At 37.3% G+C, this 72089-nt stretch overlaps 1 protein-coding gene across 1 annotated transcript; it reads right to left on the bottom strand.

The window, feature by feature from the left end:
• Positions 1 to 2756: 2756 nt before the first annotated feature.
• LOC126925075 (homeobox protein Nkx-6.2-like) lies at positions 2757 to 48721 on the bottom strand. The gene is made up of 4 exons (XM_050740243.1): positions 47983 to 48721; positions 34800 to 34910; positions 25805 to 26013; positions 2757 to 2959 (listed from the first exon to the last, which is right to left on the bottom strand). The coding sequence occupies exons 1-4, from the start codon at positions 48719 to 48721 to the stop codon at positions 2762 to 2764; spliced, it is 1257 nt and encodes a 418-aa protein (XP_050596200.1). The 3' UTR covers positions 2757 to 2761.
• Between the last annotated feature and the right edge of the window lie 23368 nt (positions 48722 to 72089).

Here is a 72089-nt window from a genome sequence, read left to right on the forward strand (position 1 = left end):
TTTACTCGTTGGACGAGTTTCGGGCGATCGCATGAATTTTTTCTAGTAGTTTGATCATTTCGAGTACGGATATAACGGGCGATCAGGATGTCTACAGTTTTTGTAATACCAAATTATGGAATTCTTAAGAGAATTCTCAATCCGATGGATTCAAACTTCTAGATTTTCAAATCCTGAAATTTGTAAACTCGAAAATATTCAGATCAGGAGATCCGTGGATTTTCGAACCTACAGATTTCGAATCTTACTAATTTTTGTCTGTTCTTTAGAAGCAGAGGAGTCTCTACGTGATCTGGCAATCCTATGGTTTCTATTCTTTCGACTTGTAACAAACGAGAAAAAGAAGATAGAAGACAGTTGTTATATGATTTCTACTATTAATGGAATTTTGCTAATTTATAAAATGACTCAAATACGTTTAAAAATATCAGCTATGCGCCCAAAAGTCGTCCCATATGTATATCTATACGTCAGATTCTTATTAAATACGTTAAATATCACATTCACGTTTATCGTATCTACAGAATATACAAAATTCATTTGAATTCGCTTATTCGTTCATTGGCATAGTTCACTGGGACGTAAATAGAGAATTCTTAAGGGGAATCGTTCGATTCATTTACCTCTTACGCATATTTTTTTCCCTTTGAATCTTTATTCTCGTTCGTTTCACATTCGCGTTTAATTTATTTGAATATTTATATATTTATACTCATAGTGGTGGTGTTTAATGGCTTGTCTGATACTCAGCATACATTTACTATACACGTGCTGTTTAACTGAATACGAGCTTACCGGCGTTTCTTTTATTATTATAGTTAATTACTTGCAGGATTGATCGACCTAGTGGAACCATAATTTCTCTTTAGCTGGAAACGCTCTAATTTTAAGGCAAGATTCAGAAAAAGTGGCTTAAATTGCTTTTATCATGATACAAGAATTTATAATTTTGTAGAGTACGTATTTATAAATATACAGATTCTTATAGCCAGATATCTGAAATCTTTTGATTTGAAATTTCTAAACGTTCAGATTCCCAAATTTGTAATCCCTAAAATGTCCAACTTTTATATCCTTAAACGTGTATCTTAAATTTGTAGAATTTCTTGAATTCTTAAATCTTTCAACTGTTCAGTTTCTAAATTTACAAACGCTGAGCTTCATGAGATTCGAAACTTTTGCAAATTCTCGAGCTCCAATATGTATGTGCAGATTTTTCAAGTTCTCCAATTTTCAAACTGTCCATTATTGTTCTCGAAAATCGCGAATTCGCTATTACCCTGGCTAAAATTTCCTACAATCGTTGTAACTCAATCGTTATCGTAGAAATGACATTTTTAACATAGACATGACTAGATTCAGCCGCCGAGATCTATTACTAATTCTCGACTAATTAAACTATATAACAACAACCGTGTTTATTTTCCATCTACACGATAAACATACAAAGTTTGATTTGTCGATAACATGATTGTGCCTCACCACAAAGAGACTTCTTCTTTTTCTTGCCTTAAAAATTCCTTGTCGATTGCCATAAATGAAATTTACCCCTCGATATCCATAAAATATTTGTTCTAATCTGAAGATCCTGCAAATAATCGCATACGTATAAATTACTGTCATTCGATATAATAATTTTGCGTGTATTTCTTGCAACGTACGTCCAGACGGTACGGTCCTTTCGTTATAGTATAATTTTATCTCGATACAAATATATACAAACGACGATAGAGCTCTATAAACGTTAAAAACTCGTCGGTGAGATTCGTCGGAAAGAAAGAGGAATGCGTTTATATTTCTCAGCGGTTCGTCAACTTAAAACATTTAGATAAATGGATTTGTGAAAATAGCAATCTCGCCAATTGTGCCACTAAAACTCATTATCTTGCGAAAATTCGACGTATCGATCCTTCTTACTCGAATACAATCACCAGGCATTTAGTTGAATTTACCTTTCAACTATTTACGTCAATTCTTCCCTTTTGTATAAAAATTAATTAGTCGAATTATTCTTTCTAACTAATACGCGTCGATCTTTGGTTCTTTAATAATAATTACATTAATTGATAACATCAATTATATAATAAATTCATATCTATATAGAAAGTCGTATACATCCTCCCCGAACGCTTCTGTACAAGTTAACACGTTTTAACGGCACAATATTATAAGTTAGATGAAGTCAGCCTTCGAATATCTTCTTTTTCACACAAATTGACAAGTTCCTCGATCATCGTATGGATAGTCATTTCTCTTCAACTCGTCAGTCTTGGTGGCGTTACGTTCATATCGACATTTTAACAAATTTTCTTCTCTTCTATTTAACACATTGAAACGAACGCTTCGAGGCATTTTCTTTTTTCCTTTTCCATAGAACAACCACGTGGACGTTTCTTAGTATAGCAATTTTCTAACAATTTTAAACCGAAAGAAACCATAATCTTTTGGAGCAACTTACTCTTTGAATTATTTTAGGTCAATTGGTAGAACATTTTAACGCTTGAATTATTATCGGACCGGTTGAAAATCTTCGTCTGATGTTTCGTGAAGTCAACTTCCCTTAAAGCTTCTTTTGGCAACGTGAAGAAACGGCGAAAAAATGAGAAATAAAGAAAAGGGGAATGTTTAACGATCGGTGTGTCTTGATGTTCCTTTTCTAAAATTCTCTTTGCCACGTACTCTTTCACATCCTTTTACGAATCTACCTAGTGAATCTAGTCCTTCGATTCGTTCTTTTATTTCGTTTCTTTATTCGCGTGTTTTAATGCCTGTATTGTTGCTCGAGTTCCCTTCTCAGTCTCTTCGCTGCAGTCTCGCTGTTTCCCTCAGCCTCCGCGTCGCTGCAACCATCCTCACCCTCGGCGACGACGCCCTCGACCTCTTCTTGCCTCCTCTTCGCCGTCGCCATCTCAGCCGCGTGCTTTTTCCGCCATTTTGTCCTCCTGTTCTGGAACCATACCTGGAATCACAAACGAACCCTTTCGTTGGAAACTTTTCTGTCTTTCTTCTTCTTCTTCTTTAAGTTAATTAGCAGCGTGCTATAATTATTAAATTTGGAACTTTGATTTCTTTTAATACTTCTAATTCTTCCATGATATAGGTAGATAGTATATGTTTATGCAGATTCAGATTTTCGTAATTAAACCGTTGCTTCTGTGAAGCCAACTCTTAGTCTAAAGGAACGCACACGTTCGACCTGAATATCCTCTTTTCCACGAACATTCTCTGACATCTTTCACTTCCAAACATAATCTTGCAAACATACTAATACCAAGAGAGAATTTCTACCAGTTTCGTTAACCAGTTAGCTGATGCGACCTCTTTGAAAAGTGTGTACCTAAGATGTGTGGCAAAATATAAACGACAACGAGTATACTCGTCAAACTGAGAGTATGCGTGGCTGTTACAACACAGAATTAAGTTGTAACGAAACGACTGTTTTATTTCTTAATTTATTCCAATTATTAAATTCCAATTTAAACAGCAAATTGTAACTACTGTTTAAGCGTGACGAGTATAGTCGACGAAAACAGCTAACTGGCTAAGATTACCATCTACGAATACTATTCACCACTACTATTCGTCAAGACTCACAGAAAACTAAGAAAGAAACCTATCAACCAGGAATCCAACTTTCCATCTATATTCTTCAGCCCTTATATCTTCGGAAGATATACTTTTGAACCTTATCAACCTCCTAAAAAACCACGATCTATCGATACAATCCAGAAAAATCGAAGAAGAACTAAAAGGTTTCCAATTAAAAAATATGTCGATCCATCAACATTCTCTAACACTCACCATCATCAAATGTAGGTTTGTAAAGACTGAAGATTTCAAACTCTATCCATCTTCTGAAAACAGCCATCTACCAACTGAGAGGCTTCATCTTAAGGTTCTCACGGCCTGGATCGTCACACTGTTCGAGGCTTTCGCGCGTAAACCGTGTCCAGAAGGAAATTCTTCATGACGTTTCGCCAGCATTGCAGCTGCCTCCTTCAGGGATTTGAGGTTCCTCAGAATTGCGTCCTTTGCGACAATGTTAAGCACAATCATCTGCGAATCTACTATCGCTCAAAACCCAGAGAAACCCACAAGACTCCTCTTTTCTAAAAATCCTCCTTTCTATCAACATGCAACAACACCTTCCATTCCCTGCAAGTCAACCCAGCCATCCCACAGTGCGGCATTTGAACGATTATTCGGTACAAAGATAAAAAAGTGCTTGTAATGTGCAGTTTCCCTAAAACTCGATATCAGGAAGCCCGTCGTAGGTAAAAGTCCACTTATCAAATCTTTGATAGCATCTCCTCTGGTTTCTGGGTCAGTTGAAATATCTTGAATATTTCTTTTCTCGTCTAACCGCACATGGTGACGTTTAAATAAATAGCGTCTTAATAACAGCACTTATCCTACGTTTCATCGGACATTGTGCTGGCGTTTAACGAATGACAGAGTTTTCCTGTAACTTTTAAAACCTTTTTTGCGATAGATATGGTCAGAAATCCACTTCTCAAGCAAGTGATGATTACGAATGGATCTCGTTAAAGAAACGAAGAACATTTAGGGTAACAGTTTTTAGCAGGACAAAATTCTACAGCGATGCGATGCAATACCTTTTTGACACGGAATAAAAACTTGCAGGATGGTTCGAACCGTTTCTTTTTTTAATAAATCGTTGTTGAAAGGAAGAAAGAAATTTTCAAATTGGAAATTAGAATTATACGTATCTTTGCTCAAATTCTCCACATTTACGGCGTAACAATTATTATTTAACAGGAATTAACAGACAAGAACGTATAATAACGAGCTTGGTAATTTTCTAGCTATTAGACTTTGATGTACAAACGATTTCTATTAATCCTCTGTCGATTTTCCCACGAGTTATCGTTTACATTTGTATTACTTCCATACCGATGGTATCATCGAGTAATGAGATCAAAATCGAACAACGTTATTTTTAACAAGGTTATTCCTATCTTTGTCTATCCTGCACGTCGCACCGTGCAGCCTCGCGAAGGGTTCGAAGAAAAAGAAAGAGGTGCGCTTACGAGTGGGATGTTCCTATTTAAAGAGAGGGATTGACGTTTTACGCTCGTGCCAGGTTCCAGCTCTCGGGCTGCAGTCAATCTCGCCCAGATTGTCTGGCTTCCTTTCTCTCCGTTATCTTAATTCCTCGAGTGTTTTAATTTTCATCCGAACAGCTATTAACTTTTACGGCTGGCCGTTTACTTTTTAATTCGTTTACCGCCTACACGGCAAGGGCTGCGCGTTGCACACCACCATCACCACCACTACCACCACCACCAACACCACCACCACCACCAAACCAAGCGACGCCACGCTTATATCTTTAATTTAAGCTCTCGACTTGGCGGCCATTGAACAAGCCTGCGGATTGGTGAGGAAAGAGGGGCCGCCACGGGGGTGGAGTTTAGTTGGGGTCACGCGGCGCTCGCCGCTATGGATAGAGGGTGGTTTGTGGGTGCAATCGCTACGCTCGAGTCCCGCCGCTCCCCTGGCGCCCGTTACGTTAATTAAATACATTGTTGCGGGGACACGGGACTCCTGCCGCGTATTTCCAGCTTTATAGATGTACGAAGGGACCACCTTGAGTCGCCTTCAACCTCTGAACAGGCTTTTTTCGTACAGGTGGATCGTTCTTAATTCGCTTGCTACTGTTCACACAGATAATACTCGGGTCCGATGCGGACACTGTCGTCCGCGCGATATCGCTACGATTATATCGTACACGCATCTTTGTGTGTTTTTCCAGCTAAGAGCAACGAGTACAGACGTGTATGATCGTGTGGACAATAGTCGCTCGTCCACAGTGCGCCTTGGTCATAGCTTTGCTCGAGCTAAGCTAATGGCAGAGCTTTGGTTCGCGTGTATACGGAGATTTGCAAAGAGTAGCTGCATCTCGCGCCCAGCAATTTCTGCACGAGTTCTAAGAACGGAGCAAGCCTCCTACAAATTTTCGTTTCGTTTTGAGATTCAAGGTTGATTGAGGGGTTTATCGTAGGTCGTTGGATTCGTATTTTTTACGGCTACGATGGAAACGATACGTGGCGCTGTTTAAAAAGCTCAAGGTCACGCTGATAGCTCGGAAAATGCTGGGCATCAGTTAGTCAGAATATATTCATCCGTTGAGTTGTCTCGAATATAGAAAATTTGATTTCATACATTTTTTCATGCAGTCAATGGATAGCGAATTATTTTCGCTGGTAATCTTCATCGACTCACCCTGTATGATAACCAAGTAAGAAACGATGAAACAGTTTGCTCGACGATAAGAAATGTTTCTAGGCGTCCTTACTTAATAATTCGTCCGCGCGATTTCCGATCGCGATATGTTGATCGGCCCATAGATCGAACGTTTTATCACCAGCGATAAAAGCGAAGGGAGCGGAATAAAAAAGATAAGCGGGAACCGGGATGGCAAAGGATAAATTTTTATTACGAGCCCGCGAAGAAACCGACTTTTGGCCATTGCCAACTGCTCCGATTGAAAATCCTATCTCCCATCCGGAAACTCGATTTTCATTTCACGTTTGCTCGATCATTGCACCGTTTCGAAGATTCCAGTTTATCGTACGGCAACAGATTTTTTGAATTTTATCATCGTCCCCCTGTATACATATCTTTATTAACGGATATTTCTGTGTAAGTGTTCGCGAAGGATAGATATTTCTGGTTTGCGAACAGAGAACGATACTTTTGTTGGAAAGGGAATCTTAGAAATTTGATGTCGGTTTCTGCGGTGAATTTTATTGAATTCTAATTTAATTTACTTTCATTCAGTTTTTTAAAATTCACGTTTCTATACAGTATAATTGTACTTTTTATTTAATTGTATCTACTTACTTACTGTATCTACTTATTTAATTGTACTGTTTATGTCGTATATCTGAAATTGATGCTTTTTGTATTTTCTATTCCTTTCGCAAGATAGAGTTATAGAATAAGAAAGTAGAATAGCAATAGAATGACAGTAATAGTACTAATGCAACAGGATTAAGAACCTTAGATTAGAATTAAGAAATAAGGAGAAAAAATATTAGGAAGATTTATTAAAAAACTTAGTACAATCCTCTTTATTTCTTTAAAATGAGAAAAATAAAATAAAAGATATATTTACCATAAGAGACTATTATTAATAATGACAATATAATAATATTAATAATATTCTTCTAAGGGTAAAATATTCTTAAATATTCTGTTTTTACCCCAATCATCTCCCACGTTAGTATACGTGTACGTGTAGTTTATAAATTTTTAAAAAATGTAAAGGTTCGATGACTATGAAATAATTTGGGTTGCTGATGAATTGTTCTTATACAGAGCGAAAATTGTCCCAACAGGGTGTAAGAATTGATTTTCGGCTAACATTATGGCGGCGTACTGTTTAACCAGGAATTACCTCTAATTTAATAGACCGTAATGGGGCCAAAACGTGACGCAAGTAACCGATAATAAGCCATTAAAATCTCTCTGCAGTTTACATTGCCCTCAAATTGAACGTTAATGTTAGAACAGCCAGTGGAACACGGCCACGTTCGTCAAAATATCATATCACGCGTTGAAGAGTCAGTTACGTTATTACAGCAATTATCTCCATTTACAAGAAGGAAATAAGAAAATTAAAAAAAAATGTACGATATTTAAAGGAAATATCTTCTTGCAAGGAATGGATCCTTAAAGGGATTAAAAAATGGTACGTCTTATCTAAAGATTTCTTTTACTTAAATCTAAAACCTTAATGTAAAGAAGATCAGCCAACAACTGTCCGAATAACAGAATAATGTAAAACGTATTATCAAGTCTGTGAAAATAACATAAATAAGCAAGGATATTTGAATCAACAAATTCTTGAAACAGCCTATTTTCACTAGCAATAAATCGAAACGTTTTACTCTCATAATTCTCGCGAGATACGTAGGTTTTACTATCTTTCTCTAAATTAATATCATTACGCTGTATGGGATAAAATATTCCCTCAACGTGTATATTAAATAAGAAATATTTTCGGTTAAATTGTCAGAATATTCTCAGCTAATCCAAACTTATTTACCCCATCAACAGAAAACCATCGTATTCTCTCTACTTACCCTAAGATTCAGCCCCAAAAAAGAACAAAAAAAAAAAAAAAAAAAAAAAAAATAGAGAAAGAGAATTGAAATCAGCGACTAGCCATTTCGACAAATCCCACGCAATTTTGGATTCGCATTTTCCGGGCAATTTTTTTTTTGTCCTCCCGCTTCGGAGATACAGTGGCGAAATGTAAATGCGAGCAGGCGGCGGCACTTCGACGTGGCGCGTCATTCATCTTGTTTTTGAACGCGTTAGTCACGCGTTGTAAACGCTCCCTCCGCAACTGTTCGATTTATTAAATCAGGATTATCTAAGCCCATTACTTTGTCCTGTAAAGCTAGATACAAAACCGCATTTATAACTGCGCAAAGCCCTTACACCGTCGGGGTTCCACTGTCCATCTCTTTCTCTCTTCTTCTCTCCCTTTCTCTCTTTCCCCGTTATTCCCTTTCCTCCTGATTTTCTCTTTCCACAATGTCGTCCGTGCGACTCTGTCGCACCCTCTGCTCGGCGTCTCTCTGTCCCTCTCGGATCCTCCCCTCATCCTCCAATCGTAACAGATAATACCGGCCAGTATCTGATCTCGTTGATATTGGCGGATAATTTACTATGCGAAAGATTACAGGCGTGACTCACATCTTGATAGCCGCGATTTCGAAGCCGGAGAATTTGCATAGACACGCGGCTACCAACCGATTACCAGAGTGTAGAACAAGCTGGATCATGGTGGAGGGTCAATTTCATTGGGAGTGGGCTTTCTCGAGATTTTTCGCCGACTATGTTTGATGTGCATGCAAGATGCTTTTGGCAACGTTTGGGCTTGCTTTTTACATCGTAGTTGTCATAGTTAGAGCATAGGTGCATTTTTAAAAGGAGATGTTAAGTGGAAAGGGTAAATGAATTAAATTGTATACATATAGTTGTACATATCAATTATACATACATATAAGTGGAAATTAAATTGTGTACACTTAATTGTACATATAAATTATATATATATATAATTATACATACATATAAATGGAAATGGTAAATGAATTAAATCGTGTACATATAATTGTACATATGAATTATATATGCATATATATACATATGTACGTATAATTTATATCTATAATTATACGTACAATTCGAATTTATTAAATTCCGATAACAAGGCTGGGAATGTTATAAAAGTGCACATTTTTTGTTTTCATCACAGAATCATTGTCTTTCGTTCCTCTTCTCTTATGTTCCTCGATCGTTACGCAAGGATTTCGTCGTTTCAACGTGCTACTGGATCATTTTTTAATTCGAAATTTAATACTTTTGAAATAATTGATTCGATTCGCATGGAAACAAACATTTTAAAACGATGATTTGCTTTTAATACAATGTTTTAATGCATTGCGATTTAGCGATGTAGAGTAATAGCTGTGTAACACACGGTCAGCCCACGAATTACAATTAGTAGGACGTAGTTGGTGAAAACGTGTGTCTATATGATTTTCCCATTCGTGTTATATTCTATATTCATTCCATTCCCATGACAAAAAATCATGATCGTTTCACGACTTCCTTTTCGGCTCGAATTTTCCACCCTGTCAGAGGTTCCAACATGTCACCCTCGTCGACTTTTCCTTGTTCCCTTCTTTCCTGTTATTCCACTTTGCCGCGTCCACTCTTGCCATTCCATTTGTCGATAATTCTAAACGTTCTTCGAATAATAGCTTTCCTCCAATAATAATATTTATTGATATAATATCTATTTATCAGTAATATCTTCCAATAATGATATTTAGTAAAAGATTTATAATTTCCACACAATTTGAATAACACCTTGACGTTGTTCATGTTAATCATATAATTAGCATAATTTTAATACTAAACTTGTATTCTTGAAATGTTCATCCCTCAATCTCACTCTCGTTCCAACATAATAAAAAGATCTTTTTGATATCTTAAGAAAATGTTTAATATAAAATTGAAATAGAAAATTCCGCTTATTATCATCAATTCTGTTACATTTTCCTCGAAATTGAGAACTTTGTCAACGATAAATGTAATTCGTTGGAAAATCACTCAAAGAACTCAGCAGGGCTGAAGAGTATAATACATGTACTTATCTGTACTACATAGATTGTTCTTAGACCTTACTACTTTTAGATTGCGGATATTTATATTTTTATGTAAATTCAATTATCAATGCAAATTCATATTTTTGTAGATGCAATTGAAACAGTGGAATTTAGGTACACAATCGTATTACGTACTAGATATAACTGATAATGTAAAGAGTATCATATTAAATTTCGGATTTGTTTACGTACTTTTGCATATTATATACACTTTGTGCATTCTCCAGCCCTTAAATTTTTCACGGAGGAATAAAAATTTTCAACTGATTTTCCGCTCGATGAACAATTATCGCGGAACAATGGAGACTCGGCTCTTCATTCGATTCACTTTTCTATAAATTGATCCGGTCGCAATCGAATCCAGCGTAATAAACCAACTACAGTGCGGCTTTTTATCGGCGTGCGCCACACCGAGAGATTGGTTCGCATATCATTCTAAACTGCCGGATAAATTTATCGTCACGGTGGATCAATGAGGCCTTAATGAGATATATTACCAAATGAGAGTGTTTATATATCGAATGCGGTCGACCACGGCTGGCTAAACGCCGATCATACGTTGCCGATCTATAACGTCCGCAAAATCACCCTCGTTATCCTCCCAAATATCCAATTTCATTTTTTATTTGTTGCTAAATACCGTATCAACAGGATCTCGTATTTAGTTTGTTAATAACGATGTTCGATAGCAGCAATGACAGTACTTCAGTCGTTGATCTTTTTTAATTTATCTATTTGCTTTATTAATTACGTCGGTCGATGGCATTTTTTTTTTTATTTGAAAGTAAAATGAGATTCTCGTTCATAGAAGATGGTAAATAATAAAAATCGATAATAATACCTCCATGTTTAGAATAACGATTTATGTGAAAAATCTTTGTATCTATTACATGTTTATCTTGAAACCTTTTACTTGTAATGAGTGACAAATTAAAAATAGTAAACTGCTACGTTCCCTGCGTGTCATTTTCAACTCAGACGTTCTTCTGTATCGTTAAAAAATATCGCAAATTAAAAGATGATACGAGAGAATCGTTGCGGATACTTGACATTTATTTCAGTTTTATATTCGAGCTTTTCTCCTTCGAACATTGCAAATTTCTTTGGAACTCCGTTGAAATTCGTTGAAATTTTTGAAGAGCAAGGTTGAAACAAAATTTCAAAAGACCGTAATAGGATTAAAACACCCTGTACGCTCGGAACAAAATGGTCTCGAAAGGGCGCCGAGTGAAATTCGCGGCTTTCACCGATGGAAGCTAGCGTTAAGCATGGAAAAACGAAATTCAGTCAGGGTGGATGCTTAATGATGCGTGGAAAGTCGTGCGTGACATTCACTCTGGACAATTTCCACCTCATTGAGCCCGCTTATCATTCAAATGGTACCGTCTCATTGACACGTCGATAAATTTTTAAGGCCGTTCGTGCATTCGCGGCAAAACCAAGTCATGAACCTGCTGAGAGATGAATCGTGGATCGATCATCGCCAGACTGCGAATTTTTATGCGCAATTTGATATTTTTTACGAACGAAGCTGATGAAACGAAACTTAAATCGCACATTTGTTTCGTCTATTAACCATCGACCTTAGGTCTGTAACGTTATTTTTACTCACGTCGCCTGCATACTGGGTCGTTTAAGTCCACGCAGTTTCCGTTAGGTTTCTCCGTTTTAGAAGATCTCTAAAAATTATTGAATATTCTTCCAAGTTTCTAGAATACGTCTTTACCACTGTATATTTAACTTGACTTTTTTAAACAGAGTAGAAACAGAGTTTGAACAAAGAAATGGGATGAATGAAAAACATTACTTACAATTATCGGTGGAAAACGATCCATTATGCAGATAGAAGGTTAAATACTATAGTGACTAACATTTGCTTTGGATGTTGTACATACACTTAATTATATGTAATATGTGTAAAACTGTTGCTTGAAATTTTCTAAAAAATGCATAAACATTTGCAGCCTGATCATCACTTTCGACTGAAGATCGACTACCAGTAACGAAGACAACTGTTGGTGAGTCCATTCTTTCATCTGCTTCTTGTTATGACGTAGTTAATTGCATGACAACTTTGCTTTCATCTTTTCAACGTGGTATATTCTCATCATCATTTGCTCATCATTGTTTCATATGGTATACGATTATACAATAGTGCAGAAAGCAAAAATATCTCGCAATGTTCTGTATCAAGATTCTAAAACAAAAACTCAGAAGAAAGTAGGAATGAAGTACAAGAAAAATCACCTCGATATTTCTGGCAATAAATTCCTTCCAATAAATAAAAATAAACAAATGAGCAATAAAATAACAAAATGAGCCCTCAAATCGATGTAGGATTACAAAGAATTAAGAATCGTTCGAACATAAAATTTGTGGTTCTTCGGATTTCCAGTTCACTCCTTCAGGAGAGATCTGAAACTGTTCCAGTTTCTTTCAGGCAACAAAATCCAAGGTACTTTGGAAACACGATAGAACCACGAATACACTGGTTGGTTATAAGTATTAGAACACTGGCTGATATTCAGTGCAAATTGCACGTGTTTCACGGTTTTCATTTTCTAAATAAGTATCTTATTACAAATCCGTTATTTCCTTCGTATTATACGAGACGCATCCAGAACAGAAGTTGCCATTAGCTGTTGAAGAGAAGTTGAATTTATTCCCAAAATCTTTGATATTTATCGTAGTGTATATATCTTAAACTAGTCCTTTACGTCGTTTTTATCGTTATTGTGATATTTGTCATAACGAAATACTAGGTTTTGTATCCCCGCTTCATAGAACGATGTCGCTCAGAATTGTAGCCAGCGTGACCATAACTTTCGAAATTCCAAACGGCATAACTTCCGGAATTCCAGACGGTATAACTTCCGAAATTCTAGACCGTGTGACACAATTTCGTGGAGACACGACCGTGAAATTCGCGGAGAATGAATGGAAAGTTGACGAAATTGTGAATCGCCTGTTCTTTTTCTTCGACCGCGTGCATCAAATCGTCGTTGGTCACAGACGGTCCGCCGCTTCGTTCGATCGTCATGCACATTTTCGCGACCGTCATTAGAGCTTCTTACCATCGAATCACTCATGGTATGTTTTTCGTACACCTAGCAAAGTCGACGATGAATATCCATCAGCTTTTGAACGCATTGAAAACGAACAAACAATCGTAGACACGATCCGATTGTCTCAAATTGGTAAATTCCAGTTACAGGTAGTTTCAGCGTTTGCGTAACGCCAAAGTGGAAAAGAAATGACAGAATTTTTCACGGCACATGATATGTCCTACTGTTGAAGATCACCGCTGTATAACATTCTAATGATCATCGTGAAAGCTTCAAATCGTACGAATCAATTTCACTTCGTTTAAAAGAGCGGATCAAAATTACTTTGAGGATCGCGAAAGTTCGCGAGGATCGGAATCTGTCGAGATCAATCGGTCCAAAGTAATTTCTCGTAATATTACAAAGTGCTTGGAGCAGAATGTTTCTTCAAATAATAAGTAATGCGATCCGCGAGAATGGCAGAGGGTAGTTGGCTTTTGGCGATAATGCGCTCCTCTGTATTCCGTTCTCGTACCGCTTCCCCATATCGATATGTTTCCTCGCCCGTCCCCGTAACCCACCCCGGCCGACCATTCCGCCTCACTCGAAGATCAAATGGCTTCACCGATTCGCGTTATCCCCAATATTCTATTTTTATTTCGGAATCAAATTTCGCGACCGACGGCAACTGGGAAACGGCCGAGCTTTACGGCCCCCTCCCTCCCTCTTTGTCGTTCTCTTTTGTTCCTTTTTCGATGTTCGCCAAAAAATGACCGAGCGGAAATCGAGTTTAAGCTCGCACCGTGTCTTGATTTCGTCGATGAATATCGATAATGCCGGTGAGTGATGTTTCTCACTGGGTTTCCGCCCTTTTTGCTGCCCCGGGTCTTCTCCTTGCCTTAGGCATTCCTTTCTTCATTAAAATTAAAATGTGACATGGTGTTGAAATGTTAAGTTTTAGTTTTGATATTCGAGGCAGTCATAATGCGATGTTTGTACACGTACAATTCTCTTTTTAAATAGATAGTACATTTGTAGTATCGTTAGTAAGATACTGCTGTGGATACTTTGATATAGCGAGACGTATCTTAATCGTATAAGAAGTACGAATGAAATTCGAATGGCTTTCTGCTATTGTTCTCTTCAGTATGGTAGACGTACATGTACGGTAGCTCACGTAGTATTCGAATACTTATCTACCATAGAAAGTACTTGTGTCCATATCGTATATGGACGTTAGTTTCTTAATTACTTTCCTAAAGATGTTCGTAAAGAGGAAAGATTGCAGAAACATCCGTAGTCTATAACAGTCGATATTCTTTAAATATTCATGAATGGATAGCTAAGAAGAGCGCATATTTAATCCCTAAATTACGTAAAACGAAATGAAAGAACAGTTTAGTTATACATTATGGAACTTTCTTATAGGAAACAGAAGATAGGAATTATCATATTTCTCTCCTGCAATCTTCACATGTAAATATGTACATATTTGTAATTTTTATACATATTTGTAATAGAAGATAGAAACTTTTCTTAATCTTCATTCACCAGAACAATCTCAATTTAACAAGACCTGTACATGATATTCTACTTGTTTCTATTCGCTCGGACGCCTACCGTGCTCAAAGGAAGGGAAGAAGGTCCGAAAGTCAATTAAATAATCCCCGGTTCGTTCAGAAGTAGTCGGATCAGTGAAAATCTTATTGATCACATTTGCGATCCCGTGTCCTCCTTTGTTTCCTAAGCGGAGCACTGATCTCTGCAGCTCGAATGAATTATGGGGAGTAGGGGAATATTAATACGTGTGTACAGTGATACAGATACATTCATCAAATTTGATCAAGGAAACACTCGAGGGCGTTACAGGATTAGTCTCGTCTCCCCTTCATAGAAGCCCGATTTTGATCAGCATGGATTTTTAGCCTCGCCCTTTATCCTAACCAAACTCTTTCTCTTCTTCCTCTTCTTTTTATTTTTTCTTTTCTTTCGACTGACGCGGCGTTAGCGGAAAATTGAACACAGCCGTTTATGACCGTGAAAAGATCGTCTCAAAAAAGAATCCATGTTTCGTATTCGATATTCGTCAACGAGATGTGTAGCCAAAGAATCGTTGATGTTGGAGATTCAATTTTCAGACGTGATACGATTCTTCTTTTTTACAGCTTTTCGATGTTTTCCTTCTTCTTTGATGGGAGGGAGAGGGGAAGATACCGGTTAGTTTTGTAGGTATAACATATAAGAAGAATGATCAAGATTTTTAAATATTGTAATTATTGTAACTAAGAATAGAAACATATATTTTTGTATAACATACTAAGGAAGGTATATTGCATAAAAATTTGTGAGCAGCTTTATCGACGAGAAACACGTTTATCCTTCAGCTAATTAAGAATTCGTTAAAGTACAGTGTTGTGTTTTAAACTTCTCCAACTTTTTCCAAATAAACCGAGGTCACTCACCGGACGATCACCTGACCATACCGTGACGAAACGTTATTCGAAAACAGCACGAAAAGAAATATTCTTCACCCGAGCAATTACACGTGATGTGAAGCGTAACCGGAAGACCAATTTCCCCATCACAACGCCGCCAAGCTACAAAAGAACCCCTAGGAAACTACCTTTCCAGAAACTAATGCCGCAAGTCGACCGTTCTATTCTCGAAATAAAGTCTCAGCCTCTTATCGACGAAGGCGACGAACATGGTAGAACAAGAGACCATATACACGCATATATAGAAACAGGAAAGAGAGAGGGAGAGAGCGAGAAGGCACAAGCTCGTGGAATCGAGCATTATGGAGTCAAGTACATGTGGGCCAATTTCGAGGGTACGAGCTGTGGGAGGTGAATGAAGGGAACGCCGCCTGCTGCCGTGATTTATCACGCCGTGCCATGCCGCGCCGTACATACATACACCACCATGATGATACATGGTGGAGGAAAAGCGGGTAGGAGGCTTTCGCTCGTACTAATTGACGTCATCGATATTGGTATCCGTCGACGAGCAGATTACTCCGCCGTAAACAACTCCACCCCTCCCCCGGTGGTGCTGCTGCAGCCTACCAACCCAGCAGCCCGTCCTCTCTTGTCGTTTCTATCGGGACACAGGGGTGCCCGCCGCCACTTTACTACCACCACCACTGCGTAAACACCATCTAAGCCCTCGTTCCTTCCGCGCGGTCCTACCCTCGAGCGCGCGCTATTTATCCCCATCCCCCCTCCACTCCGGTTACAGCGCCTCGCTATCCCCTCCACTTCGATGCGCGCCGAGATCATTGCGCGTTTTATCCCCACCACATCCCCACCACCGCGAGTTTCGTGCGACTACTGTGCGCTCCATCGGACGTGGACTTCAACTTGTTACTATAATCGTGGTATAGTGTCTCGTTTTAGTGTGTGTGTGACTCGCTCTCTCTCTCGTCTTTAGCTCTCTAGCTTGTTAAACGTGATACACGCGCTGATACGCCTACGAGCATTGGGGTGTCACGCTCTTTAACTCGCAAACGCTTGGCCGTTCACTTTGCCATATTAGATTCTAATAGGGGACGCGCGCCACTCGGGGGTCATTCGTTTAGTGCTGGAGACTGAGCTTTGCGCAGTGGTTAGGTCTTTCTCTTTTTATCGTTTAACTGGTCCTGTGTTTGGTTTGCTTTCGTACGTGCACAGGATGTTTCAGCGATTATGATACGACTAGCAAGTGTTATATCGTTCTATTGGATAGAGTAGAATGAGAAGACGCGCAGTGGTATTTCTTGATATGATGGCTACTTGAAAAAATGATAAATAGAAGAATCACGTATTAGAATAGAACGAGGAACACTTTTTTCAAATTTGAGAAATAATTGAATTATTCTCGCCTTGGTATTCTTTTCATTTTGTGTACTAATTTTTCGCTAATTTTTTCACGATTTACAATAAACGTTTTGTAATTCTTGCATCATAGGTCTTCAAATTTGTTTATTATAGCCACAACAGTCCTGTCCTGTAATGGTCGTAATAAAATTTCAAAAATTTTCTCTAAGTGATGGGATATTTTCATCTGCCACTGTACATCATCGAGCATTTTCGGTGGTGGTGGTCGTTGCACTTTGCTCACTGTTCGCTTCACCGAGCCGGCTAACTAAATCATGCGTCGGACATCGTTGGCAATTTGAACGACGACCCGCGTAATAATCTTAATAGCTGGTTCTCGTTCGATTCACGTCGCAGACCAGTGCGTTGCGTTTCGGTATAGTGTCAAGCGATGATTGCTGGTGGCGTCAGAGCAATTCGCGATATTTCCACTGGGTAGACACGCGGAAGTAGTTTTTCTTTATTGTATGGCGAGCCTGATATAAATGCGTGTATAGCGAGATTGAAGGACTGATGGATGAGTGTTTTCGGGTGATTTTGAGTGGGTTTTATGGAGAAACGCTGGATCTAGGCCTATCTGAGTGACCTATCCTTTGAAGATAAAAATTCTAATCAAGAAAAACATTCTCCTTACGCGAACAATCGAAATTCAAAAGTATAAATCCACCCAAAACCGAACTAATTAAAATCTCAAATTAAATACCAAAATCTCTGGCTATCCTTTTCTCTCAGAATTAGCCAAAATTTTGGTTTCAGAAGCACAACCCAACCTAAAATAGCGAATAGTAATTATATTAAGGCTGGGTTGTGCTTCTGGGACCAGGATGTTGATTAAATTAAATTATTTGAAACAATTATTGCGATTCGCTGTTTTAGTTTAAATCGAGCTACTGGGACCAGAATTTTGGTACTTCATTCGAGATTTGAATTCGTTTGGTTTTGTTTAGATCTAAACCTATAATTTCAAGTCTCGACTTTTGCACTTGATCGTGCGAGGAGAATATCTTTCTTGGTTGGAACTTTTATGTTCAAAAATTACATACAAACCATTGTAACTGATATGTTTAATTCAAGAAGAATTGATAATCTTTATGAGACGGTCGTTTAGTCTACGATACGTTTGAACCAATGTTGCTAAATTTTGCTTTCGCTTGCTTGTGACATTATGGTCCCCTGCTATTTTCATTATTAATTCCAGATTTGGTAAAATAAGGTGTAGCAGTACATGAGTCAATCGGAAGAGACTCATATTGTTGTGCCTTGGAGCGCCAACGTTATTTTGGTTTGCTAGATTCAAAGGTAAACGAACTCCGGACAAAATATTATCCCCGTTATTTGTAATCCTCAACTGGAGTTACATTCGAACCTTTTATAATAACACCGGTGGATATAAATAGACCAACGTGTTTTTTAGGATAGTCATTATAACGAGTCATACAGTCGAATAGCGGGCATAGAGTTGGGCAGTAGCATTGAGCGGGCGACGATTACGACCGGTATACACTATTCCTGTACTTGTACTTAAAGTGATTTTAATATAATTGATTATTACAATTTTATCACCTGTCTCCTTAATAAACCAACCAACATGTATAATAAATCATCTCAAAGGTTTAAATGATATTAAAAAAAAAAAATGAAATGAAATAAGATAAAACGAAGTCTAAACAACAATTATAAACAGATAAACAAAATTGAAAAGATACAAGTAAAATACACGAATGTGTAATTTCCTAATGATACAGCGTTACAGAAGCTCAATTAATCGTCTTTTGCGAAATAAATTCAATTTTCTGAAATCATTTTTGTTGGTCAATTTCAAATGCAACAAATAAAATAAGTAATTTCAATATTGTTCCGATCAATCCTTTGTACACGAATGTAAACGTGGTTGCGTGGCAAATTTAACGTGTATTTGGTTAAAATAAAGGAAAAAAAAGAACAAACAAGAAAACAGACACGAAAAAAAAAGAGGTAAAAGAAGAAAGAGGAAAAAGAACGCGTATCGGTGGGATACACGTTTCGAAAACGAAAAAGTGATAAATCTGGAAATGTGGAATGACAGAACACATATATCTTCGTTGAACGGAACTAGCGAATCCCTATATGCCGTACTAATCCTTTTCCGATACTGAAAAAATGATAAATCTCGGATGTAAAACCACGAACGTAGGATATCGATTTTGTATACAGGACGATCCATAAGTGAGCCATAAGAACTTTAACGTTTAAGCTCGTTCGTCTATAGTATAAACGATGTATTTGTTTAACGAGCGATCTTTGATCCTCGAACGATATCAAATAAAATATTTTCGCCGAATCTGTTAACTGACGAGTAGTGTAGTCGGATTAATATGTAGTTAGAAAAACTTCAGACCGTGAAATGAAATATTTATTGATACAAAAAGACGGACGAGCTTAGATGAAGCATCGTATTTATGATGTTTAATCTATTACGTTCTATCGGTATTTTAACTTACAATTAGACATCATTGTTTCATAAAATCATTCAAGATTTTCGCAAGTTATAAAGAGAAAGAAGGAGAAACAAAATACGAAGGCAAAACACCTTATAATAAAGTGTAATAAAAATCCAATTATTAAATCTCTGTAGAGTCGTTCGATATTTTTGAAGATTAAAAACAGTGCACGTATAATTTTTAAATTTCCACGAATCGTTCAGAAGTTTTATAAATTAAAAAGAGAAGAAGGAGAAAGTAAATGGAATAATAAAAAGAAAGACAGTAAGTACAGAGCTAGTCTTTGTTTAATAGCGAAATACAACGCGGGGAATTTAATTTTTACGTTTCCATAGAATCATTTAAGATTATCAGAATATTCAAAAGAAAAAAAAATTGGCAAAAGGAGAGGAACGAAATAAAAGGTGAAGACAAAACAAGAAATGGAGGACAAGCCTCTGTTTAATCAGATCAAGCGAACAAACGTATCCCGTAAATTTCATTGCTGAATATACTTCATAAATCCACGTTCATCCGAAACGCATGATATTAATTCGACTGAAAGCTTTTCGTAAATAATGTAATGATCGATATATCGTCGCGTCGAGGCAGATAAGTTTATTACGCGACGAGCGGAGCGAAACGCCGCGTCAACGTATGTCGAGCAAATAATTTCCAGCGTAATAACGCAAATGTTTATAAATGTAGTTCGCTTGATCCCTGCGTTTAGTCACGATCGTTTGTCAACGATGAACGTGGTCGCCACTCGGCGAGATCATTTTTAGGCTTCCAGAGACTTCAACGCTCGATCGTGCTCTATTCACGTTAGACGCGTTGAATTAGGCTACTATGTGCACGAAAAGCATATAAAAAATATCGTTTCTCCGAAGTTTGAATTTGACAATCTAATACCATACGTTAAATCTACGCCCTATCGTCAATTATCAACGAAGATAAAGCAGTAATATAAATGTTAAGGAGGTTTCTAATGAAAATGTTAAAATCATTTATTAATGGTCATCATAAATAATTAAGATATTCCGATGGCAATCTTCTGTAGTTTTTTTTTTTCATTTTTACAACGTTAAAGAATTGTTTAAATATTAAAAAAGTCTGTAAGTGTAATTTGATGGTATCTCTTGGATATTATTATTGACAACAATTTTCGATTTTATCCTTGATTTATTTAATATTGACGATGAGAAATTATCGATTGAATTTTATAAAATATTAATTTATCATCAAATATCTATGAAATACAGTTATTTCATTTCTGAGAATGGAATACAATCGTTGAATTCTTATTTCGTTCGTCTATCAGGCGAGAGTTCAGAACGTTTAACAATAACAGGGGACAATATATTCCTGTTATCTAACAGCTGACATCGAAGGAAGCACGAAGTAAGAATGTAATACGCGGCACATGATCGTAACACAGCGGCAAACGAGAAAAGTTCGCGACGAAACACTGTTTCGCTAGTGTATCAACTGGAAGAACCATCTTCATTTTCTTAGCGATAAAAGTTCGATTCTCTTCCTTTTTCATTTGTAAAAGACGACTCCACTAAAATACATGTTACAGGAAATAGAATGTATATGATTCTAATATGAAATCTTGACGTCTCTCCGATCTTTTAATAATTTACCTGCACTTTTATTTTTTGTCTTCTCTTTTCTTTTTTTTTGGGGGATAATATTTCACAATTTAAAATCGTATCTTTCATTTTAAGTTTCAATAATTTACCTTAAAACGTTGTTTAATAAAATTTCTGATCACTCGAAAAGATTTTATACATATACTTGGTATACCGAGTTATGTAGGAATAATAAATAATTGGGGGAATTAGGATCCTCTTTCTACAAGAATTTCTAACTTTCCCCTTTTCATCCCTTTTCGCTAATTATACCTTGATCATTAGTTTCAAGCCCCGATCCCCGTGTTTCCTTATTTTTAATTTCTTTTGCCCCGCTGCTTATTCCAGCCTCGGCCCCTTTCTTTCCCCTTTTATTTTTTTTTTTCTTTTTCGTCTATCAAGACGCCAGAGAAACGCTCAGAATATTAAAACTCGTCTTGCTCTGTACCAAAGAAACTTGCATTTAGTCGCCAGACGCGTAGTAATTTCTTTTTGGCCACTCTCCATCCTACTTCTTTCCTTTTAATAAGAAATTCGAATATCAATTTATATATATATATATATATACTTTTGGTTTCAAACAATTGCGATCAGACGTGTGAAAATCCTATCCAAAATCAACAATTGCAGCAAGAACGCGTAACTATCGAATTCGAAACACGTCCCTCGTGTTCAATCGTTCGCAAACTCATTGTTACTCTGCTCGTAGGTACTGAGGTATCAGAGTGCTAGCTAGCGTCTTAGAGTGCTGGAATTTTGCGCGCGACGATCACAATGGCTGTGCTAAAGACCAACATCTTGCTAGCAGCTTCAACGTAGATATTAAAGCTTGTAGAAAAATCGAGAATACACATATGCGCTGTTTTAGCGAGAAAGTAGTCGTTGATAACTTGCGACAGTTGATGCGACTTTAAATAATAAAACAACAACGCAACTACCATTAAATTTCACCCTTCAAATCCTTCCGTCTAATCTAACTACATCCCCTCGCCAAAGCTCGTCAACCTTTCCACCGCTACAACCACCAAGCCAAACACATCGAAACACCGCCTATCCAGCACGAATCGATGCCTCTGAATCAGCGACTCGTCCCGTTGCTCGGGTATATATTGTCGTAATATTTCGGGAAACGGTGCTCCGTAGATCCGTTGGCAATCTCGCCCCCGAAGATGGCATATACGCGGAGGTGAATCGCCTCTTGCCGAGGAAATCCGAGGTAATTGAATGCTAACCCCTCCGTCTCCACCCCCTCCTTGCCCCCCTCTCCGCTCTTACCCTTCTCCACCCGCAATCCACCCTCTCAGTATCATCCAGCGAGAGACAAGGGGTGGGATGGGGGAGGCCGGGAGGGAAAACGTGCTCATCCCCGTGGCCATCACTCACCGACGCAGACTTGTAGCTTTCAATAAAAATGTAAATATGGCGGCGTAGAACGAGCCAATGACAGCGCTACATCGACGAGGCCGCGACACACACAGAAACCTCCGGCTAGCTGCGGAGGGTTGGATGGAGAAACGCGAACAGAAAGAAAGGGAAAGAGCACGGAAGGGGGTGGCTGAAGAGGGAAACGCAGCCAGAGGGTCGAAGATGGCGAACCAGAGGAGCGACACGATGTAGGAGGCTTCGAGTGTGCCAGGAGAGAGTTCTCTTCCTCGAACTGGAAGCTACGAGTACTACAGATGTAGCTGTGCAGAGGCGGGAGTAAAAGTGGCAGGCTTCCACCTCCCTCTTGGAGGATGGTGGAAGAAGAGGTGGAGATGTAGGGTGGTTGGAAGCCCACCTCCTCCTCCTCCTCCTCCTCTTCCTGGATATGGAAGATAGGTAATAGAGGGTTTTCAAGGGGGTGGGGAAGGAAACTGGGGATGGAGGGTCGAAAAGATGGAGAGAAATAGATGGATAGAGAGAAGAGAGACACTGGGTGAAAAAAGAGGATTGGAGGGGAGGGATGTGACGCTGTCGTCACCCAGCAGCTCTCAGCGTTTCTCTTCGTTCCTCTTACGGCGAGTGCTTCATAGGGTTTGAGGGTGGGAGGAGATAGAAGGGAGAGAATGACGCAGGTGCCGCAAAGCTTGACACGTCTCCGGGCTGTTTTGTCACCTTCTTTTATCCTTCGAACTTTTTACAAGCTGCCTCGTTAGAAGCTTGCTCGCGGCGTTGATGGAGTAAGCCGGCGGCGGACAAATGCGTTTTAAAATTACGACAACCCCCTCCGCTCCCGGCTGATGTCGGAGAACGACGAAGGCTGACGCCCCAGTTAGTGTACCTTTGCGATGATATCCGGGGCTTTCGCGGATTATTCGGTTGCTTCCAGATAGGTTTTCATTTTGGATTTCTTTGGTTTTGTTACTATTTTCGTTGAGTTCCACAGGCTGATTATTAAGACATTGCTTCATGAAAATTCTCTGATTCATATGGTTCTAAAACATTGATATTTGGATGATCAGATTTACGGCTGTAAAGTGGAGTTTGTTTTGTTCGTGTTTCATTGAATTTGATGATATAGTTTGGCATAGATGTTAATTTTCGGTCTCTTCGATTCTATCGACGTTGAGTTCGGCTTGATAGGATTGTTATTAATATAATTCGATGCACATTCGTTCACGAATATTCTTCGATTCGTGTGGTTGTAGAACAAACGATCGATATTCGATTCAGATAGTGAAATTTATGCTTGTAAATTGGAATCTATTTTGTTTGTGTTTGGTTAAATTTGGTGGTATGGTTGTTGTAATGGTAATCTAGATAAATTTTAAGTATGATTCCTGTCTTTTACCAATTTGGAATTTTATGAGAATTCTCATTGATTTACGCTACCGTTCCAAAAATATTGATACGCTGTGATTGCGATGCTTGGAATGTAATTATCATCGACACCTCGAGAGTTCGTATTTCGTCCACGTCGCATCTTAAGAAATTACCAACCCTCTTGTTCGAACCTCGAAATATCCAAACGACAGTGTATGACAATAACAATATCATATCTTCACTGCTCTTTTACTTCTCATATTTCTACCAAATCTTCATTGTGAATAGTCTAACTATACAAACTACAATTCGTACCATTAACAAACACGATTTTAATAAACGATTTACGATCATCTACATCCAGATAGGATATTAGAACTTTCGAACCTCTTGAAACCTTCGAATTAACGATGCAAAATCAGTTGCAATAAATTACAAATTAGAGCGGCGAAAATACACATGGAACTGAAAGGGAAGAAAAAAGGGGCACGACGAATGAAATAATAATTTCAGCGTGGACATTCTCTATCGAAAGGGATCGAGATCGAAGCAACAAAAAGTGGCTGGTCATTAAAACGGATGATTTTTCGAGGTTGTAATCCGCGCTTAAACGTTTAAGCCGACAAGGAAATATTAAACGATGGCGGCCGTTAAAAACACCGGGCAGTTTAAGTTGATTTTACTTTTTATCGCGACGTAGCGTACCCTCCCCGCTGCCGTTCGTTCCATCATTCACGGATTAATATCGGGCGCCGAGCTCGAAAACGCTTCAACTGTTATGAATTTTTATTAACCCATCTACATCTGTTACTCATAATTAGCCGGGCGCTCGCTTAAATCATCCGGACGTTTTTATCGGAGATTAGCGTAAAGTTTATTAAAAGCACCGCGCGAAACGCCACATTCTAACGTTCGTACGCGTCTAATTTCTCTCAAACAGATTTCACCTCGGCTACGTTCTTCGGATCATTCTCGATTCAATTGTTTCTATTAAGAAATGTCTCGCGCTTTTCTTAATTATGTTTTTTTTTAAAGAAATACCTCCGTAGTCGCGTAATTTGAAAATATCCAAAGAATCTTATCTTAATATTAGTATGCATGATTTCTCGCTTCAAGTTTATATCAAGCATCTTCATAAAACGTTACAAATACTATCTGTTTCTTGGAACGAGAGTACGATGGAAGTATACAAATTTCAGGAGTCTAGCAGCGTTGAAAAAGACACGAAGGAACAGCTATTAACGCGCGTAATATCTTCTTCGTTTAAAGATATTTCTTAAAGTAAGGAAGGTTCTTCCGTTTGTGGAAATGAGGATCAAGTCAGAACGAAAAGAAAAGATTCGAGGATCGTTTCGAAAAGCTAACTTTCTCATCTTTCGTTCTATCTATAATTTACGAAGGAAGACTAATCCTAAATAAAAGAAGAAGAAAGTTTAACATATGCAGCGTAATAAAGTACAGTAGTCAATAAATCAATCGAGTATATAAATTATTGAGACAGCTGCAATTTGCATCGAAAAATGCCCTATTTGACGAACCAAATAACGTGTTTCCCATACGATGATAAAGACAAACCTATCACGAAGGACTCGGATATTATTTTCCAATTAACCACCTAAATACTTACACAATTCTACGCAAGAAGACCAGTTAATATACACCAATCTTCCCGTAATCTCCTAAAGCAAACCCTACCGAAACCTATCAGAGACCCAAACCCACATAAACTCATCAAGAGTCCGGCCAAGACACACTAACGACCCTTTAATCGCCCTAAAGCAGAGCTACCCCTAAAAACAAACGAAAGAAAAAGAAGTAGAGGAAAGATGGGAGAAAAATCTCTCTGAACACTCTTACCTTGACTTGCGATTCGGACATGCCCAGGGCGTAGGCCAATTTAGCACGTTCTGGTCCAGCTAGGTATTTCGTCTGCTCGAACGTTTTCTCAAGGGCGAAGATTTGCTGGCCGCTGAACGTCGGCCTGGTGTGTTTCTTCTTGCCGCCCTCGTGTTCGCCGGTTCCACCGGAGCCTGTCATCGTTTGCTGACAACCCAGCTGTTGCGACACTGTAACATCGATATCTTCCAGGGATTCTCTTCTACTGAAGGGTAGCGATGGGCTCAAATAGATCGCGCGTACTGCGCAGAGACGAGGCGATGGCTAGGCAAAGGAGTTCGCCTCTGATTATTTCTGTTAGGCCCAATAGAATCCTAGGGATAAGCGCTCGTATTGACCGAAATGAGTTTCGGAAAGCATAAATTATATTCGATATGTAAAAGAATTTGAAATAATATTAAGCGTGATCTACGATAAATGAGAGAGAAATTGTTATAGCATCGAAAGCATTGTTATAGAAGGTTGTATGATTATTTGTAATTATTTAAAAGTCTTGAAAACATGGTTTTCGAAGTATAAAGCGAAAAATGTTGTCCGGCAGGAAACATGGAAACTATTGCATGTCGCGCAAAAGAAAGTTTAAACGCAAAGTGGTAGAAGAAAATGTCATAATTGTATAAAATAAATTTGACAAAGAGCAAAGAGTAAAGCACTTGCGACGTACTTGAGCCCATCGCTATTCTCTTCGTCGCTCCAACAACATCGGCTCCCTTTCCAAGGAGTCGTTATTTCTATTCATCCGCCCGATAGTTACGAAAAAATGAATGAAAAAAGATAGATGTCGGCCACTACGAGCATCCGGTACAAAGAGAACAGAGATCGTTGCGGGTCGTTCCCAAAGAAAATTGGAGTCAGTGACGTTTTCTTCGATTATGAGGATTTAATAATAACTTCGGAAGAATTAAGTTTAGGTTCTGGACAAATTGTGTTTAGAATTTCGAGAAATTAGGAATCGAATTATACGTTTAGAATTTCGAGGAATTGACAATTTCACGTGTTTGTAATTTTGTGAAACATTTTGCTGGAACAGTAAAATTATCACGAAACTTATCGAACCAGTCGGAGTCGTGGTCACTTTTATCAAGCAATTAATCTTCATCAATTTTCCGTCATTCTTCTTGCCATGGTCCGCGCGTTTCGTCCCCGACGATTCACATAGGCTATCGATAATTACGTCATAAATTTACATCTCGTTACACGCCAAAAATGTTCTGTACGACATATCTATTGAAAACCATCCAATTATTCCACGATAACACGTCACGATTGCAACCTTTTGCGGTATATTCGATCCTCCACTTCATTTACCTCGTCGACGTTAAAAACTCATACTAATCGCAAGAACACATTTATCTCGGTTATCGTAGAAATAAGCCGAGGAGCAAAAGTTTCGGGAACTAAATACGAAGGAACATTTTGAAAGCAGAAAGGAAATTATTTTTAAACATAGAAGAGTACCGGGATTAAAATATTTTTAGAGTAAATGATAATTATACTATTTTATTATTAGATTGATCCACGCGAAGTGTCTCTTGGGAGTTTAAATTTGCCAGGTCAATATCATTCGTTAAATTTCGCTCTCTTGTCAATTGTTATATATCAAAGAGGAAAATTTCAAGAAAATCACGACGAAAGGGATTATTTTTTAATTTTAATTTTTTAATGGTTAAAGTTACCAGTTCGTACTTTTACTTGTGTTTTTGACAATTACAATTACGGAAGAAATAAACAGGATCAAACTAAATACTGTTCTACATGGAAACAAGATTTTACTAGCTAATAACATTAGTTTAAATATAACGTAAAGGGGCTCGTGTAGACAAATGGTCTCTACACACAAGGAAATTTTTCTACGTTTATTTGATTATCCGAATCACGCATAATATTCGAATGCCAACTCTTCAGATTCTTGTTCTTGCTTTAATTACAGAAACCTGAAATCTTCTAGTTCAAGATTTTCTTAAAATCATTACCTACAGATAGATGGTATATTAATAATTGATATCGCAATATCAACACCATTTTTTCCAATTTCTACATTTCAAATAAGAAATATCATCATGACGCCATAGAAAATCGTGCCACTAGAAAAAAGGGGAGATTACGGTTTAATTTGACGGAATAACGCGTTTCAAGGGTTAAACACTTGTGCGATAGACCGCAATGATGGCGTCTCGGCGGGTGTCGGCACGTGACTGCCACGTGGGTTCGCTGTTCCGCAAATAACCAGACTTTGTTATCGTTATCCTTGCCTTCACGGCTGATCCTGCTTACTCCTGTAGGGATACAAGATCCTACGGAATAGATAACGCCGTTGAATAGAACGACACGTGACAGAGGGTGAGATTGGCCTGGAATTATCGCGACGGAAACACGTTCACAGACGATCTACCGCGAAAAATTGTGATTAGTATGTATCTTGGGGTTTCTAGTTGATGTTGCGAGGTAATAGCCTGGAAAATTCGCAGGAAATCGCGCGAACATCTAATTGATACAGGGATACAGAGGAAATATAGCATTTTCGGAAAGTCAGTTGATTGGACTTTGGTAATTTTGAAGGCCAATTGTATTTGATCTTTGGAAATTTTAATTTCTTCGTTTTGGGATTTTGGGAGAGCTCGGTGTTTGCAAGAACACGGTAAGATACGTCCGGCTGGTTTTCAGTAATTTCGATGAATACACGGTCGAGCTAATTGAATTAAACTGTAATTTAATTACGGAATTTAATTACACTGTACTTGAATTACACAGTAATTACGTATATTTACGAGTAATTACATAATTCAAACTTCTCAATTAATTACATAATTCGAACTTTTCCAATTAATTCTATCGCTAATTACCGTGATCACCAGCGTAATTGAATTACTATGTAATAGCATACGATGTAATTGAATTACTTTGTAACTGTAACTCATGGGGTAAGTCGATCGTAATTCTGCCCAATTCTGGATAAATAATGGTTGGAACAAAGCTGTGTTTTTCCAATGGCAATAGACTTTGACTGTGAATTTCATTGTTATCCATTGTATCGAGCGAGACGAAGAAAAATTGGCAATTTTACTGGCTTCGAAATAATGTTTGCGAATACGTAGTTATTAATAATGATATTTTTATGTCAATAGTATTTATAACAATATAATTTTCTACGGCCGAGTCTGAAGCAAATGATCAGTACGGTGCACAGCGCGAAAAATATAATAATTAATAATATTCTCATATCGATAACATCGAAATATAACAAATAATCCAAACAAACGACCATTACAATTTATTGTAGCACAGAACAGAATTGTACTTTTGATATTTCATATATCGTTTCATTTATACTTGTCCTGTAGCATTTTACGTATTTCCATTTCTATTAGATGCATAAACATTCTCACTGTAATAATCGCAATTTAGCACGACGCCCTCGGTGCAACCAACCCTTAGTGGAAAATCAATCTTGCTCCGTAGAGATGACAGGATGGCAAACGACTGACACGCATAAATTTCCGCAAAAAGCGCACGGACTTATCGAATTACCGGAGCAAGAGAAAGTTGGTTGGCGTGAGTTTACGCAGTTTCTAAGTAGATGAATAGGGGATATCGCGTGAAACGTGTAGCTCGATCGTGAGTAGAGGGTGGAGAGTGCGGTAAGCAGCTCATTAGAACCCTCCCCGCCGACTGGCCATTATTGCCTCGTTCCGTATTCCGTTACAAATTGCTTTATTAAATTAAAGTCCCACAACCCATACTGTTGTGACGACCCTACGCCTCCTCTTTCCCTTTTCAACCCCCTCTCTGCATCTCCTCTTTGCATCATCCCCCATGTGCCGCGTAAACGCGTCTGACCGCGTGCTGCCTTCTATCCTTGAACCCTTCTTAATTACCATACCAACAATTTGACTTAATATTTTTCCTTTGCATTCTCATTTTCTATTATATCTGTACGGGGGCTTCGTACGATATTATCTAGTTTTTAGAATTTTATTTACATATTTTATTAAATGCCAGATTTCCTAATTATCATACCACCAATTTTACGCAATTATCATCTACTAACAATTGTACTTAGTTACCATACGCTCATCATCCATATTCTACTTAAAAGTACTACTGCTACTCTCTCGCTACTGCTTCTCATTTTCTGAACATTTTTCACTTCACTCAAAATATTTATCTTCACCACTAAATCTTTAACATTCTTCCGCTAAGCAATTTAATTTAAAACTACCCCACACTCCTTCACTTTTCATTCTTTCAACGTCCGTCGAAACCATCTTCCTCCTTTTGTCAACATTTTCTAAATCAACGCTTACCAACTCATATTCTATTTAAAACCACCTTATCCTTTCTCTCTATTCCTTCAACAGCTACCACTCCATCAATCGAACACGTTCGTCTCCACCAACAAATTTCCAACATCCATCTCCTACTAATCGATTCAATTTGAAACTATCACACTCTCCCTTACCTCTCATTCCCTCGTCGCCCATTGAAGCTATCTGCCTCCTTCTTTCAACATCTTCTACTACAACACTCGCCATTCATATTCTACTTACCTCGTTCTTTGCTTTTATCCTTTCAACGTCTATCACCACTCCATCCACCCAAAACATTCATCACCACCGCTAGATCCTTAACATCCATCTGCCGCTAAGCAATCCCATCGTCGAGCCAATTCAGAAGGTCCAGGTATTTAATAGAAATATAAAACCATTCCCATGGATGTAATATAAACGGTGTCCCGTGACGGTCGTTGAAGGATCAGCACGCGAGGCCTGTGCAACCGATCGACCTAACAGCTCGGAATATAAAGCACGTGGGTATCGACACGGTGCCTTTATATTTCCACTCGTAACTCAAGTCAGCGAAAGAGAAACAAAGCGATACGCGAGCAAGGGAGAAACGGCAGGAAGAAAACGATAGAACAGGGAAGAAAGAGCGTGGAGTACACCGCAGATACGTCCATGCAGTTAAAATATTGCCCAGAGTTATTCACGTGAGTGTGGAAAGCAGGGGCTGGGCCTCGCAGGGATACGAGGGTTGATATTGAATATGATATTCCGGATACCGTGGCGGACCACGGTATACCCTCTTATATTCGTCCCACAGTGACATCCGTGGCCGACACGACACGCTGGAACAACACGCGGCCCCGTTTCCACGTCCACGCCCATCCACGCGTTCCTGCGTACTTACATGCCCGGTATCCTCTCTGTCTCGTCGCCCTTCTTGCTACACACACCCCCTTTAGCATCTAGTTTCCCTGGATTAAGTACCATACACACGGCGAGACTTGTTTCGTATTGCTTATGGAGGGACGATTAGGTCTTTGGATACAGTGGCGTGCAAAAAATTTCTGGCTAGATATTTCTTTCGCTTTATATTGGAAATTTGACAAAAGGATTTTTTACCCTTATCTGCCATAGACGTCGAAACTTACGCAACTACCACAGGAGATCACACAGACTGATAAGGTTTATTGCATTATCTATTCATTATTATAGTACGGAATACAAATCAGTGTTCGAGTGTTTTTACTTTGTACATTAATAACGAAGAGATCCGAACCTGAGTACGCGATAGCAAACGTATTGAAAATCTTTTCTCTGTAATTATTTACTGTCATGGAGAATATGAAGAAAAAGAATAAAGAAAAGGAGCGGTCTCGCGGAAGTTCCGTGGTGGTTAAGAATGAAATAATATTGGGTAAAAGAGTATGACGAGCAAAAGAAAATAGTATAACACATGAACATTGTAGTGTTGTTGTATGATGTTATTTAACGTTCTTTAAAATATCGATTCGGCGTACGGGATGTAACAGAACGCACAGGACTCACTTCGAAAGCTGATCGTACACCTAAAAACAACGACGAAGGTTCGTATAAACTTGTGTTCTATCTGTCTTCGTTTATGAGATATAACGAATTCCCTGTTTTGATTTTATCTAATTAACTTTACGAAACACGTTCAAATCGATCACCTTGCATTTCAAGACAAGTCTGTAGACCTTTTGTCCTGGAGTCAGTCTGAATAGAGTTCCTGGTGTTTCCTAAATTTGTTAGAAACCTTCCTCCTGTAACGTCTCCTGTACGTAACAGATTCGTTGCATCTCATAGACGAAGACAAATAGAGCATATGTTTATACGAACATTTTTTATTGTTTTTAAAATCAGATCCCACATATTCTGTTACACTCTGTATACAATGAAAAGTATACCTGACCAGAAATTTTTGCACGCTGTTGAGTAGGTAAAGATAATATTTGGACAAACTATCGCGAATATCTTGAACAGATTTTCATAAACGAGAGTTGTGCATATTGATAAAAACAATAGTTAATTCTTCGACAGTATTCAATATCGTTTTATATTATCCATTCCTCCTGATAGAGATTAGTAACAATTAAATTAAAAATTCCAAAATTAAACGATCTGACCTTAAATTCCTACGATCTCTAATAATCCAATGATACCAATTAAAAACTAATAATTGTTAACGTAAATAAAAAAGCAGTAATTCAAGATGAATACGAATTGGTCTTGAAGACACCTTCGGGTAAGTGACATTAAGCCTCGTTCAATTTCGGAATGTTGAAGCGATATATGTGTCCCTATCCACATTCCAAAAATTCATTACGTAGATTTCCTGTTAGCTACCTATTTGATATAAATATGCAATTTAAACGTTGCAAATATATATATTTCTCGTTTCCATATGGTTTATTTGTCTGTACCTATGTCACAGTTCATGATGGCTATGTGCTAACTCTGAGATGGTGTGTAGGGTGCTTTAACTTTCGCTCGGTCTTCTTCTGCTCGTAGAACGGTTTCATCCCCTCGAAACAGAGGCGGGTTTTTGGTTTGGGTGGTGTGCGTGGCTGGCACATGTGCCACCGGCGGGGCTTGATGTATGCTCTCGAAAGGGGATGCTCTTTCCACCGACGTCACGTGTTCTTTCACTTTGTGTTTCTGATTTTTCCGCTCTTTTTTTTCTCTGCGGCTGCCCTTAATCGCTTTCACAAATCGCCTGCGGCCTCCGGCTGCCTGAGAATCTGCCTTCCAGTTGGACTTTTCGCGAGTGAAGCGATTTTTGGAGGGTGAAGGTGAAGATGCGAGCAGACGATGATGGGCATTTCGAGGAAATTCCGAGATTTTCCTATCCTTTTCTTTTCTACCCACGCGACAGACGTAGTATAATTTCAATCTACTGTAAACTATCATAATATGATAGCTTAAGTTAGGTTGAAGATACATCTGTTTTTGAATCGGGATGTTCAGGGAAAGTTCGAAGAATTTGGTATCTTTTCTCTTTTTAGCGATGAGAGGAACGTTAAGCATCGATTGGTACTGTCGAGCCTGCACAAATGATCGCAGTTTGTTACAAACTCTTTTTTTATACGCAAACGAAACGTCGCACGGTACAAAATTAATGCCAATATGATAATTATGTAGATTGTTCTAGCTTCGGAGAACGTTCCGTGCGTTTAGTTTAAAAGAAAATTATTGTGCCAAAGAAGTTTACGTGCTAGTGAATTGCTATAGCGTACAGTAGAAGTGTGAACGTATGAGGATGCCTGACTCTTCTACTAGCCACATTGATTAATTTTCTGAAGAATCTTCGAACGGTATAACAGTGTCAATGGCAATCCTCTTATGTCTCAAGGTCGTAACGTTCAACGAACGCGTAGTATCTGAACAGTCATGGTCACTGGCGATCGATATTAATTTCTATCATCGATATTTTCCAAAAACTGTATTTTTCAAAAGAGTTATGTATTATTCTTATCGTAATTGCAAATACAACACAAAAATCTACCGTATCGTACATATGTATTGAATTAAAGACTTAACAAAAATAGAGGAAAAAAGGGAATGGAAAAAAGTGAAACGAGGTGGTTGAAGTGAAAAAGATTGGATTCAAAACATTGATCGGTGAGGTTGCTGGAGATATTTCTCTGCCCACGGGATATTTCGTTTCGGCCGATATTAGTACAGATTTGACAGCTGCTCGTGTTTGCTTTTGCGGCGAGGAAATCGGTTGACCAAAGTGAAGAAACACGTGTCGCCGGGCCACGCTAAATACCGCTTCACAGATCTAAGAAAACAAGTTTTTTATTCGTAGACAGGAGAAAAAATTGAAGACGAACGAATTGACGAAGGCTTGGAATTCAACTCCAACAGTTTTTCCCCCCCGAAGCAAATATTGGAACTTAAGTAGAATTAAGATGATCTACACATTTACTTTATTAGGCTATATTTTACGTTAGATCAGTTTCCATATATATTTAGTGTTCTGTATAGTGTTTTACTCGTTACACGCCACGATAAGGATAAGTTAACGAAGAGTAAGAAAGAGTAATTAAAATTTTAGAATATCCGAAAAATCCCAGGAATGCCACGCTTCTCTTAAAATTGTTATATAATTTAATTTTAAAATTATAATAAATGTTTCTTTAGTGAAATTAAAAGACGATATGTCTCATTCGTTAAGTAAGAGATATTAATGACTGAAATTAAAAATATTACAAGATTTCAGAAAGATACATCTTTTCTGTTAACTCGCTTCAAAAATAACATCGCACATTTTAATCGAAAGGAAAAAATACTAACAATTAAAATCTTCTAATTTCATATCTTCTTAGATATCTGTTAAAAAAGTTTCAGAAAAGGAGTACCTATGTTTTCTTCTATTTACAGTTTCGAAATACTTAAAAGAAATGTCTCGGTGTTGAATGATAGGCGAAAGAGAATATTCCAGCAGATTCAAGAAAGAAGTCTGTTTTCACGGAATTACGTTTTTTCTGCGCATGTTTTACAACATAATGCAAACATAAAACTCTCCACGTTACGACATTCCGTTTGTTATCCTATTTGCGAAACATCGCGAACAATCTCTGTTCTAATACATTGAAACGAAGAGTATATTTGGTAGTAGGCGAAATATATATCTCGGAAAGGAAACTCACGTGTGTGTAGTCTTGCTCGCCATCCCAGGGGATCACTGACTAATCCCTGAAGACCTGGCCAATAGACAGCAGGATGCCGTGGCTCCGTTCTTTGTTGGAATTGCCCGATACCTGCATTCAAAGCAAACACGCCATGAACATACGCGTACACATAGATAGTATCCTCTCTTCTTTAGTTTGCCCGCTGCATTTGCTGCGTTTCATTCTTCTTTATCTTTGTCGTCTATCTTGAGATTCTCAAATATTTGTAAAATTCTTAGTATTTAGAAAAATGTAAAATTGTGAATTCCTCTGTGTTGAATGTATGGTTTCATTTAATATCTGATGTATAAATATACAGAGTATATATGTATATGAAGAAAGGATAATACAATAGAACGATAATATCAAGTGTTGATGAATAACTCGAGAAGATCTTCTGGATTATGAACTTTTCTCCAGATATTCCCTTTTACCGATTATCGCAATTTTACAATTAACGAATCATACTATATATGCCTTTAAATTGTCAAACATAAATTATGTTGTACTGCAATAATACAGCGAGATACAAAAGAGTTGAATGGAAAAATTGCATTTCCGGAGAGACGCTCTTTTCCGGTTTAATATTTTCCAAAGCACAAAGAAATATCGAATAAAATCGAAAAGCGAAACATCAAAGAATATCTTTAAACAGATTATTTCAATACGTACTTCTGCCATACATAGTCATATGAGAAATAATAAAAAATAATATCTGTAGCGACACATGAGTCAACGGAAGATTTGAATCGGGAGAGACTCTTATTATTGTGCCTTGGAACACCAACTTTGTTTTGGTTTGCCAGGTTCAAAGGTAGACGAACTCGGAACGAAACATTATCGTCGTTATTTGTAATCATCAACCGGAGTTACATTTCAACTTTCTATAATAACACCGGTCGATATAAATAGACGAACGTGCTCTCTAGGACAGCCATTACAGCGAGTCATTATAGCGAGTGATACAGTCGACTAGCGAGCATAGAGTTAGACAGTAGCATTGAGCGAGCGACGATTACAACCGGTATACACTATTACTATACTTGTACTTAAAGTGATTTTAATATAATCGACTATTACAATTTTATCATTCGCCTCTTCAATAAACCAAGCAACACGTATAATAAACCACCTGAAAGGTTTAAATGATATTTAAAAAGAGAAATGAAACGAAGTCTGAACAACAATTATAAACAGATAAACAAAATTGAAAAGATACAAGTAAAATACACGAATGTGTAATTTCCTAATTATACAGCGTTATAGAAGCTCAATTTAAGCTTTTACGAAATAAGTTCAATTTTCTGAAATCATTTTTGTTGGTCAATTTCAAGTGCAACAAATAAAATAAATAATTTTAATAAACCAACCAACACGTTTAATAATAACAGCCTCATACCTTTCTGCTTATAAGGTCTTCAGCGTTTTCTTAAAATTTAATAAGCTGACAAATATCTTTGCACCATATCGTGTAATCTTGTAAGAGAATTCTAATATCGATTATTTTATGGAAAATGTAACAAGATGTCGTTTAGGATACCGTGGTGATTTATGTAGCCGAATGGCGTGACAATATGACAGCAAGAAATTCCAACAGGAAAGTGATGTTATTTGTATCCCCTTCGCAGTTCCCTATATCTTTCAAAGAGATCGCGCCAACGTCGGAGAACCGCAACGCGACGCGTGTGGCCACGAACAATCCAATCACAAGAGAGGTTTCCACTCTCGCAAAAACTGTTTAACCCCTTCAAACCTATCGTCGAAATTACAGTTACTTTGCATCGTTTTAGACGGAGGATCGTCTATAAAAATTCACGTTTACACGAATTTTGAAGTTGGCATTGTGGAATTGAAATCTATAGGGTGTTCGTTCGATTACTTCGCGTCTAAATATCTGGAAAACAATACGTTTTCGGCAGAAATGTCGAATACAAAAGTTTTGCCGTTTCGAGGAGAAAATAAGTCTACTATCCTATTTATCTTTTTCCTTTTTTTGGGGGAGCGTCTCTAAAGATATTTGAAAAGTCAACTTTCGTCTTTTAAGTGGGAATCGTACTTTTCCTTCGCGGATTTTTATTCTATGTGGAAAAAGAGGAAACTTTTATGCACGTGGAACATTCTTTTATCAGATCTCATTTTAAGAAGATATTTTAATAAAATGCATACTGATTTTGGCTTTGCTATTCCCCAAGTAGACGATGGGAAAATCAAGCGATACGAATGGACGTTCTTCAATTTTTCTAGACATTATTAGCCGATAAAGTAAAATCAATAAAAATCCCACTCTTTTATGCTACCTTTTTATTACGCAAGGGACTACAGTAGTTCCGCACGATCTTCTCAAGATAGCTATCGTAATTACTAGAAAAATCGTAATTTGAAATTATCTCATATTTAAAAATTCAATTGTAAAATTTAATTTCAATTTAACAGAATTCTAAAACAATTGAATTATTAATATTAACAAATTTTATTACAATCATCTTTTCACTTTATACTTTCATATCTTCAACCAGATTTTCGAATACTCGAATTTTCAAATTTTTGTCAATTCATAATTCGTATAAAATTCTACATATCATACTTTGTATGGTTTCCGATCGTTTAAATCCTTAAATCTCTACAACCTTCTGAATCACCGATAATTCGAATAGAAAATATATAACCAAAAAACTCATCGTAGATTCTAAAACTTCTCGAAAAGTCCTTAATTTTGCTGCACGGTAACCTGACACGAAACGTGTTAACCAAAGCAATTACAACCGGAAGACCAAGGACCGTAATCACGCTTTCACAAATTGCTCTGAACCCTTTTCCTTCGCTCTTAACCTAACCACCTAACGCTCGCTTTATATCAGGTTTATAAAATCCCAGTTGGTAATATTGTTGCATTGGTCAGTCGTTAATCGTGGCTGGTACAATTCGAAGAAAAATCGTACGGTTCTTTCTCTTTCTCTTTCTTCTTTTTTTCCCTTTCCTTTAGGAAATCTCTTTAGTCGTCTACCAATAAAACGTTATTTCCGTTTTTAGTGTTGTAGCGGTTCTCGGTTCAAGAAACCGGCGCTGGAAACGCAACGCGTTCGAGATACGATCGTTACCCCTTTTGTCCGTTACGTTCCGATCAAATAAAATTTATTGAATCGTAAAAACCAGGGCGATGCTGCATGCTCATCAACAAAAATATTCGGCATCGGTGTCGTAACCGCTCGTCGAATCGCTGGACTCACTGATTTTAATTGAACCTCCAACGGAGATTTTTACGGGGCGTGCGTGGTCTTGGAGTTTTTCAGGGAAAATCGGTTTAAGGAATGTCGAAATGATTTTGGAAGAAGGTGGCCGAGTGAGCGGACTAGCGATCGTGGCTTAGAAAAGAATGTTTCATTAATAATCAATTTTAGAGAATAGTATCGTGTTGGCTATTAAGAGTATCAAACTCGTGGTGCAACATTGTATTTATTGTAGCATTTATATAGATACTGATTAAATTGGATCCACGTACATTGGTGGCCATAATCTCGTGTTAGCACATCCCGCGATATTCAGTAGAAATTGAACGCTCGTCGCTGTTTTCACTTTTTAATTATTTCATCGTAAATCCTATGCTTCGTTCGCATTATACGTGTCTTATGACGTAAAGTAGTAACTGTAGCTAATTTGGAACAGTATCCAATATGGATGTAATATCTGTATGGAACGCTGCAGTATCTCGGCAAGTAATTAACAAAATCAATCGCCAACAGTGTAAGATGGTTCGTTAAAAGCAAAGGACGAGCACGTTCACGTTTGAGCCCCACTTGGAAATCTGTCGGTGAATGCAGTCGATCGTTATGTTTGAAAGCCTATAAAAGTTCTATAGAGGCGAGTTAAAATAGTGAAAGTTTTTAGCGAAGACGAGTTAAAGAATATTACTTTTGCACGATTTATCATTAAACGTGCTTGTCTCTGAGCGTTGGAAAAAATGTAATTAAATTTATATGAACGTTAAATTTATTTTCTTCTTGGTATAATTATTATTCTTCTGTCGAAATACGTATGTACCTAATACGGAACACATCGAGTGTACGTAATATGTAACGTGTCAAGAATTCTGCGAAGCTAATAACGACGATACAAAATTATATTTATCTTGTTGCGGCAATTGCAAAAGATAATAGCGAAGAATAGATTCAGTTCGCTATCTTCGTTAGAAACACGAACAACGTGCTTCTAAGGTGCGTCATTCACACGTTCAACGTATAGAGGACAAAGAAAATTAACGTAATACGATAGAAGTTTAAAGAATGGAAGATAATTGTCCATTTGTCTTGTTTATTTAAATAAATATTCATTTTTCATAGTAAAAGTAAAATTGAATTTACACTGCTGAACTTTAGCTCATGCGAATATCTGCTTTGCTCTAATAGCTGAGATTCGATAATTCTGACCACCTGATTATCCTATATCATATAAAAAGTACACAATTTTTTCTCATACAAAGTAGTCAAATTCAAACATTTGCTCAGTAACATAGAAAAATCAACGATACGATATTAGACAATATCCAAACAAGCAGTAATAATATTTTTTAGTAGACAAATTCGTGGTTGAACCTATTACGATGGAAAATAGGGAATAGAAAATGGAAATAATATTCGGCTACGTAAAATTAAAGCGTTGCTTCTGTTTCGAGTGAGACGGAACGGGGTGAATTATCGCGAAAGCAGATGCAGCCACGCCGGAAGCCAAGAGGTGGCTGAATGAACACACCGACGCGTATCGAACCTGCGCATTTCGTATTGCGCGACATGCATTGCTCGCCCATTTTACTCGGGGGCGGGATACATGTTTATACAGCGTGCTCGATGAAAAGCGTACTCGCGACATTTTCCATCCTCCTGGTAGGAAAAATTGTGGCCCTATGTAGAGGGTTAATGAACGGCCGTTTGCTGTTGGAATAATTTCCTTTGATTAGAAGAAATTTAATTGCAAGTATCGATGCGTCTCGTGATACCCGAATTTTCTTCACCGGAGACGTATTCCTGTTTTCAGACACGTTTAAAGAGAGGTACAGTTGACACCACCGTACGATGAAAATCGACGAAGCGTTTATCATGGAGTTCGTGATTATGCTTATCGTTCGTTTGCTGTTACGTTATTTTCTCTCTTTTGTTCCTGTTCCATTTATTTCGTCGATTTATTCGAAAAACTCTTTGGTATATATGTAAAAACATAGACGAAACATTAGAAGCGTAAATTACGAGGAAAAATAAACGTAAGCTTTAGACGCGTGTATCTATAACAGAAGCGTGTTAGGGAGCGTTCTAATATATGAGAGTTAATAAATGATAGCGTTAATATGGATTGCTATATAATTAAAATAGCTACATGCCACATGGTGTTGTTCAAAATGGAGCAAAGTGAGATTCTTCAAACTTCTAGGAGCAGCCTTTGGAGAGAATAGTTGCATAATGTGAGTAGCGTAACGTCCTTCGATATCTTACGATCAAAGATAATATCAAACGTTATGCCTATACTGCTCAATGGTTGAAGAGTCAAATCGCTAAGGATCAGGTGATAACCGCGAGAAAAAGAAGCCGCAACGTTTGGCAGCAAGTTTAAGGAATTTCCATTGTGTATTCTCAATTTTGTAACTGTGCGATTTGCAGTAAGACGATCAGATAATACAAGCATATTCCGAAATGTGTCTAGACAGTAGATGGTAGAGTGGAATTCTGAGCGTGTTAGCGTTACAAGAGAATTTTGATACTCCGCGAGTAAGCCCTAGAGATTTAAAAGCACGAGATGTAATTGCAGCGAGACGCGAATGGCAAATTTGAGGAAAAAATAATGCCCACGTTCTTAACACGACTCAACGAACATAGTGGTACACCGTTTATAGCGTAGTTAAAAAATTGAACTACTCCTTCCGTGGCTAAATCTGACTATGTGGCATTTGGCTAAATTTCATACAAAAGAGACAATTTGTCGTTGCAACAGCGTTCAGGAAACCGATCAACGTAATTTTCTATCAATTAAACTCATTGATGATTATAAACGCAATGATCAATTTTGCGATCATCTGCGTATAGTAAAAATTTCGCACGCAGGGGAAGCCCTAAATTTTTTAATGCAATCTTATCGCTGTTACGTTTCGAAAATTGACGCATCGCGATTTTTTCCACGAAGATGGAAGTCCAACTATCGTTTCGAATGTTAACGTACTATTTCATTCTGTCGATTGAACAATTTATTTTTCCATCAAGTCCTACTTCTTTTTGTCGAATGAAAAAATTGCAACAAATTTGTTATTCCTCACGAGCAAAGGGAATATCCAATTATATACAAAGCGTTAATTAAAAGATCGTAGATGAGAAATGAGAAGAAATTTTTGTTTTCATCCCTAATATCTATCTTTAGTCTCATGAATTACCAGGAGATGAGATTCTCCGATAGCTTTGAATAGCGTAAACGGACGAACTCGATGGCCCTTAAAACCCGACCTTGTTCGTGGCATCGTCAGCCTAATTCACGAACTCATGAACCCTGGTCACGTGCCCCTCTCGTTCGTAAAATGTGTTTAGTATTTCTATGCCGCTCTTGATGGCTCTGCTTTTAAATTTATGGTATTATACTTGGTGTATAGGTGTGTGTGTGTGTGTATATATATGTATGTGTGTATATATGTATACGTGTCGCGATATCATTAATAATGGACGTACCGAGCTCGATGAACCCTTCAGTGTTGTGAAACACCCTCGATTCTCACGTTCCCCGATACAACATCGTTAAAATGGCGAAATAAGAGCAACAGGGCGAAGCTTGCCCAGATTCCGCTTAGAATTTTATCTTCCATCTGTTTTCATAATGAAAACCATGTAAAATTGACTGCTATAGAATTACGTAGCTGGATTTTGTAGAATTTAATTTGTCATTGTAAATACGAAAATAGAAGACTTTTAATGGAAAAATAGTTATTATCCTGTAAATTATAATTTATTTATGATGGAGTAGTGGGGTGAAATAATAGCTTGAAAATCTGGCATTTCTCGAAAATCTACGGTAGACCTATGGGAGGAAATAAAAACTTTTACAAACGACGTTCTGCTTCGAAGATGATTCAATTTGGATATTTTTCAACACGGGGTTTTGCTTCCGAGAGAATTTGATTTGAAAATTCTGCAGTTAAATCCTGGCTGTGTGAAATTGTTAATAGACAAAGATTCTAGATTATCCACTAGAATAGATAGATATTAATTATTAAGATGAAATTTAATAACATAATATGACACAATAAGATAGCAGTAAAAGATGGATGTAAATATATAACGTAGGATAAGGAATTAGGGATAAGAATGCGATAGCCATGAGCCTAAAGTACAGATAAATTATAATTATTATTATCATCATTATTATTATTATATTATGAATGCAGAACACTAAATACATATGTACATTCAAATATTCTAATCTGACGTGTATTAATAGACAGTTAGAAATCTTTCTCTCCGTGATTGAAACGTGGCTTTCCAACTTGGCGAAGGATCGAGAGGTCGACTTCAGATCGCAAACTCGCCTAACCGAATCGGATAAACGCGTATACTCGCGCGAACCAAAGTTAGCGTATTTCCGGTTAACCACCTGACGACGGTGGCCAACTTGGCTAGGGATTTTGATCCTGTGTTAACTCACGAACAGGTCAATTGTACTTTACAATAGGAAACGCTGTTATATTGTATATAAACTGGATAGAAGCCAAGAAAATTTTTCTCCAAAATTCTATAATGCAATTTTACCTTCTTATAGCTGCGTCATTTTATCTTATTGGCTGCTATTATGTTATCTATAAAAGAAACGAAAATAAAGGAAAATAAGAGAGAAGGTAGGGCAGATCTTAAACAATGTTCACGCGGTCTTTTTAAACTATAGCCGGTCCCATTATGGTGAATTATGAGAACGATTGCTGGAGATATTTGAACGTCCGCCACGGGCAAAAGTAGCACAGCAGCCGGATATAAATCGCGAAAGATTCTTTCGGGACCCCACGGTAGCTTTTACGGGTGCCACGCCGTGGATTTCTCCTTTTATTGGAAGGAAAACAATTTTATAGTGTCTACAGTGTTGCTCAACCGCGTTACGTGCCCCGGCTCGTTCTTACAGAGAGCTCTATCTTAATTCTACGATATACTTACAGTGACGGACAAAAGCAAGTTTAGATGTAAAATGAAAGGTATAAAAGAAACGTAGCATGGCATTGCAAAATGGATTTATATCTGATAAGAGCAATGAATAAATCAGAAAATACGTAACTTCTGCCGATATGGTATCCAGTATTCTCAGTATCTAGCAGGCATCTCTTTTATGGAGTTTTTACACAGATATGTATGTATATATACATATGTTAATTTTCGTTTTATAAAGAAATAATAGAATGCACAACATTTTTTGTTTTATATCATTTTGTTGAATTACGTACGTTCAATAGAACAAAACATAGGATGCTTCGCATAGAACATTATTTCCTTAGAAAACGCGACAAGCTTTTGAGTCGACCTAATGCCTAAGAACAGATTTCATTTTGCGAACTTTGAGCGTGCGAATGCGAGGAAGATATAAGTACGTGTGAGTTTAAAAAAAATATAGCAAAGCCAAGTCCATTTCCAGGCTGTAAGGACACAGATAAAATAACGATAAACCTAAATTTCCTCTCCTCGCAAACATCAGTTTCTCTATTTAAATTTGCAATTAATTATTGCGTCATTTGAACCTTGTATTTCTTATGACATTTTTCAATCGTTGAATCATTTGAAATGTTAAAATCTTAAAAAAGAAAAAAGATAGAATTTTGGTGGAAAACTTTAGTTTTCAAGAATATTATAATTTAATTATGTTCAAAGATAAATTGAACGTTATTGCGGACGATATATTCGCCAGGATTGAATCGATATCGATGCCGGCCACGAAGTGAGAGCTATTGGAGGAATCTTTATGAAGTGTTTACGCCTTAGGAAAGGTTTGAAGGGGGCCTGGCCCAGAAACGTGTACCTAATGACATGAAATCGGGTACTTCGGATTCCAGCCAAGCTCTTGTACCACTTACATCGAACAATATGGCTAAATTTACGCTTTTACGTGCTCTTAGAGTACCGTGTTACGTGACTCAAGCACTTTCGTATCTCGTACATCGAATTCACCTTACAAAATCTCCATTTCATTTGAATCGATTTCATTTTAATCTATTTTACTCTGAACTAGTTCAGTGTTCGTCAGTCATCTTTAGATTGTAGGCGACCCATAAAAGTTTGGATTAAGTTTCTCAATTTCACGACTCTTCGTTTTCATTCACATTCTACATTTTACATGATAAAGATCATCAGTGGCATTTATCGCGTAAAATATGGAGCATAAATCGAAATTTAAGATTTAGATGGAAATTAAGCGAGCTAATCGAATTTTCAGCTAAGTTATGCGATTCTTTAATTTCAAAACACCTCGTTTTAAATTCGCAGCCTATATTTCACACGATAAAGACAAGATCAAGTAACGCAATTGAAATTTAATCTAAATTATACGGCTATCGTCCGCGAGCTAATAATTTCAATGCGTTGGACTCGTTAATTTATATAATTTGATTCCTAACTGTTTGATTTATCAGTAAGAATTTAATAAGAAATTTTATGCAACAGTCCAATTCATCGGACTTTGGAATAATGTGAAAATTTTACAGATGATAGTGTGAGTTGGGAATGCTGGGGAAGATTAGCGATCAGAAATTAGTATCCTTCAGATTGGTAAGCTAGTTTGATCATACTTTGGGATAGCAGTATTAATTATCTGTATTGCCGGAGATTTAGTTCGACGAAGCTTGTGAAATTTATTCAACGACTTCGTTTAGATACTCAATTTTTGTATAAGTACCGTTAATTACTATTGAAAAATATAGCGACGGATAAGTACGCTGTGGCTGTAATTTCTTCAACATTGTTGCGTCATTGAGTAGCAATTTATTTTGAATTGTTTATATATCTTTTGTTATTACGTGTATTCTGCGATTTACATTTTCGAACTATCGAAAGAGAGAATGAAAATTATTTATATAAATAAATTACGATGTGTTTAACGAAACAATATCTACATAGAATAAATCGCGTATAAAATATCGTAAATCCATCAAAATTCGATGTTAACGTTCCTTAATCATTTTACAATATCTTCGTATTAGAAGAATAAAAAAGGAAAATGAAGAGATTCTAAATAACAATTTCATAATATGAATAAAATATCCCTTCGCGGAGATTCAAATTGATAATTATTTATGTAAACAAGAACAAGAAGAGACGAATAAAAGCAAAGATCAGTCAGGTTATCGATCGATTTTCCAAAATTACACGAACGTATACAGACGTGTACATGGATTTTCATTTATAACTTTCAAGTGAATTACTTTTTATTAAAATTATATTCTTCTGGTTTCAATAAGCAGTAGAAATTTCGTTGAATTTACGATGGCGTTCGTCGGCCGTCAGGTGTAACGATTCGCAATCGCCTGGGAAATTATTCGAAATTCACTTTCGTTTCGTCGGCGAAGCGACACGAACGGGTCTCGTAAATAATTGGCGCTTTAATCATTTTAAATGCACGGATAATCCGGGATCAAGTTCAAGATAGAGCTCCAGGACAGATACAGATTATTGCTCGTGCACAGGACAGAGCGGTATTTGCGCAAGACACGTTTAATTTCAACTGAAACAATTTAACGAACAACATCCTTAATACGAATCTTTCACTTTAAATCATAGAATGTACAACAAAATCCTCGTGAATGATGTAAATTTATGAGAATGTACAGGATGAGTTATTCGAGTAATTAGAAAATTATGGCACGTTGTTTGATAGATTGGGAAGGTTCTATAAAAATAAAAAAATAATTTTTATAGAAAAGATTCGAACCATTCGCATTAAATTACATTGTATGATTAAACGATGAAGAAAAGTTCGTAGGAACAGGAAAATGAGTTAATCGAATAATATCAAAATTATAACGCGTTCGCTTGAAAATTGGGAAAATTCGAGAAGTCTCCGTTACAGGAGAGTTCCATAGAAAAGTAACTATCGGAGAAAAATTCTGTAGAAAAATAGCTTCTGCATAAAAATTCTTACGTACTTTCTTTGAAGATAGAAGCATTTCGAAAATATCGTGATCTTTCGTGTTACGCTGGAAAATATATAAAAAATACTTTTCACGAATAGTACCAAGATTTATGAGAACATACAGAGTGAATTACTTGGGTAATTCCAAAATTATGTTATGCTGATGCGTTTGTATGTAAAGACAGTGTTGTCGCGAAGAAATCACTGTAAATTTTCTTCGTTATAGAGCGATGTTACTTCCTTCAATATTTGGTGTTTCGTATGCACAATATTATGTTTTACGAATTCTTAGTTGAATACACGATAAATGTATTTGTGTTTTTGGTAAAACTGGTCCTAATTGGATGTGTTATATCTTTATAGAAATAGTATTTCTACTCGTAACGCAAAAGAACATTTCATTAGAAATATCGAGTGTCAAATTTTGTTTGCAAAGAACATTAAACCTTCACTTGTTATAACACGATCTTTTAATACTTCTTGTTCCTTTATTTTTTAAATAAGAATTGAAAATCGGATAAGATGATAGATTATTGATAATATTAGTAATTGCAAACATCGATTGACATTTAAGCCGAATGAAATATCGTATAAATCTTTAATATTACACGGGAACAGAATCATTTTTATTCTTCGATTGTCGACACGATCGATCATACCGCCGGTCAAATTATAAATCTGCTGCCGCTGGCGTTTTTGATTTTATTGAAATTAATTCGCACGATATTAATATCCGCGTTGTATAAAATTGGAATAAAAATCGTGTAAAATGAATCTTGCACGTTCTTCCCATGAAATTCTTTTCAATTGTTATTCTAAGTTGGATATTGTTGTTCTCGATTGAATTTTTATCGTTCAATATAATTTGGCAATCATGGTTCGCAAATCGTGATTTGCCTTTGGCTTAGACAAATTCTATGAATGCGTGTGTATTATACGTCCCCTAAACATCAAGTACCATAATCTTCTTTCCTGTTTAATACTTTTATATCTGTCACATTCACAGCATCCTGTCTATAATCTTTATCTATCAATTTTAAATCTTCCAAATTCCAACATTATATAATGTCCCCACAATAAAACTATTTCTACACCTATATCCTCCGTATTATATTCTATTTCCTGTACTGTACACCCTAAAATCTTCGCCACCGTCTAATTATTTTCACAAGTATTCTCACAGTCATACCCCGCATCGATTAATTTAAAGATTTGGAACCCCGAACTTCTATAAACCTTCGAAAATCTAAATGGAATCAAAAACAGGTTGGAAAAAATAAATAAAAATTCTCATCCGACAATATCCTGCGTGCATACGTTATACTTCCCCGCGCTATGCACTGGTACAATTAACTAGAACAATCTTTTCTGAAACTTGTGCGTATCATTAAAATTCCCCCCCTCTTACAATCCTTATCGATTCTAAAACCTTCCAAATCCCAACTCTTAACTTACAGATCCGCCAATAATGAAACTATTTCTACGTTATATTCTGTTCTGGTGTATACACTTGAAAATATATATTTTACATAGGTACACTCTCATTTCCATGTCGATCAATTAAAAAATTCCAAATCTCGCAAAACGTTCCCAGAAACATAATAAAACCAACAGAAATAAGACTGAAAAATACTGAAAAGATAAGGAAAAATACTCATCTAACGATATGATGGTGAATCTCGCGTATGTTCTATGCGTCATGTTCTCCCACACTATGTACCTGTGCAATTAATTGGCACAATTCTTTCCAAGATTTCTGTATCTCTTACGTTCTCCCAGTTCATAACCATTATCAACTCCAAAATTTCAACTTACAAATCTCTGCACAACGGAGCTATTGCTGAATCTACATCGTCTATATTATATTGTACCCTGTACACCCTATATTGTCACCTCCCTATACTCCCTCCCCCATATCGATGAATTAAAGAATTTCAAACTTCTCGGAACCTTCTCAAAAATTCAATCAAACCAACAAAGATAAGACCGAAATAAAAGTGAATTAAGATTGGGGAAAATAAGGAAAAATACTCACCCGACGATGCGGTGAATCCCGCGTGCATGCCGTACCTCGGCGCGGTCATGTGTTGGGGGTGCGGCGTCGGCTGGAGCGCGGCATGTGTGGCGGACACAGGCGCCTGAGGATGCGTGGCCGCCGGCCGCGACAATATCGTGTCGATGCCATGCGGATTGCTTCCGACGGAGGTGATAGAAGTGGCAGGACTGTGTTTTCCACTTCCAGTGGGTGATGCCTGCCCTTGAGTGATCGTAGACAATGGAACGCTGATCCTGGGCAAGTGAATCCCGGCAGCTTGTTGTTGCTGTTGATGATGAACCTGCTGTTGTTGTTGTTGCTGTTGTTGCTGCTGGTGCTGCTGGTGTTGCTGATGGTGACTTCGTTCAGCCATAGAGTGCAACGCTGCCAATGGCTGACTGGCCAACATGCTTCCACCGGCGGCGCTCAGATTTAAAAATTGGAGAACATGAGGCGCGGCTGCTGCGTGAAAATCGTGCAACCAAGGCGGTCTAGGAGGCGGTGGCGAGTGGCTGGATGCAGGAGGCGGCGAACACGAGCCCAGAGATGAACCCGCAGACGAACTTCTGTCGCCTTCCAAGTGACTGTTCCGTCTGTGAGCGTCGCTCAACGACGACATGTTCTCGCCTGGCTGCGCCTCTGGGCTCGAACGAGACTGCAAGTCCGTGCAGGGCTCCGTGTCCGTGCAGCTCTTACCACTTGTGTTGTTGTTGTTATTGTTGGTCAAAGAACACACCATCTCGCACCACGCATAGTTCGGCAATGAGCGGAAAATTTCGGCCGGGACTGGAAACCGGGGTTTAAACGACAAGATCGTTTGCAGATGATGGGCGGGTCGAGCACTTTGGAGCGCGGTCACTGGTACACACTAAGCATAATCACTCACGATTTGGCGGTGGACTGGTTCCTCACCGATCACTTTGTTGCGCTCCCATAATGTGGTTTATTTGGTTTTCGAAATATTAGCTTCAGGATATTTTAGAATATGTTTTATAGAGATATTTCTGTTTAGGAGGAGTTATTTTTGATTATTATTATCATTGGTGCTAGCTTTATTTAGCACGTGTGGCTACTTTAAGGTTCTCCAGTTATTTCACCAAAATATCCCAAATTTGATGCACGATAGTTTTATTTACGTTAATGGGTCCTTAACAAAAGGTGAACAAATTGACTTTTCAAGATATTTTATTATGTAAAATATTCCAAAATAATTTTCGAAGACCACTGCGTTTCAATCAAAACATTCTCTTTTCTCGATGCTCAATACAAGACTCTACTCATTATGTTCTCCAATTTCTTCTTTTTTTCAAATTCAATGTAAATTCTCTACCACTGTGTTTTTTAACATAAATTTGTTTTCCCTGAAGTCCAAAATAACCTTCTTTTCGCCACTATATTCTACAATATGACTTTCTTTTTTCCCAGAGTTCCATATAAATTTTTCACTATGTTCTCTAATGAAAACTTTTCCCTTTCCTCAATTCCAAAATGACGTTTTTTCCTACTACATTCTCCAACGAAGATCCGCCCTTTTATTAAGAAATGCAAACTGATCTGTTTCTCACCACTGTGCTCTCTACTCCAAGTTTTTCCTTCTAAAGTTTAATGCAATCTTCCCCCACCACAAATTTATTCTCCTATACAAATTAATTTCTTCTAAATCCAATATATCCCTTCTTCTACCACTGCACTCTGCGATACAAATCTCTCTTTTTCCTAAAGTTCAGTATGAACTTTCCATCGCTGTGTTCTCCAATACGATTTTCCTCTCCCCCTAAGATCCAATATAAACTGTCCACCTCCGACTTCTCAAACGCAAAGATTTCTTCCTTTTCCTCTCGACCAATCCTCTTCGTTCAAAGTCCTTATCTCACTAGATTTTTTCCTCCCCAGATGTTCCCCTTTCCCAAAGTTCAAACTTCAACAACTTGTGTTTTCACCACTATACTCCTCTATCATCCACCGAAATCCTTGCCTCTGAATAACAAACCGATACCCTGCAAATTCACGAATCATACACGCCTAATATCACTTAAGGTACGACATATCGGAAAATATGGTTGAAAAATCACGTCGATTGTTGGGTACACTATACTAACTTGTTAAGGGGGTAGTAGCCGAGCGACTCGGCTCGCCAAGTGGTATGCGACTGGGGTGCATCGGGAGCCAAGCTCGTCCGATCCGACTTAACTCGCTCGAAGCATGGTCGAGGTGCTTCGTGTTTGGTTCGGGTTTTGGTTTCGGGTTCTCTCGGCTCTCCGATAGGTCGATCCAACAGCCGGCTGTGCAACGAACGAACGAAGTGGATTGGCGTGGAAACGGTGGGTCGGCTGAACATCGAAGGGCGGTTCTGTTCCAGGATTGGCCAACCTCGGCTCATTCCTCCGGAAGAAGAGGTGTTCCGGGCGGGGCCTCTCAATCTCGCGTTAGCTTCTTGTTAAGCGTCTTTCATTGTGTGTTTAAATTCGTAATTTATGATCCCGACTGAATAAAACAAGAACTCGCTTGGTGTTCCGCTTACTGGCTGCTGGCTGGTTGGCTGGCCGAGGCTAGGAAGCCCCCTGGCTCCGACTGAGCTGTTTGCCTGACTGGCTCCGCTAGTTTGCTCGACAACTGGGCACCTCTGTATGACTATGGTGACACTACCGCCTCGATAACTTCCTTGCTTCCGCCGCCCTCTTCCTTTCCACCCCTTCACGCTCCTGCGTATGCCCTACCATCCCTCTTTCCATCTCTCTTTTCCATGTCTTTTCGGGGTATATACAGGGTGGTCAATAGGGTATACTCGTTTTAATTGTAGCGTATCGTGTCGTAGCTGTTGCCTCGAGCTGGGAAGATTAAGGCTTCGTCGGGTCTATAGGTCGGTTTATTATACTGCGATACGTACGTATCTATGTAACGTGATTTTTTCCTCAGCTATCGATTCACGTATTTTGTCCAGGTATTAGATAGAAAGTATAAGTGTAGCGTGTCTGTTATAACCCATGAAGTATGTATCACGAAACAAGTATATGCAGGATGTTCAATAGGATACTGACTTTTATGGTGCTGTAGCGAATTATATTGGTTGCTTCGAAGAGGAAAATGTTAAGATTCTGTTGAGTCTATAGATCAGCCTACGATACGATGATACACATATGGTACGATGGTACACCTGTAGCACAATTTTCTCTCATTACCAATCAAAGTATTTGACCAAGTACCTACAAAGTATGTACAAGACATAAAACAAAAAGTATCAAGTCCAACGTACGCTGCTTCTCGTATCTGCAAAACCACCCTGAAATTTCGAACCAAACTAATCAAACAAGAATATTCGTATGAGTACCCTAACGAAAAATTAAAAGAATATGTCGTCTCGTTAAGATCGTACGTTGTTCGACTCGACAAACAAAAACCGATGTTTGTATCATTATCCTGTTAGCCACCCTATATGTATCAGCATCTCTGTGCCGGTTCACTCCGACCGGACGAGTCTCCAGCTTTTCAGCCAGCCAAGTACGCGTAGACCGAGCAAATCGAGTTATTTGCTCCCGATGGTCCATTTGGCTTGCTCCTACGTATGGCGATGCACGTGTCAACGAGAATTCGCTTACTTCATCCGGCTAAATCATTGCCACTAGGATCACGTAACTAATGTCGCTCCTTGCCTCTCTCTATCCTTTTACAACTACGCTTATCCTTCGCTCCAAACCATCTTCATTTGTTTCTGGTATCTGGGTTCAGCTAGATCTGGCGTTCGACCAATCTAATGATCGAGCCAACCGAACGAACCTTTCGCTCGTTTTCCAACCGAAGGATGAATAATTTATGCCGGCTGACTGCTGGCTACCCCCATTTCCCTCCTCCAAGCTTCAGTTCGCTGGCGTTATGTTAGGCGAGAGGTTCGTCGAATGTCGAATCGACGGATAATGGACGGCGAGGCATCGTTCCCGGCGAAATTGTTTTGAACTGGAGGGTTTTAGGTGAAGGGAGGGGAGGATAGAGATTTGATGTTACTATTGGTATATGTTGCTACAATGGTTAGATGGTATTCTCCATATTGATTCCGGGGGTGGCTCCGTCAGACCAGCTATCGTCGGATGGACTTGCGTCTAACCGAGGAAGTTTATTTCTCCATTTAGATTTCTGCACTGTATTGCTTCCTCTGCAGTGTATTTCTTCTGGTTTTCAACGGTTCAAACAGAAAACTTTGCGAATACTTTGGATGAGGGAATAGCAGCAGTAGGAATTATGGGATGTGGATGTTTTTAGGAAATTGTAGATTTGACGAGCTTTTTATTCTTCTGAATTTAGATTTGTTCGGTATCTTATTTCTTTTACTACGATACTTTTTTTTCGTTTAATAATTTAACAATATTTTACGCATGATATTTTATTTAAACAAGAAAATCGTAAGACATGGGTGTTCTTAGAAAATCGCAGGTTCGACGAGCTTTTTATTGTTCTGAATTTAGGTTTGTTCGATATGTTGTTTATTTATGGTGGTTTCTTTTGCTCGATGGTTTAACAAGATTTTACGAACGATATTTCGTCAAAGCGAGAAAATTATAGGACGCGGTTATTTCCTCTCGTTCTGGGATTATATTTGTCGAGTGTATTGCTTCTTTATATGTCAGGAAGTTTCTTTTATTCAGTGGTTTAAAAAGAAGATTTCGTGAATGACATTTTGAAAAGGGGAATTCTTAGAGGCAGGAAATTGCCGGGTGTGGATGGTTTTCCTCGTTGATACACTCTGTGTGATTATTTTGTTTTCCTTTTCTGTAGCTTTTTAAAATAAGGATATTAAACTAAAAAAGAGAGAACATTTGAAAATTTCTTCTCTATTATTTTGAATAATTTGATAAATTTGTATTTCCTGGAAATTCAATATTAATCGTAATTTTTTTAAAGATTAAAAGATCATATAAAAAAAGGAAAATATGAAAATCTAATAAAAATATAATTCTTTTTCCATTATTCTAGATGATTACGATAAAACAGTATGTTTTAAATTTTATTTCGATTATAATATTGTTTAATAAATCAAACAATAATAGAAGAGAACATATAATATTAAATCGCGTATAATATTAAAAGAATACTCGGCAAATATTGTTTCGATATCTACCTGAAGCTAATTTTGATTTATTATCAGCAACAAGAGTCAGGGTCGGGCAATTGAGGTCGATACGGATCTATTAGGGCCGGTTCTCGTAATAATCCGTATTAAATGGTCGCGATACAGCACGATGTAATAATATAGAGACAATGATACGCGATAAAAGCGCGACGCTTCATGAAGACGCGGCATATGGCGCATTTTATGACTCTGTTCGATAGCACCGTTTCAATTATGGAAAATAATCTGTCGATCCTCTGTTTAAATAAGATGATTTCAATAATACACATGCAAACATACATTGACTCTTGATACAGCTGAACGTATTATTTTATTCACAATCGAAATCGAAATCGAAATTGGTTTTAACAAAATTCTCTGAACCTTCTGTTCCGGTCAGATAGCAACATAATTCAATTTTAAGTTACGCAAGGTACAATATTTAAAATTCTAGTTAATATTAAAATGCAAAATATTTGCTATTTTATTCGAAAGTGTTAACTAAAATAAAGAATTGCTTTATTCTGTTGTTATCTCTAAAATAAAATTAATTAAAATGAAAATCATACCTGATTGTTATTTACCTAACTTAAAACCACATATAGACATATTTCTAACTACAATAATTAGTTCATATAACGCACATATTATATCGAATAAACGACAATGTATATTAAATCCGTAGATGACCACATAGCATTTCAATATGCGAATGACGCTTCTTTGAATTATTTTATTCCATATTTAGCCGATGTTATTTTGGAGTAATTAAACATTAGGTCATTTAAATGTAATAAATAATTTTGCCTCGAATTAGTGCACTGTTCAATTGTTAAATCTGTGAAATAATTTCTTATATCGTTTTATATCTAGTCTACACCTTAGTCTACGTTAAGTTACTTACTCACCATTTCGCGAATGACGACTGCGGTCTTTGCACTAGAGAAATGAAAGAGTTAAACAGTTCATTTCAGGCACAAGTCGCAATCTAAAACACATTTATGTGGCGACGTAACGCGTTCGCGCATCTATACACGTATATGTATATCTATAATACAAGTAAATACAGGCAACGTAACGTCCATTCGCTTTGAATATAATTCGAAAAGAATCGCGGTTTCCGTCGGCGTAATCCGCGCCGCGGTGGCAACACCAGAGCATAAATTTCTCGTTAAGGACTGCCCCCCATCGTTCGGTTTTATCTCCTTCCTCCTATAGAAAGTCATTACGCGCCTCTTCCATGTCTCCATCGTGTTCTCTCACCCTTTTTCATCCGCTTTCTTCATTCTAGCTTCCTGTTTACATTATGAAAAAACATATCGAAAGGTATAGTATACAGCATCTATAGCGTAAGTATACTATTAAGAATACAATTCTTACTAGCTACAGGAAAATTACTAAAAGGATGCAATAGTTAGAGAAAATATTTGCTCCTTGTATCTCTTATAGTGATAATGTACTATAATCAATTCGGCACAAGCATCATTAAATTTGGTAATATTTTTACGTTAAATAAAAATACTAAGTAAATGAAATATAGGACCTGATGGAAGAAACACTTAGTTGGAAAGTATATGGTATCCACCTATACTGTTTATGTAATCGCTGCAAACGTCGTATAAATTCACTATAGATGATTAATGTTGAATATTTCGTAAATTATTAACCACTAAATTAGCACGTAACGCAATATGATGTAACATAAGTAGGACAAGTAAATAATATGACAAGTACAACGAGAAGATCCGCAGGCAAAATGCAAGGCATTACTGTAAATGATAAAAGATAGCAATAAACCACTAACTATTAACCGCAACTGTTAACCATCGACTCCCAACCATGGGAAAAGACAGGTGTCGTTAGCTTGGATTTTTGCAAACTTTATCATTACCAATATAAAGTTTTATCAAAGTATTGGAGCTACACCTCCGGTACCTCCCCTTATTAAACCACCATACGTTATTGTATATCTATAGAAAGGATTGATTCACACCGATAAAATCCGTGCAAATTACCGTCATGTTAAGTATTATGTATTCTTATATCTATTCTAAAAATCCATTTTTGTATCAGCGTAGGTTATTAAATAGTACCCGTAGAAAGGGTTGGTTTGGACCAATAAAATCAGTGCAAATTACATCGTTACTGACGATCAACCGGCAATAAAGCTTGCTCTGTCTTTCTCTTTCTCTCTGTATGTCTCTCTCTCTCTCTCTCTCTCTCTCTCTCTCTAGAGGATGTAACGATTCGACGGCCTCGATTAATGGACTCGCGCCCGCGTTTGGGTCTTCGCGACGAATTGAAACGCTTAACGCTTAGCGATTAGCGAATTCATTTGCAAATCGAACCATTTGCTCCGTCCCCTAAACGGAAGTGTACTTTGATTCCCGAAGATGGATGTTTCTGGTAAAGAGGAGAGAATGAATTAGGGTGTTTGTGGTTCAGGCATTAGAGGCTTGTTAGATTTGTGAGTATGGTTTTCGAAGTTGTTTGCAATTAAGAATATATAGGAAGATATGGAAAATTATTTATCTATGCGTGAATGGGGGAATGAATTTTGTGGGTTTTCCGAGTTCTTGGAGTTGAGCGTTGGATTTGCGAGATCGGCGAAATTACAGTGGGAATTTTTGAAGTCATTCAAATGGAAGAATGTGTATAAAGTTGTAATAGGAATTTCTTAAGATATATTGAAATTCAAAGTGTATTAGTCGTATTAAAGGTACCTACACAAGGAACAATTTTCTGCTTTTTTCCATCTAATTACAAATTTACTATTTATGAAAAAGATACTCTGAACTAATAACTTAAACATACTGAATATTATTGTACATTCGTAGTAGCGGACATACGAATACAGAAAGACTTGATTTTATCTATTTATTTATCTAATCATTATTGGAACTTAAGATTCGAAAGTCATTGTATACTTACAATACTCTAAAGCAGAAACAATATATTCTAGAACCCCATCGAGAAATTCAAACTATTTCTCTTTATATACTATAGTAGGTACCTATTGGTCCTATAAAGAAAATATGGATGAAGCTTTTCATAATACAATTTATGTCATAGTTAAGTCGTCGCGTAACAATTTCCTTATTTACACACTCGCCGCTGTAGATACGTCGTATTATGTTGTTACAAGCAATAATTCCAGCGTTAAAAACAGGATCGTAAACGTTGTCGTCTGATCCGCGAAAAAGATACTCTTCCATCCCCTTCGGTACACAACGATCCCCATACACGTCTCGTCGCTCCCTATTTCTTTCGCGAAATATTTGTTTCGAACTACTACGCCGGGGAAAAGAAGAAAGCGGAAACGCATTATCAGATAGGTCCACAAGTGCCTATGGAAAAGTCCGGCCAAGTTCCACGAGAACGATTTCGCAAAACTTCTCTTCCACGAACTACCACCACGACGTGATCATGAGACGCGTAATCGCGAGTCGAATATAAATTTCCAAAATTTCACATACGATCCCCCCTGAATATTCCTTGTTGTTCGAACGTTCTGAATCCATCCGTTATTCCATCTCCCTGTCTTCTACGTCTTTGGACACACTTATTCCCTAACGTTCACGAGATCGGGGCTAATTTTTCATGCGGGATTCGATCCTCGTTCGAACGTTTCAACGATGTCCTTTATACTTGTATAATGGTCGAAACGATGGGACAAATTATAGGGCGAAAATAGGGACGTGAGTACAGGGGTGCAAGTTATCTAGAATCCAGGTTTCCTTTCGTATTTAAGTATTGTGTTTCTACTTATGTACTATGCTTTTGTCGTAATAGAGACAGATTTGTAAACTAACAATCTTCACTTGTAAAATCTACCTGTAACCAAAGCGAACGTATCAGTCTGGAAAATCTTATATCTTGTCTAATTTTAAAGATACCTTTTCTATTAAAAAAAAAAGAAAAAAGTAAAAAGAGGCACTTGGTCAGCATAGTATTATCGTCGCTCAATTTGCCAAACTAACTCGCTAAATCATTATCCAAAAATCGAAATCAAGTGTTTAAAAAGGGGAAACAAAAAGCAGTAATTGTAACATTAAAATTTTACAGAAGCTTCTCCCTAATTTTGCAGAGATCTTTTCCATAAAAATAAACAAATAAAAGAAAGATCCAATCAGCATAGTTTCATTATCTCCTATTTAAATCCTCAAAGTAACTGCTCATTATCTAAAAATAAAACCCAAACATCTTTTCTCCCTCTGTCACTCTCTCTTTCTCTTTTACGGAAGTAAAGCAAAAAATGCCAATCGAAATCGAAAGAATTTTCCCTAATTTTCGCCAACTTTCCTTCCATCCCGTCTCGTTTTACGGGACATAAAGCCATAATCGAGCAGACCTTCTCCTCCCTCCTGATGAATGCTCGCTAATTTCACGCGTCATCGGCTTTTACAAACGGCTCACGTAGTGTCACGCGCGACGGAAAAACCGTCGGACGAAAACGAAGAAGAAAAGCATTTTGCACGGCCGGCCATTGTGCCCCGATCATTACACGCCGATGATTGCATTATATTAGCCATGCAACGCGATCCTTTTGCCCACCGTTGATCCGTGTCATCGCGTGTTCCACGCCAGATGATGCCACGGCCGTGTATATGCAGCACAGTTCCCCTCTAATAATTTAATTTTTCTTTCGTTTCATTTTTCTTCGCATGCCTATACGCAATTGACGCTCAAAAGTGAGCATACATCTTACAAACGTAAGATTTCTATATAATATTGACTTTGTTAGAAAAAGTAACGTTAATTGGAGATATCAATTTAATTGCGTTGCGTCGTTATAAACACAAATTTTGTACATCTGATTATGTTGCTGTTAATTAGAAGTGACACGCTGTACTATTTCAGAAATAAAAGGGAAAAATGATAACTCCATCGCATTGATATGACTTACAAAAGTGTCGTTTATTTCTTCGTATGAAAATCGAGCAAGAGGAAATCTCTTTCATTTAACCGCTAATGGTAAATAATAAAATAAATTAAAACCAACTAATCTCTTTATATTTAAACGATTACTTCGAATGGATCGCAAATAAAAATTCCTTTAAGAAGGCGAATGGATAACAATCATATAACAAGTGACGATTGAAATTTAATATACGTTTCTGTGTTTCTAATTATTAGCGATTTCAACGATTGCAAGGGGTTTCGATTGGGCCCAGTCGCTACTTAGGAAGATTAAAATGGAAGAATTGAGTCGTTTCAGCGTGCAGAGAGGCGGGTTTAATGGGACCATCCCGAAGGAAGCAACGACGCGGAACGAAACGGGTGACGACTGTGAAGCACGATAATGCGATGATCTTTCGGGGACAATATTAATGAAAGTCTATCCAATCGCGACCTAATGCGAAAATCGATAATCGGGAGGGCTACGGTTTTCTATTTTCTACGCGTTTGCCAGAGACTTTACAGAGTATCCGCAGTATTGTTCGACCTCCGAAGCTCGACGATTGAATTCGATTAAATTTCATTGAATTTCTATTAAAATTCTATTAAATTTCTATTCAATTTCTTGCTTTTAATCGAAGATGAAAATAATTAATTCTTATTTATTTGTATACTAATTAAATTTTACGAAGTAAGTATCGATGAATTTCAAAGAACTCTTTGATAATATGCAGAGAGGAAAATTAAATACAGCAGTATTATTAGGTGAATGGGATGTTTATACAAATTCGTATTTTCATAGACATAATTAAAGAAATGGAAGCTGAGCAGGAATCCTTTTTATTACAAATTTATGACTGAACATTCTTAAAATCTTTGGGAAGAGTAATTAACGCGTTTTCAATATTTTTAAAGGAAATATTTGAAATTGCTAAGACAAATATTGACCGTGCAAAATCATCTTTGTCGCCAAACAAGCGTGCAAATAAAAGATTCGAATCTTTCGTACATGTTGAAAACATTTAAAATAATTAATATCTAATAACAATATTAATGACGATATAATGACAATTATAACATTAATCGTAAAACATTATAAAGTAGATACTTGATGTTAATAATAAGAATTTTAACATAATAAAGATATCGTAACATAAATTACATATATAACAATAACAACGATATTAATGCTCGAAACGTAGGTGAACAAAAAAGTCTAATTTTCCAGTATTTCCACAAGGCGATAAAAAATTGTTAAGGGATGCATAGAAACGGTATCCATACAAGGGTTAAGCTAAGTATACTATATGGTCGTTTGATCGTAAGGTAGCTCGCGATGGCGGTGGACTTTTGGTCTTCGTAGAACGTTATTAATCATCCATTCAGCTCCCTCTATTTCCGGCTTAGCTTGGATCACAGAATAGCAGGTAGCCCCACCGGACGCTTGGTAATTATAATTAGCCTATTATACGGGGGACTGGAATTTTGTTTCTTTTTTTCGAAAGAGATCTTCTAGCTGTGGACCTCTTTTGTGCTCGAACCGCGTCAGGATGGTTCAGGCGAGTTTAGAAGGTCGTTCAGAGGGCTTGGACGATTTGGTTTCTTAGCTGCGATCAGTATGGTGATCATCATCGCGAGCATGGAGATTTAGGTGAATGGGTGATGGTGTGTTTCGGAGGATGACGAGTGTTAAGTGAACCGAAGGCGGTGGGAAATTTTTGGCTATCAAATTTTTGGACCATCATGCTGCAATGTTTTAATTGATTTCGTATCGATAGTCGTATTAACGTTAACGATATGCACGATGAAATTATAAATCTATACAATTAGTCACTTTCATCAATAGCAACCGCTTAGCGACCACGCGACTTCGAAACTGCCAAATGACTCACGTTTTAAAGAATTATAAATCTATCAAATTAGTCGTTTCGGCCATTCTAACAACATTAACCGTATCAATGGCAACCACTTAAAACGCTGCTGCCTTTTACTTGAAAACTCTCGAACCACAAGATTCTTCCTCTTTTCTGAAGAATTAAAAAAGGGGAACAGACAGACCAGTGACAAATGGCGGTCGATCTTCTATCGTTTAAGATCCGTCGGGCGTATCATCAGGTGACAAACGATAAGCGCATGCAAAGCGAGTGGAAAGCAGATTTTGAGTAGCGTAAACGTCGCCACCGGGCAGCGGAAGATATCTCGTGTGAATGGACCGACATAATGTTCGAACCTGACTGATAGACCGAAAAAGGACAGGCAGACTTAAGCCTGTTTGTCGGCCCTCACGAATCAGCAGCAGCTGCGCCATTACTGCCTTGTGGCCCTTTATGGGGCCCCAACAATAGGCCTGTCGTATTTGGACAGTATTAGCGTTAAATTTGCTCAATGAAATAGTTTCACAGGAACGTCTGAACGGTGTGTAACACCGGGGACATGGATCCTGAACCAAGTCGAAGTCGAAAATCTTATTCGACTTTTTCGAATCCTCGAAATGGCCACTGTAGGACTTTGTGCTTTCTCTTTTTTCCCTCATCTTCCTTTCTTTCTTTCTTTCTATGTCCTTACGTGCGTGTTATTGGTTTCTGTATTTAGTTTCTTTGTGAAAATGTCGTCAAATTGCTTAGGACCCTTTTCTCATAATTTTAACGTTGTTTGTTTATCGACATTCTGAGATATAAAGAAACGATTATGCAACTAATTAGTGTTTCAATAATGTTTCGTTTTTAGAGTTTTAGAGTTTTAGAGTTCGTTTTAGAGTACAGGTCTTGATGTTACAGAATCATCTTCTTTGTTAGGAGATTGTATGGCAGAAAGGACTTATATTGTCGTAGAGCAAATCGTAACAGATCAGAACAGATTATAATGTAAGAGAATCGCGATCATGCGATTGCGAAATTTATTAAACGAAATTGTATTTTAAACAGTGGGAATTTCCAATGTAAAATCAATTGTCGTTGTCATCAAATCTAAAAGTCGATTAATCGTAAGTAGACTGTAGACGTTTGTACATTTATGGGAAATTTAAAAGTGTAGAAATGTACAGAATACACGTAAAACATCTAAAATACCCAAAGTACTCGTTATAATAGTAGATAAAACAAACCTCTATTTTGGTTCCATCTCCTTAATTAAATTCATAGAAATATGCATTTATGTTTGTTATGAACGTTTACGCTTACAGTCTAATTACAACGAAAATAAAAGGAAGTCGCAGTCTGATTCTTAAAAATAGTAATACCGGAATTTTTATCAGCAAAGAAAATTAGTTTTCGCCAAGATAAAAGAAGGTCGTAGTTTAATTTGCAAAAATAATACCAAAAGTCGCATTTTATTTGTGCAAACCCACGAACCAGCTGAAAACAGTTCCATTGCTTCGAAGAATGTCTCATGTTACATCAAAGTCGTATCTTTTATCATTAAAGTAGATTAGTATTGACCGAGATAAAAGGAAATCGTAGTTTCATTCCCGAAAATAATACCAAACTTTTATTTTTATTTTTGTAAGCTCACGAAGAAACTGAAAAGGGTTCCCTAGCTTCGGAGAATGCCTCGTTTCGTGACGATGCCGTATTTTTTACCATTAAAGTAAATTAACTCCAACCAGGAAAATAAAAATTCTCGTTTAATTTTCAAGAATAGTATCAGAAATTGCATTTTGTTTGCGCAAATTCGCGAAGAAACTGAAAAGAATTTCATAACTTCCGAGAATCTCTTTCGTCGTTTACAGTGAAATTTGACGGTAAATCACGTATTCGAGTGCTGGACCCCGTCGCGTACAAAAGATTCGAATTGCCCGGGTATCACGTGCACAACCCTCTTTATCCCCGTGTTACTACACACGCCGTCATTTGCATATTTCAGTCTGACTATCGCGAAATACCCTGGCCCGTCCTGTTTACTTCGCCCCCGATCTCTCTCGTTTATTTTTACATTTATTCCGGCCCAGTAAACGTTGTGTTATTCTCTCTCACTTAACGTTACGACTCTGTTTCTACGATGGAGAACAACATCCCCGGGTTAGATTCTTCGTTTTCCACGAAAATATGCGAGTTTACCGTTGACTCGCCCATTACGCCTCTTCCTACGTTTTAGAATGAATATGAGAAAACAGGAAAATATTTTATTGTTTCGAGTGAGAATGAAATTTGAAGATTGCGAAATATTTTATGATCAGGGAAATTCAGACTGAGAGTGTGAATCGCGTCTTTTTCGAATTAAACATGGAAACAATGTTTGGATGGGATTATTCAATTATTGAATTACTAAATTAAATTAATAAATTATCATTACTATAATGGATTACTAAAATTACTATAAGGAAGATAGAAATTGTAACATTTTCAAGGAAATTTGGAGATTGTGAAGCTTTTTCTGATTAAGGATTTGAGATTGAGAATGTAAATTGTATTTTTTTTTTTTTTTTTGTTAAATATGGGAATAACGTTTGGATGAGACTGTTCAATTGTTAAATTGAATCACTAAATTATGATTTAAAAAATTTTGAGATTATGAAATATCTAATAATTAGAGAAATTGAGACTGAGGACGTAAATCGTGTCTTTCTAGGACAAGTTGACCCTGTCTGATATAAATCGCATTGCTTCTGGCAGAAATATCCAAATAGTATTTGGAAGTGATCATCAAACCATCAAAATTGTCAAAATTAACGCTCCGATATATAAACCATGTGTTTTTGGAAGATATACTCAAATCTAGAGGGAACATTTATTCCAAAAGAATAGTTTGCAAATTTTATGATCTACGGATTATATATTACGGCTTTTAGGTAGTGTCTTTGTCGTTCGACAATTTAAAAAGATCTTATGAATATCTTAAAGAAGGGATGAGAAATTATTAAGAAAAGAAAATTACAAGATGTGGATGTTACGTCTTGTTTTGAAAGTAGATTTATTAAGTATATTATTTCTTTCTCTGAAGAAATAAATTCCATTAAAGTGGTCGATGAACCCCAATATATAATACAACATATACCAAGTGAAAAATATTTTTTAAACGATATTTTGAAAAAAGGATAATAAATTGTTGAAACAAGAGAATTATTAAATACAGATGCTCTCCCTTGTTTGCGATGCTCGCGATTATAATACATAATTTTTATCCATTTCTTTGCCGATATCGAGAAAACAAGCAGATTCAAGTTTTGACCACGTTGCAATTACAGAAAAAAAGGAAAATAACTGACGCGAAACAATTTGCGAATAATTTCTCACAACGCGATCGTTAAATCTAATTGTTGTAATCGCCAATTAGAAGACGCAAAACGATCGACGGGAAACGTAATCGAAAGCAAACATTGCGGACGGAATATCTGGAATTGGCCGTTTGGGAACGCAGTGGCCGGCACTTTTCCGGCTGCGATTCGCCAGTTTAGCACGTGTAAATTCCAATATTTAACCAATCGCATTAACCTCTAATGCACAACGATGGACTAATGAAAATTGTATGCAAAACTGTTGGATTCGCATCGGCGGAAGTTCCGGAAACGCGGGCGCGGCCACGCGTAATTACCAAACGAATAACTCTTACGCTAAATACTAATTACGAAACAAATTACTTGCGTGTGTCATAAAGAAAACATTAATAGCTAAATATTTGCATAATATACTATCGACTGGCCGTTACGAAACGATATACAAAGCGTATCGATCCCGGTTATAACCGGTCGCTAGCTACTTCGCGCGAATTTATTGCTATATTAGCGTGAATGTTAATAAAGCATCGGAAATTTAATTGTTTGCACGACCCTTCAATCGTGCCTCGGTCATCGTTTCCACCGCTTGCTTTCACGAACGTCGTATCTTGCGGACCGATCGTCCATTCTGATAGTTTTCTTGCTTCCAGTTTGCCGGTTAATTTCGTCTCTTTCTGTATTACATATCATAACTAGACTGCACATTTTTGTGCATTTATGAGAATTTTGAAGATGTAGAAATACAAAGGTATGTTAATTTGAAGGGAGAATATTTTTATTTCGCGAACTTTTTATCATATTTGGCTTATCTTGTGGATACAATAATTGATTAAGTTACCATAGGAAACTGATTTTATTTCTATTTACTATTGGAATCACATGTGCTTCTTGCTATATCACTAACCAGACATTTCACCAAGTTCTCAAGATACCATTCATGAAGGACGTAATTGGGCTTCGTGCAGCAATGCACGAAAATGTACAATTGGTAATCACCTTATCAAAGAATTGACAAATTAGTCAAAAATAAAAAGAAATCTCGAGAAGAATTGGCCTAAGGACGTAACCTACTATATAGTATAGAGTAGATCTTAAATTTGCAATTTACGTAAAAAAAGAAAATCGTATTTCTATGCGATATGAAGAAGAAACAAGTAAGAATGTGAACTGGTCTTACCCGAATCTTGCTCGAACCTTGTCCAAATCCCATGAGTTCAAGTGATCGCTACTTTCCAATACAACTAATTCCTGTATAATAAAATTACTCTATTACGCTAGGTCTATAGTGATCAAACATACACGCTAGTTTTCTAACATTTTCCTCCTTTCCAATGTATATAATCTATTTGCCGGTGTATGAAGAAAAGGATCAACTGCCTCTCGATCATCATGAAATTTACTTTATCTTATTGGTCGGAAAAAATTTGACGAAAACATGAGTCACCGACGACAGTGTACGTTTTAACCAACTTTATAACTGCATAATCACATAACGAACTGGCGAGTGTCGTTGAAAACTGGCGAAAAACGTGACCTGAACACTGCCTCAAGGCAGTTTAATTGTCCGTCGAGATATCTCACCTTCCCAACAGCGGGTGCAATAAGTAACGCTAGGCTAAAGATGAGGTCCAATGCATCAATGTCATCGCGAACAACATTGTTCCCCGGACGGCGAGGACTTAGGCTCTAACGACGTATTTATGGCGTCAAGTTGCGGCTTAAATAATAACCAGTCGATGATTGATGGTACGGCCGTGCACGCAGAAAATCGACATCATTATTGTTGTTAGGGTTTTGTAACATCCGCCAAGATGCTTCACAGATCGCACAATGCGCGCGCGCGAGTACGCATTCGAGAACGGCAGATGCGTATAATCTCTCTGTATTAACGATACCTCTGATCGAGACCTGGCCTTTATCTCGCAAATCAGTTCTGGGAACGACGTGGCGTCATCGATTTTCCAGCGATTTTGCTCGAGAATAGGTGCTGCACTAATGAGAACGTGGCCTAAGGTAGCGAACTACGGTTCCACGCGATAAAAGGTACTTTTTTCCAGAGGTTTTTGGTACAACTGGGGAAATGAAAGATCTTTAATGCATTGTGCTTGCGATCCTTGAATATGTTGGATCTCAATCTCGATTTCGTTCCAACACAGAAAAAGAAGAACATTTCTCGAAAAAAACTTTGGCAAAATCTTAAGCATAGAAGCGAAACAAAAAATTATTCGAGAAGAGGTTCTACATTTATGAGAACGCGGCTTACGGCTATGGTTTTAGACGATGTAAATGTAGTTTTTTTGGGATTTTTTGGTATAATTGAGAGACGCAGAGATTTTTTATTTAATCCTGCTACGATCCTCGAATTCTTCATACCTATCTTCGTTTCGATCGAAAAAAGAAAATAACGTTGAAAAAATATTTAAGAGAAAATCTAGAACGTAGAATTAACGCGACAGTAACGTCAATAGGAATTTTAGTTTAGTTCTAATTTTTCACGTCTAGTATTTTTCGTTTATTTATATATTTGATAGATGATAGCGAACGAATTTTTTTACTTCAATCTCACAGTTCTATATCATTCGAATTGTAATTATTACACAGATAACAACACGATATTATATTATTCACAAGTCAATACTTCAGGCCTTCCGCTATCTTATCAATCCCTTTTATTTGGTTATTCAATTATCTAGCATAACTTCTGTCGTGTTCCAGAATCGTTCGAAAACACTCCATTATTGCAATCTGTTTTCAAGCACGATCTGTTCTAAAGTTTCCATGATTCTACGATTTCCTGCAATTATTCCTTTTGCAAATTCCATTAAGCTCGTCGACGTGAAACGCTATTTTTCCAAAGTCTCGCGCTAGCACGTGGATATCATTATCTTAAATTTTTTCCAATATCCAATTGTTAAAGGAAGAAGTTGAAAAAGAAATTTCGTAGAGGAAAGAAATTTGCCATGATACACGTGTGTGGAATATTAAGAAGTGTTTTAATAAAATTGTTAGAACTTCGTTGTTCGACGTGATGAATCGTCCGGATATTCGCCTAACTTTTTTATGAGTTTCAACTGGGAAAATGCATCGTGAAACTTGATGAAAAGTATGAATTTAACATTCGAACAAGTTTATGTAAACGTTAGATTAGTTCAATGTTAACTTGAGATATGAAGAAGAAAAGCGTAACTAAGGAGCCACATTTTCTAGGCAATACGAATTTCTAGCATTAATTTATTCCAACAAAGTCTATTAATCATACAAAAGTGAAGGAATTCATTTCCCCCTAAATGGCATAACGAAATCTACGATAAGGTGTCCGTCGTTCCAGTCAAATAGGAAAAATAGAGAAATAAACGAATATATCCTGCATCAGTTATGCGACATTTACGCAAAATTGAAGCATCTATGATTAGAGTTACTGAACACTGACTAAAAAATAATAATGTAGTTGTGAACAAATAATAAAACAGGTCATGAGAAATATGGATCTGCATAAAAAATGGCAATCTACTCAGAAGTAAATAATGTTCTAATTGCAGAGGGTTAAATGTAATTTCTAAAGCAATTTTTTTTTCAAAATTACTAAAAGGCATAGATATCGTTGTAAAGAAGAATAAAACGGATGATGAAAAATATGAATATAGTCATGAAACGAAAGATATAAAACTCCACAGTCAATAATTCATAAGTGAACAACATTGTGATTATATTAAACGTAATTTCTTAAATGATCTCCTTTCGAAAATTGCCAAAAATCAGGGATCCCATTGCTAAAGTAATAAAACAGATCATGAAAAGCATTTGCCCCTATTGCTAGTATGATTTACAGAAATATTTACGCACGGCATACCCGGTTTATTACAGATAATACGCATTGCAGATAATATAGATTTTCTGTTGCATATTTAAATGAAACGATAAGCTGTAATTTATTCTTTTATTACGTATAATAAAATGACCGACGACATCAGGATGCTATGGACAAGATATTCAAAGTGCATCCAACGCGCGAGGTATTTCGCGTTCAAAGAAGATATACGAGTCATAATTCCTTTTCCCTTGTTCTTTACGTTCATTTTAACCTAACGACGATCCTAACCAAGATCCCCTTAAAATCAACATCGGTCACGTACGATAGATTGTATCAATTCCGTATGCGATACCAGCGGTTGTAAAATTTGTCAAAGCTTAATCTCCTCTTTGTATATGTTTGGCTTATAGAATTTAACTTATATTTGAAAGAAATCTTGACTTAATATGGTCGACTGAACTTAATTCATGTTTATCATTGATGCAATTCAAGATTTAACATAAGCTTAATTTTTTAATTTAGATATAAGTATAATGTAAATCGTTTTACTTTTATTTTACTTGAATTTGTTCGTATTTTAACAATATCTAATTACAACTTAGCCTTAATTAGTAATTAATTTTAATCCTAATTCATTCTTAACTTCAATCTTTATCTCCCTCCATTACCTTTTTAATTCAAGATCTAACTAAATTTAATTCTGACTCGTAACTAACTTCGTCTCAATTATCCATTTATTACGAAACTCAAGCTTGATTCGATCTCAACCCTAGAACTCTTCCACCCAACCGTCATCCAGCTATATCTCACATTAAGTTACATATAAAATTATGTATAATCTCTCATCCTAAAAATTATCACCGTTAATGAACTTGTCTCAAGTCTCTAAAAGCAAAACTCTATGATATTCCTATACCAAAGACCCTCTTTCAAACATCGTCAGATTGATTAGACAAATCATTACGTAACTTCTTCGAAAGCTTAATAAACGTTCAATTAATCCTAAAACCATTCTAACTAATCATTCAACTAGCATCGCTAATAATGAAGGTCTCAGTCAAAATTCTAAAAGCGAGGCCCTATAATATTTCCACAACAGAAAGATTTACTACCAAAGATCTTCTTTCAAACATTGTCAAACTGATGAAACAAATCATCACATAACCTGTCCAAAACCTTACCAAACCTTCAATTAATCCCAAAACGAATCACCACTCTAAATAACCATTCAACTAGCGCCACCAGTAAGTGAAAACTTAAATCAAAACTCGAGAAGCAGAACCCTATAATATTTCTACACCAAAGGGATCCTCTTTCAAAATCGACAAATTGATCAAATAGATCACTGGACGTTCTGCCGGTCTCTTTTCCAGATGCAGTCGTGGCAGTGGAAACCGCGTTGCTCCAAACGCGGTATATACATGAAATGCCACATTCTGCTCGCGTTTTTCGACAGTAGAGGAACCAGAAGAGAAGAACCACGCGTTTTCAGTTGGGCCCCATTGAAAGCGGCGCTCACCGACAATAGGTTAAAGCGTCAAATTAGGCGGTGCAGGTCAACTGCATGGGCGTCCCTCGCCGTCTCTCTCGTCATCGCCGTGTCGCCTGAATTCTGTGCCCCGGATATAGGGTTGCCTCTGTAATGCCATAATACAAATAAGTCAGTCAGTCAGTTGGTACCCCGCCGCGTATACCCTACGGTCTATTATGGTTCTTGATCTCTCACCATTATGCGTCCACCTTTCTCCCTCGATTGTTGCCTGCAAAGTCATTCGAGCTAGCATCAAGCTTCTGCACTCCCCTGTCCCTTTTATATCCGTCCTTTTCCAATGGTAATCCAGTTACCAGTAGGCTCTCTCTTTCTATTATATCGCGGACATTTATGCCCTTTTGGTAGCCTCTTCCAACCTCGAATACGCCGTATCTGTCGTCTCGCCCGCGCTTAAACGATCTATTCGCTCTGTAGATCCTACCTTGCTCTCTTTCCGAACAATATTTCGGAGAAAGAGAGGTTAGATAGGTTAGGTTATTGCCCGTGGACAAGGATTAAGGATTCTTTTGATTTTATTGATAGATTGAGTCTGTAATGGTGTTTTTCAGGAAGTAGTTATCAAGAGCAAGAATATTTTTCTAGAAGAGAGGTTAGATAGGTTAGGTTTGGTGTCTATTGACTCGAGATTAAGAATTCTTTCGATTTTATCGATAAGTTGAGTACGGAATTCTGTTTTTTGGGGCAGTGCGTTTCTCTCACTGGCGAATATTACTTTAGAAGAGAGGTTAGGTAGGGTGGGTTGTTATTTATGGCTGGGAAATAAGATTTTTTTGATGTTCTTAATAAACTGAGGCTGTAGTCGTAATTTACAACTAATTGTTTGGTTTTGAGTCTGAGAATAGGGAGTCTTCTCTCTTCAATTAGCTAGATTTAGAGTAAATAAAAGGGAAAATAGGAGAATATAATTTGAAAAATGTTATTGGAATAATATTATTCTCTTTATTTAAGGATTTTCAAAATACAGTTACTAATCCATTATTAATTTGTACATTTTGATAAAATCCAGATACAAATTCCAAGTATTCGAATATTTATGAGTGTTGGTGTGTCTGCTATGTCCGCTACATCTCTACCAATTTACTCAAGGTACTCTTTCCTTTTTTAATCCTCTTGGTTCACGTGTTTCTTTCGCTCGCGAATTGTATCTCGTTTTGAGACAAACAAAATTGGCGAACGAGGATCGCGGCGGGCGGATCGCTCGCCGTCTCAATTAACTAATTGAAACGATCGTTTTATTCGTTTGGATCATAAACAAAGTCGGTGCCTGTTCTCCATAGGAGGAATGGGCGATTCAATGGAAATGAAATTTTACTTAAAAGCTCTATCGCCGCGAGATGAAATGGCAGCCTGTGTAAGGGTGCGATATTCAATTAGCGCGCGGCAACAACGATGACACACGGTTGTCTTCGCGCGATGCTAAACGAACCAGAAAGGACCCTTGGGGATGGCCAGCTGTTAGCATAACACTGAGTCGGCAAGTGCCGCACGAATATCGCAAACGAATCAATCTTGTCCATCTGAAAATCATACATTTCCATTTCTTTTCCTGTCTTCTATCGTTTCCTATCTTTTCCCCAAAGAATCTGTTTTAACAAATATCTAAAACTTGACGAGAAGATTCTCAGAGTCTATAGAATTTAAATTAATTTTTGTGAATTATTTTAGTGAAATTGTTGATGCGCTTATATAGAATATTTATAATAGTCTATTGATTATATAAAAGTCCTTTGATTTAGAAAAATTTTAATTGTAGATTTGCACATTTCTGGATTTTTATTATCTTTACAGCTTCTTCTTCGCAATATTTTTTTAACGAACAATCGTTAAACCGTGTAACACATTTTTATTAAGGATTGATTTAATGTATAATATTCTTGAGATAAAATTTGCTGCTCTTTTTTATGGAACCAGTTCTTCTTCCTGAACAGTGACTGCGCTTTTCAAATAAATATTTCGATCTATTTGCACTAGGGGGAGGACGGAGGGGCTACACACGATCAATGGAAGGGAGACAAGCTTATTGTTAGTCTATTTTGTACCCTACTGGTTGCTGGCTCCCGAATACATTTCTACCAACAGACGAATCGAAGTCAATAAGCTGAAACGTGTTAGTTGTTGTAATAATAAAACCATTCAAAATTCTAGTCGTGTAATCCCCTTCTAATAATATTTCTCTAGGGACAATTTCTTCCTTCTATTTTTCTGTCTTCGACGATGAACGATAGAAATATCTATAGAAACTAAATATAATATATTTTTAAAAAAATGTATCTATACTTATTAATGGAAGATAGGACAAGTTTAAGTGATCTACCTAGTGTCCCCTACTTAAATCGACGACCTAGGCAGCTATAGTATCGCGATCTTAACACGGGCCAATTTTTTCGATGTATCAATCATTTTATAATATTAGAATTGTCAGATAGGTGATATAACAAAGAAAATAATTGTTATATATACACGCGAGAGATCAATTCGACAAGATAATTCGTCCAACGGTTAGTAGATTAATTCATCTTCGCTTAATGGATTAACATCGAGATTCGTGACTCAAACGAAACAAACTTAAAATATCCCTGCCCCTTTTGCAGTACTCACAGGAATAATGGAATTAGGAGCAGCTTAATCGTTCGAAAATTGAAGTCGATATGATCTTCTTCCTCCCTCAACTTCTAATTTACCTAAAATACCAATAATCTTGTTCTCCAACCATGAACAAGTCCAATTTCCAACGTTAAAAGAAACGCATACATATTTGCATAAGCATTAACGTTTGTGCTTTGTTTCTCAAACTAAACAAACTTCACCTAGTCTGCCTCGATCGACGATACCGATACGAAGCGGGATAGGTTAATCGTTGTAAAAGTAGAAGAGAGTCGTTCGGGGAAAAAGTGGACGAGTATAAAGGTGAAACTACGATGTGAACGAGTGAACAGAATCGAGTAGTCGAGTGAAGCGACGCCGGGTAGGCCATAAACAAGTGCTTACCGCAATCTAATGCGTCTGTAATTGCTCGAGCACCAGTATCTTCCCCAACGGTCCCACTTGCTCCCGCGATTTAATTACTATGTAAATGTCGCATTCCCTAAACTGTCCGTTTCCCCTCCCCGCGCCACGTCCCTGCCTCCCTACCCTTTTCCAGGCTGTCGCCCGATGTCCTTAATTACTTTATACGTTATTATAGCCCACCAACTACTGTCGACCGTACTCACTCCATCCGACAGCCCCGACCGTTTCACTCCATTCCGTTCGGCCATATTGTTGCCGGCTTAAGCCCCAATCTCTTTACCTTCTTCCTTGGATCCTCTGTTCTGGTTGCCGCGTGAGAATGAAAATCGTTGCCTCCTCCGAGGGTGGTTTCACCTTCTTTTAAGCGATTGATACGGATTCTTTGCCGATGAATTCCTTTTTCGACGTTGACGAATCGTATCCTTCTATATTTCTGTGTTTTTTTTTCTTTCTTTATTTTCTTCATGCTATAACCCGTAAGTTGTATACGAGATTTTGGTTATTGAATATTTGAATATAGTTT

The sequence above is a fragment of the Bombus affinis genome, chromosome 15 (genome assembly GCF_024516045.1).
Source record: "Bombus affinis isolate iyBomAffi1 chromosome 15, iyBomAffi1.2, whole genome shotgun sequence".
NCBI classification, from domain to species: Eukaryota; Metazoa; Arthropoda; class Insecta; order Hymenoptera; family Apidae; genus Bombus; species Bombus affinis.

Excerpts from the sequence above, each read along its gene's own strand:
- LOC126925075 (XM_050740243.1), bottom strand. The coding sequence starts at position 48,721 with ATGGTGTGTTCTTTGACCAACAATAACAACAACAACACAAGTGGTAAG. Across the intron at positions 26,014-34,799 it reads GCGAGCAAGACTACACACAC|TGTCGCAACAGCTGGGTTGT; the intron begins GTGAGTTTCCTT and ends TCGATGTTACAG. Across the intron at positions 2,960-25,804 it reads TGTCCGAATCGCAAGTCAAG|GTATGGTTCCAGAACAGGAG; the intron begins GTAAGAGTGTTC and ends TTGTGATTCCAG.